The following is a 72,089-nucleotide window of genomic DNA, read 5'->3' as shown; positions in this document are numbered from 1 at the left end:
TCCCTTTCAAATTAAAATAAATAAATGCTTTTTGTAGACACAGCTACCTATAAATTAAACAGATATGCAAATTTGTCAAGGCATTCAAGCATAAAATATAGGTCATGACAACCTAAATGTTCAAGAGTGGCTCAGAATCTTTTTTTACAGTTCAGTAACTATACTGGTAAAATATTCCTTAGTTCACTATCATAATGGTCGATAATATGAACCCAAAAGTGACTTAATGTGTAATTGGTGACCTTTATTCACTTAGATATAGGAAGATGTTGTGTGAGTGCCAATGAGAAAACTCTCCATCCAAATAACAATTCATAAAAGTAAACCATTATAGGTAAATGTATGGCCTTTAACACAAAGCCTTGGCTCACACCGAACAACAAGCTATAAAGGGCCCCAAAATTACTTGTGTAAAACCATTCAAACTGGAAAACCAACGGTCTAGTCTATATAAATAAAGGGCTGCGCTTTAGCGCATGATACGCCCGTTGTTTGAAAGACGACGGGCGTATAAAAATGGCAAAAAAAGACTACAATGACAATGAGGAGCAGCAAGAAGATAACAGGGAAAGTGAAGATGGTGAAAGTGACTCTACTGAAAGTTATGATCTAAATGAGGAAGTAGGTGATGAAAGTAAGGATTTCATTGAAGACGGGCGTATAAAAATGGCAAAAAAGACTACAATGACAATGAGGAGCAGCAAGAAGATAACAGGGAAAGTGAAGATGGTGAAAGTGATTCTACTGAAAGTTATGATTTAAATGAGGAAGTTGGTGATGAAAGTAAGGATTTCATTGATGATGAAGATAAAGATTTCATTGATGATGAGGAGGCCTCTTCTGAGAATGAAAATGAGGATTTTTCTGATGATGAGGACAGTGATTACAATGAAGAAGACACTGATGATTAAACCTAGTTCAGCTTTTCAATATTTAGCATAAAAACAAATATCATTAACATTGGCATATAACAGAAGTCTTCAATGCAATATAAGGAAAGTGATATACATGTATGAGTATGGGTTTTAGTAATTCTGTAATGGCTGATTTCCAAATTTTATAGTAGTTTGAAAGAAGGTAATTTTCTTGGGGTATATTGCTCATAGTTAGATTCTGTTGAACACAGTAAGGAATCCATACTAAATTATACAAAGATGTATGCAAAAGTTGTTCAAATGGTGCTTAATATGGTGGATAATGATTATTACCTTTTTATTGTTTAGAATATTCACAAGATGATCATATTGATAAATGTTTAGGAGACTTGATTTCCTTATTTTTTTCATAAAATGACACCCTTTAACATTTAAGGAATATTTAGTCACATGTTAGGATTTTCATGTTGTCACTTGTTCACTTATTATGTGCTATTGTAGACTAGTTATGTTTTATAACATTTTTTATTGCGCTCAACCCTTCCACCGAAACCGAACTCTATAAAAAAGCTGCAATGCTAAGGTATCATTTGTGATTTCAATTGCAACCAATTTTAACAAGAGTAAAACATCCAATATGCAAAAACAGTATTTGATTTTTATCCATAGCTTAGATAGTAAAAATGTTATCATAAAATGATATATGCCTCAGGGAACAGTTAGTATCTCAGGGACTGCTTATGTGCTTTCATCCTTGCAACCATTCAATAATAGTACAAACGTATGACATTCATGGAACCTATTTTTTACAAGAAATTTAATGTTTTAAATTGAACTAAAGATTTTACAAATTTTATGTTTTTATCAGATTTTATTAAGTATTATTTGTTACATCAATAGACATAAACAATTCACCAAAGTTTCATGGACATTGGTGAAAGCCTTTTTGAGTTATTGTCCGAAGTGTTAAAAATCCCCCTTTTTTTATGAATAAAGCCCCATAAATCCAAAACTTAAAATCTGAAATTTATAAAAATTGAAAGGGAGCTTACATCAATAGATATAAACAATTCACTAAAGTTTCATGGACATTGGTGAAAGCCTTTTTGAGTTATTGTCCGAAGTGTTAAAAATCCCCCTTTTTTATGAATAAAGCCCCATTAATCCAAAACTTAAAATCTGAAATTTATAAAAATTGAAAGGGAGCTTACATCAATAGATATAAACAATTCACCAAAGTTTCATGGACATTGGTGAAAGCCTTTTTGAGTTATTGTCCGAAGTGTTGAAAATCCCCCCTTTTTTATGAATAAAGCCCCATAAATCCAAAACTTAAAATCTGAAATTAAAAAAAAACGAAAGGGAGCTTACGTCAATAGATATAAACAATTCACTTAAGTTTCATGGAAATTGGTGAAAGTGTTTTTGAGTTATTGTCTGAAGTGTGGACGACGGACGGACAGACGGACGGACGGACAACGGTATACCATAATACGTCCCGTCTAAAAGACGGGCGTATAAAAATGAGAAATGAGAAACATGTAAAAATTACATAAACAAACGACAACTACTGTACATCAGATTCCTGACTTACATGACTTAGGACAGGTGCAAAGGTTGCACTATGTACACATTTACATAATTGAATGGAAAAACAAGTATATATCAACAACTGTCTTTAAAAGTACAAATAACAATCTATAGTAACCATGGTAACTGAATCAAGTGTCCAAAAAACTAATCCTCCATTGTGAGGTTTTCATTGATACAAATAAATAGACTGGGTGATTACACATAAATTGGAACTTGCAGTCAGACATCAGATATATATAACTGTATGCATATTTTCCCTAAAATTGCAATAATTAATCAGCATTTTCATGCTTTTTGCCACAATCTCATTTATAAATGCATGCAATAAATACATATCCTCATATTATGGGTTTTTGTGCTATTCAGAACACATTGCAACAACACAATTTCCCTTGAAAAAGCATGCATATCACAAATTCAATTGATGTAGGAAAACATATTTTCTGACCATAATGTACAACAATGTTACTGCTGCTGTTCATCTTAACACTTGCAAGAGGTTATCGATAAGGGACTTTTTCAAGGGGCTAACTTGAAAGCTATCATGAAGCATACCACAAAGAAAATCTATATTGTAGCTCTTCTTTTAAAACTTAATAACAAGAGTGTTTTATTAATTTACTTGGAGCATGCTTGGAGATTGCTTTAATATGTTTGAAGAATAAACAGATAACTTTTAAGTTTCAGATCAGAAACAATTGTTAAGGACTTTTTACATGAGACTCTTACATAGTGAAATCAATCGTGTGCTCTTTTGGGTTAGCTATAGGCTGGGACAAGAAAATATCTGTTTCTTTTTTTGACATAAGAATTTTACTAAAGCTATGTTGTGAGAAAAAAAAACATTTACCCTGTGTAATTGATAATTTATTACAATGTTTGAAGTAAAGTTTCAAAAGACTTGTAGAAATGTTAAAAATTCCCTGAGATGTAGTGTAGTTCCAAATTATTCACCAATTTTCTCTTAAATCAACAAATCTTTTATTTACAATTGACTAATTTCAGTGTATACTTTAACTTTTTTTACCAGAATGAATATAACAAATTTTTACATCATTTACAATTGGTCTTTGACAGACGAGATAAAAAAAAAATCTTGGGAAAGTCTGAGAATTTCAAAAAATAGCCTACAAACAGCTATAATGCATATAAAGCCGTCTAATAGTTGAAGATATACCTCCAAAGTATAAAAAAACTTGAATTTTGTAAGTGATGCATTTGTACATGTAGTAGCACATTAGTAGAACTTTTACATCTAGGAAACATCACATAGATATACAACAATATAATTTAAATTGACATAAATGAAAATGCACACTTGGAAAATGCCGAAAATAAAGTTTGCCATTTTTGATAAAATCAGAGATAGGTTGATTAGACTCTATATATATTATGTGAACTGAAACTTAAAATTGAAATATTTGTTGGTATCAGTAACTTTATTCAATATAGTGCCATCAGTAATCTAAATGCACTATTTTTTTCTATTTCTCTTTTTCTGTATCTATTCATCTCTCTGAGGAACATCTTTAATCATATTTTGTTCTGTATAACAGACTCGTAAGACGGTGGTGCATCAGAAATCATTGGATCATGTGGGTAATGTAGAGATTCTAAAGGTGGTGCTGTAAAAAGAATATGTAAACATTAAAGAAAATTTTATGAGTTAATATGTCTTTTCAACTTAATTTTATATAAAAGAGGAGAGGTGGCTTTGCTCATTGTTGAAGGCCATGCAGTGACCTATAGTTGTTAATTTCTGTATTGTTTTGGTCTCTTGTGGAGAGTTGTCTCAATGGCAATCATACCACATCTTTCTTTTTTATATTATATGTGGTATGACTGCCAGCAAAAAAACTATTCACCAAAGATATAAGCCAGTATAGGCAACCATATAGCCTAATAGAGTTTTATTTTGATGTTGCTTTGTGAATACACCACTGTTAGTGCCATCAAGCATGTTTAACCCTGTCATATTCTGTATTTTCCGGTTCCAAGTCAGCAGCCAGTTATTAAGTGGTTGCTGTTTATTGCAGTATATCATATTGCTTTTCATTTATTGTTTTGTACGTAAATAAGACCATAAGCTTTCTCATATGAATTGTTTTACATTTGTATTTTCGTGACTATTTGCAGTGTATAGGGTTGTCTTCATTAATTTACATTTTAAAGAGATAAATAAACTCACCTGTTGGCTGTGTCAGTGGAATATTAGTTACATTATCATACGATGGCGGCCCTTGTGCATATGTATGAGGATAAGGATCTGGTGCACTTGGTTGAATATGAGATTGCTGCAAAGGTGCAGATGCAGCTTGTCGCCGTGGAGATCGTCTATTCTGAGGCTGTCGTATCACAGTGCCACTGCTAGATCTCTTCCGACAGCAACAACAATAACATACAATAATTACAATAACTGTTCCACTGATAACTAGTGTTAACATTAGTACCATATTTAAAGACATATCTAAACGATCATCTCCATCTTCCCATGTATTTGGAGTTATCACAGTTGTGGCTGAAATTACAGAAAGTGTCATTGTATTTTTCTACCATGTTTACCTTTTACACATTGTTACTTGGATGGAGATCTATCTTATTGAAACTCATATATACTACACTCTCTCATTTCTATTAAATATATATTTTTCAACATTTTTCTAAATAAGTTAAAAAATCTCAATATACAACATGTACAACAGTACAATGTATACATGGTATACATATATGCTTACATCCACCTCAATTGTACTCTGGCCGAAAGTGTCTCAATATCAATGAATATGCTCAAGAGTCATTATACAAATCATACCACACCTCATTTTGAATATGTTTTTCAAAATAAAATTCAGAATGGAAATGGGGAATGTGCCAAAGAGACAACAACCCGACCATAGAAAAAAACAACAGCAGAAGGTCACCAACAGATCTTCAATGTAGCGAGAAATACACAAGAAACTAAAATTAAAATAATACAAGACTAACAAAGGCCAGAGGCTCCTGACTTGGGACAGGCGCAAAAATGTGGCGGGGTTAAACATGTTTGTGAGATCTCAACCCTCCCCCTATACCTCTAGCCAATGTAGAAAAGTAAACGCATAACAATACGCACAATCATTAAAATTCAGTATTTTACCCATTTAAGGGGGCTTGCTGGTATAAATCAAATTTTATTTTTGAATATAGGATTTCGCTTTATCTTTTTATAAAAGAACTTTATCATATATTTAATAGAAAAATGAAATAAAATCAAAGAGCTGATAGTTCTGTCAGAGGTGGAAGAAGGTGAATAAAAGGTAATTTGAATTATCATAAAAGCAGAACCACTAACCCAGGCTGCTTAGTTCCATTTAATGTTTTTGAGATATGGAGGGACATATGAACCCCCCTCCCCTCTTTTTTTTCTTCAAAAAAACTAAATATCACTAAAATAAAATTTTGAATCAAAACCAAAAAGTATACAGACCTTTACATTAATATAACAAAGAAGTGTGTAAAGTTTTAAGCAATAATCATAAATTGTTTTTGAGATGCGGCGCGACATGTAAAATAACCCTCCCAATTTTTTTACAGAATACTAAATAAGTGAAAAATAAAATTTTGAATCATCACCAAAAAGCATACAGATGTTTCGATTTAGACTTATAATATAACAAAGAAGTGTGTAAAGTTTGAAGAAGAAGAAGAAGAAGAAGAAGAAGAAGAAGAAGAAGAAGAAGAAGAAGAAGAAGAAGAAGAAGAAGAAGAAGAAGAAGCATTAAATAGATCAAAGCATGTCTGTGTAGAATCTCTAATCTAAAATCGTAATTGTTATAATTTTATTTCTTTAAATAATCAAATCTAAATTTATGAAAATAATCATGATTGCTAAAATGGTATTGCATAAAGTTTACGTTTTCGGAAGACTATTTATGTTTAGGTCATGGTTCTAAGTGCTTCTTCACATATTTGTAAACAAACCAATATTGTCGCCACATGTGATTACCTTTGCACATGTGAAACAAATATTTCTGACAAAAGTCAGATTTCTCTTGTCAAAAGGCATTTATATTTATGTTGCAATAAATTATTCAGAATGAGGTACATTCAGTTTAGATTATATTTCCTATGAGCATTTAGAGTTAAATTAAAATTCTACCAACAGCAACGTACTGCTCTTGTCAACTGAGTCTTGAATAATTTTATAAATAGATTCAAACCATTTGAAGTAGAAGGGCATCTAATTCACATGACAAAGGAAAACAATGAACAAAGACATCAATTTAATAAGAAATAGATCCTTTTTATTTATTAAAAACAAAATCTTCTTGTCTGCAAATTCGTAACTTCAAGGGCGAACATGTAAACAGGGCGAGTTGTCCCGATACCAAATTCACGCATGCATACTTCAAATATCTACAGTAAAAACATCCGGTTACAAGTAAACAAATAATGTTCATGTAGATGAGATGAAATCTAATAATTTACATAAATAAAAGGGTACAAATTAAATGATTCAGATGCTTAATCATGTGTAAAAATCGGTGTCAGGAATCAGAAGTTGTTATGAAATTTGTAATACACAGAGACGAATGCGGCATACGGAGAATTCAATGATTTTAAAGTCGGCACCATTGGCCTTCAGAAGACTTGAAGTCTTCTTCCACCAAAAATGGGGTCAGCGTTCATTTAAGGTGGTACCTAACACCTGAACTAAAATCAATTTGGCTCGTTTAATTTTCTTAAAATTTTGACAAAGTATTTTCTTTGACCCTTAAACAAAAATATAAAAATTTCAAAATTTTTGAACCAACCGTTTTGTCAGAAAAATTACACTGGTTATACAATGTATAGCAATTTGACAAACACTAAATTTGATCATTGGGAAGCTTAATATTCCCTTCACAACACAATGTAATTAAAACGTTTAGTTGATTTTACAGAGTTATCTCCCTGTAGTGTTAGGTACCACCTTAAACTCACAATCTGCCTCCGAAAAAAGCATATATTTTTGTTAATGTCCTTTTTTCTGTTGAACTAACAGGAGAAATAGAGGTAATATCGAAATAAAAAAATAACCTAATTACAGAAATCGCTTAAATTTTACAATATTTAGCAAATGTTTAGTTTATGTACAGCTTATTTGAAAACAATAATAAAAAATATAGGTCACCGATCTGTTAAAAATGTTATTTCAATTTTAATGCCAAAAAAGGGCATTTTTGCACCAAAGGGAGATAATTTGGAGATTTTTCAATAAACATTTTAAAAGTCATTTTTTGGGTTGAATTTTGTACCATATCATAAAAGGATAACTAACATGACTAATAGAGTAATAAATGAAATTTGTGATGAAAAAACAAATGTTTAATTTTTTGCTGAAATTAGTGTACCCGCTAGCCTCCTTGAGCATTTAAGAATACAGAGAGAGGTCTGAAAATTTGACACTTTGAACTGTGATTGACATTAAAACTTCTAACAGATCATCATGCACTAAGTAGGCTGCTTTCAAGTGATTCAAGGTCACTACTATTAGTTTATCCTGCCTTTTTTCCACCTCAAAACTCCTGTACTGCCTTTTTACCAAATTTCATCTTAGCCTCCCCATAAAAATCAAATGGTAGCTCCCTAATGTCTTCTTTACAAATGTTTTTGAACTCAGGTACATTGTTGTCTAAATGGCAATCATACACTGTAGTTTACATCTCTTTATTTTTACATAGATAATTATAACAGACTATTTATACTTACTTCTTGGTATAGGTCCATAAGTGACTTTCAAATGAACCCTGCTTAAGAAAGATTTTCTGTAAGTTTTGAAGACTATAAATATTCCATTTCCAACACCTGACACACATATGGGTGTTTTTGTAGTTGCTTGACTATCACAAGTTAAGTGCTAAGATAGAAAATAAATATTATTCTAAACTGCAACTTCAAATCATAAAAGGTGTGCATTGGTGTTTCTTCGTTTAGGTATTAATTAACTTTTTAGCCCATCGGTCTCTATCCTTTATATATTTTGCCTAATTTTCTCTATTATCTATATTTTAGCACCCTATTATTCTCTATTCTCTTCTTTTTTTATTCATTATTCTGTAAATCCCCAACCAGACCCTTATATAAGAAAAAGGTATATGAAAAGTATGTGATGATGATATAACTATTTAAAACTGTGTGTTTTAATAAATACATGTACATGTAGTTTAAATGCCCTTTTTTTTAATTATTGTTATCTTTAAAGAAAAAAGGGGCCAATGGTCAATGTAAGAAAAATCTAGAGAGAATCATTTCCAGTTGCATTTTCAATTGATTATATCTCAAAACCAGGACACAGACTTATCTTTTTTCCTGCTTTTAAAGTTCTATTGCATTTATACTATCAATTAATAATAGTCTTTTAAAAAGTTTGTTATTTTGAAACAAAGGAGCAAACATCCTTAGATCTCTTTAGTTACACAGAAATACTACTCACCACTGTAGCAGTTTTTCCGTAAGTAACTAATCCTTCATATATCTTCAATTCCATGGGACACGTAGTCTCGTCAATATTGACATGATCGACAGTCACACAGTATTGACTATTTCCATAGTAGCTTGGTATTGTTATGTCAAAATTACATTTATCGAGAATTTCGTATGCACTAAATATGTATGTTTGTCTTTTCTCAACAAAGTTCCTTGATTTGCAATCCTCATCTTTTCCTGTCAATTTAAAAAGAGAAATCTGAATATGGTTAGTTTCAGTATTTGGTTAATCATTTATATCAGTAACTAGAAGTACTGTAGATTCATTATTTATTGTTGGATACCAATTTTAATTTAATTTAAACATATTTATTTATACATTGTTATAGTGGATTGGGAAACAAGTTTTGCAACTTATATTAATCCCTTTCCACTTTGTGGATGCGAGTGCTGCCTTGTAGCAGCATTAGCCTACTCTTTTTCGAAATCTACAAGGGTGTCTTTAACGTGCAAGAGATATATGGCTCTCTATTAACACGGGTCAGCCATTTATCGTCCCCTTCCGACTGACTATCATCGTTTCCTCAAGACCATACTCGCAGATGGTGTCAAGGGAGAGCCAAAAATTGAGTTCCTGAAATTTTCATCCCAAACGATAATTGAACCAGGAACCTTTGTGTTAGTAGTCCGATGCACTAACCACTACACCACGGATACCAATTTTTCGTGGATTTCATAAGTACAGATGAATCACCAAATAAAACGTTGAACACATAACAAATTTTCTATATGCTTGTATGTAGACTACTGCAAAACCAGGAAATTAAATTTCCACGAACATGCAAGTTTTCAGTAGTTGTCATTTGTTGATGTGGTTCATAAGTGTTTCTTGTTTCTTGTTTTTTATATAGATAACAGGGCCATAACTACCAATGAGGCAGGGGAGGCAGCCTCCCCTGAATTTTCTACACCAAATTTTTTTTGAAGTAATAAAATAAAATATTGACAATATGTACACGAAGAACTTGAATTTATATTATAAACAACACAAGTTTACAGTTTTAACAGTGTTATTATGATACGTGATATGTCTGTCATTTTTCGGATTTTGGATCGAAAGTGAACTGTTTCAGTATTTATTTAATTAATTTTTTTCGTGTGGCCATCTGTCTGTTATTCAGTACTGTATTGAGGGGGTCAGTATTCGTAAGAGAACACATATAAAACTTTGCTTTCGATAATTTTGAATAAACCCTCTTACTGCGGGAAGGACATATGTGTCCTCCCCTGGCTTACTGCGGGAAGGACATATATGTCCAAAGGTTGCGTAAAAAAAATATTATTTTTTTCCCTTTCGTAATATTTCTGAAAAAAACACCTTTCCTTCAATTATTGAATACATTTTATATATTTTATTCATCATGTGGTTATTATTTTTGTTGTTGTTTTCTTTTTACCTATCTTTTTCATAAAACGTCATCATTACGTCATATATTATTTGACGTCATTCGACGTCATAATGGATTTGACGGCATGATAGCGCTATCAAATTTTAGAATGAATCATTTTTATACTTTTATTGATAAGACAAAAAAAAAGAATCTTAGTATGAAACAGTAGGGAAAAAACCAAACATCAACCCTTGAAATGATCATTAAGCAATATAAACAAAACTATTTGCTAATTGGTTTTAGTTCTTGTACCCAACAATAAATAAATATTTCAAACAAATGTCCTTAACTCTTTTAGATTTGGAGGGACACATATTATTCTCAGTCTTGAACTTGATGCTTGCCTCGGTTTTCTTACTTCTTTAAAAAACAAATTAATTAAACAACGAAAAAGTCTACGTTGGTATTTCAAATTGTAAAATTGGCATACAATAGCATTTTGCATTGTAATGTTTTTTATGCATTATTAGCTATTATAAACTTTAGTTTATGTGCAAAAATGGATAGATACTACAAAGTTATTGAAAACCCGTTAGGAGCAGGAATCAGCCAAATAATGAGAAAAGCTTTTAGCGTAAAGTCAGCAAGAGGGTTAAAAGAAATAAAAAGAAGGCCCCGACATGAAAAAATGTAAAACTTACATGAAAACTTTAAACGGCATAATTTATAACAATTCAGTTTATGAAAAACATATGTGACAGACATGATCCAACGACAACTACTGAATTACAGACTCATGACTTGGGACGTTAACAAAAGAGTGTGCTATTTTTATTTTTCCGGTATTTTTTTGTTTTACGAGTGTTGTTACCTTTTGAAATATTTGCTGCTGAAAACTTATAAATGTCTAACTTAATCTATTTTGTGTTATAGTTTTTTGTATCCTGCCTTTCAATCTTTCAGAACAAGTGTTCTTATTATATATATAATTTTATAACGCGTGGATTGTGATGAGTCGAAGTTATACCACATTGGAACTGTATTTATACAAATAGAAGATCAGATTTTCACATTTTTTAACGGCAAATTTTGAAATTCCTTAACAAATATTCAATGAAGTAACACCTTACGATGTTTAAATTTGAGACCAGTAAACATTTTTAAAATCCATATCTATCTGATACTGAATACGGTGCTTTAAACAAAAATCTATGTTTTCCTTGCTATACTTCACGTGCTATATAAGGTGGGGGGGGGGGGGGGGGGGGGGAGGGATGTAATAAAATCTCTTTTCTAAATATGTGTAAATATTAGATTGAAGTACGCATGTAAATTCGGAAGGGCCCTCTAATTATTTATTCTATGAATATAAATAAATGATTTTGATGTTTACAAATAGTATAAATATACCATTGAAAAAAGTAATCAATGAAACTTAGCAGTTATTAACGAAAATAATAGGACCGAACCTAAAAATTAAGAGACAGAAAAAACAAACATGTAAATATATAGCTAATAGCGTACACTATCCACGTATTCCAACACCTGAATGAAAATACAGGTATGCAAAGATATTACAGTTAAGAAGAGATTTTATGGTGGTAATTAGTAAACATGCAGGTAAAAATATGTGTTTGATTTGGATTTGTCATTCGTCAAGCATCAATGTGATATGATAATGAATATGACAAATGAAATATGATATGAATGATATAAGAAGAACTGGTATGAGTGCCAATGAGACAACTCTCAATGCGAGACCCAATTTATAAAAGTAAACCATGATAGGCCAAAGTACATGCTTCAACATGGAGCATTGTCAAGCTATAAAGGGTCCCAAACAATTCCAGTGTAAAAAAAAAAACCGGAAAAACCAACAGTCTAATCTTTATAAAAACAGAGAAACGAGAAACACTTATGAACCACACCAACAAACGACATGCAACTACTGAACTGTTCAACATCAGTATAACATAGAAAAGAATAACAGTACTCAGTGACAGTAGTAAACACAAGAAATAGTTCAAGTGATGACACTAGCGTCGGTGCAACCATCATCTACACAAAAAAGGGCCGGGAACAAGACGATTACAGTGTATATCGCTGATGGAGGATATTTACGGAGACAGATACATTTTACAGTATACATAGCAAAACATTTCACAGCATTGACATATTTTTGGCATCTTTAAACATTTCTATTAAAAAAAAGGATATAAAGTGTGCATGTGTAAACATCTTCAATCTTAAATGCGTCTTTCTTCAGAAGTTAAGGCTGAAAGTTAACTGCGTCATAGTTAAGCTAATATAATGGATTTGTTTTTAGGTGTGGCGATATTTATGTTGGGGCACATACATCCTTTATAATACTATATCAACTTGAGCATACGTAAACCTAATAATACAGCACTATTTAACTTTGATTGTTTTGTATAACTTTCTAATCGTTTGACTTTAAAAAGCTTACATATGCTTTGTTATACCAAAATATAAGAGCTTACTTCTTACGAATCAAAAATAAGTGCACAATCACTTGCTATTGAAACGGGGTGAAACAGTTCATATAAAGCACTATAGCAACTGAAAGTTTCCGTAAACTTTGCGGAGATAACGCAGAATATTGTGCGCATTTCCTTTTATAATGTCCCAATATAAAAACCTTCGGGAGAATTTATGTTTAAGTTTTCAAAAATTGGTTAAAGTTAATTTTATCAAATCAGTATCATATTTAATTAATCAAAATAAAATGGCTTATTCCAACCAAATTTGTAAATATACGAGACAAGCATTTGAATATAAAAAAAGGAGATGTCAGATGTGGTATGATTGGCAATAAGACAACTATCCACCGAAGTTCAAATGAAGTGGATGTAAGTACATTGTAATTACAGGCAACCGTACGGTCATTAACAATGATAAAACCACAATTTAAAGTTCAAAATAATGCTTAGTGTTAGTTAGTCTACCATAAATAATGGAAGAACTATACAAAAAATAGACTTGTAGTTATAAATACAGCATATAATAGATTTTCTCTGATTTTGCATTATGTTTTATTTACATTATTTGTCATGTTGTATATATATGTCATGTTTGTTGAAGTACACTTGGAATACACAATGCCATCTTTTTTATACGTACGTTATCCAATGAAATATTTGATTTGATCTATGATGACCAACCGAAAATAAGCAAATCTGACTTGAAATTTTGTAATGTATAGTGCTATTTTGCAAAAACTGAACGTCTTGTTCAAAACACTGCAAAGTGCTTGACTAATTGAATAGCGCGAAACTTCCTTCGGACGTGACGTGATCATCATTATAACGTTACGTCATGTCATATAAATAACGTTATTTTTGAAAAAAAATAAACATCTATACTTTATATTTGGTAATTCTTCAATTATTTGAGTTAACATGCTGTTATACAAGACTAAATAACAATTTACTGTTTTTGGTATTTTTTACTGAAATTGACCCGTTTCTGGACAATGTTTTGAAATTTAGCTACGCACTAAGAGGGTTAACTATTCACATTTATTTGGGGGCTAAATTAAGCAGAGGAAGTTCCTTTTGTATTGTGAATCTTTTAAGATATCGAAAATTCGTTACCGGCTGAATGAGCTGTTGGATCATTTTTTTAAGTCTCTAGATCGTACGAGAAAGTTATGGTCAATGCCTTAGTAGGCCCAAGACCACAATTAATGATCCCACTTTTTGTTGTCCACGAATATAGTTCCCTTTAATTATAGTGTATTTTTTCTTTATCTTTTTTCTTTCCCTTCCTCATTCATTTCTTAGTTTTTCTGGAGTGGAAATGAAAGAAGAGAGCTGAAATAAACTTTTGGATGTTTTATTTTAACTGATTTTGATATGGAATGAGTGATTAGGCCAGGTGCAACCAGATGCTCCGCAGGGCGTAGCTTTATACGACCGCAGAGGTTGAACCCTGAACGGTTAGGGCAAGTATGGACACAACATTCAAGCTGGATTCAGCTCTAAATTTGGATTGTGATTAAATAGTTGACACAGCATAGGTTTCTGACACAGAATAAATGTGTTCTAATGAACTTAAAATTTTTGTTTCTCTTAGAGCAATTCACTATGCTGTTGAATATTAATCCTCTCAAAAAAATGTTTGAAGAAATTTTCTTTTTTATTTATGAAATTTCAAATGAAAAAAATTGAACCCAATTTTTTTAATCACATCCCCCTTTCCCTTATTCCAAAACTAATCTCAATTAAAATTTCTAATGGAGTTTGCAACAATAACTACTCATTTAAATACATCATAAAATATTAAGATGTAAAAAACTGCTTGTTATCACTGAATGGTAAAGATTATTTTAATTTATCAGTTGGTAGTAAAAAGTGAATATACATTGTATATTGTATATAACAAAGATTTAAGTTGATTCTGGACAAAGAAAGATAACTCCAATTAAAACAAAATCTTGCTATTGCACAATATTTTGCAATTAGATATTTCTTGCTTACTATTCTGGACAAAGAAAGATAACTCTAATTAAAAAAATTTGATATTTCACAATATTGTGCAATTAGATATTTCTTGCCATTGCGCAATACTGTGCAATTGAAAAGACTTGCTATTGCACAATACTTAATATAATAATTTTAGATCCTGATTTGGACCAACTTGAAAACTGGGCCCATAATAAAAAATCTAAGTACATTTTTGGATTCAGCATATCAAAGAACTTCAAGATTTCAATTTTTGTTAAAATCAGACTAAGTTTAATTTTGGACCCTTTGGACTTTAGTGTAGACCAATTTGAAAACAGGACCAAAAATGAAGAATCTACATACACAGTTAGATTTGGTATATCAAAGAACCCCATTTATTCAATTTTTGATGAAATCAAACAAAGTTTAATTTTGGACCCCAATTTGGACCAACTTGAAAACTGGGCCAATAATCAAGAATCTAAGTACATTTTTAGATTCAGCATATCAAAGAACCTAACTGATTCATTTTTTGTCAAAATCAAACTAAGTTTAATTTTGGACCCTTTGGACCTTAATGTAGACCAATTTGAAAACGGGACCAAAAGTTAAGAATCTACATACACAGTCATATATATTGACAGTTAGATTCAGCATATCAAAGAACCCCAATTATTCAATTTTGATGAAATCAAACAAAAGTTTAATTTTGGACCCTTTGGGCCCCTTATTATGTTAGGACCAAAACTCCCAAAATCAAACCCAACCTTTCTTTTATGGTCATAAACCTTGTGTTTAAATTTCATAGATTTCTATTTACTTATACTAACGTTATGGTGCGAAAACCAAGAAAAATGCTTATTTGGGTCCCTTTTTGGCCCCTAATTCCTAAACTGTTGGGACCTAAACTCCCAAAATCAATACCAACCTTCCTTTTGTAGTCATTAACATTGTGTTTAAATTTCATTGATTTCTATTTACTTAAACTAATGTTATTGTGCGAAAACCAAGAATAATGCTTATTTGGGCCCTTTTTTGGCCCCTAATTCCTAAACTGTTGAGACCAAAACTCCCAAAATCAATCCCAACCGTTCTTTTGTGGTCATAAACCTTGTGTCAAAATTTCATAGATTTCTATTAACTTAAACTAAAGTTATAGTGCGAAAACCAAGAAAATGCTTATTTGGGCCCTTTTTGGCCCCTAATTCCTAAAATGTTGGGACCAAAACTCCCAAAATCAATACCAACCTTCCTTTTGTGGTCATAAACCTTGTGTTAAAATTTCATAGATTTCCATTCACTTTTACTAAAGTTAGAGTGCGAAAACTAAAAGTATTCGGACGCCGGACGACGACGACGACGACGACGACGACGACGCAGACGCCAACGTGATAGCAATATACGACGAAAATTTTTTCAAAATTTGCGGCCGTATAAAAAGGTGATATTTACAGTTTTCGGAACATCTCTTGACTTGTCCATAGGGGTATGGATGTGTATTGGCTAAATTTGTAAAATACAGCAGAGCAATCTTTCTGAATGTTGGATATATTTTTGAATTAGAACTGTACTTTACACACACAAAAAATTTAACAAAAAGATTAGGTGGATTTTTTTTAATGAAACAAAACGTTATAAAGAACTAATAAAGAATTTAATTGTGGTCTGTGGCCAGTAGGTGAAACACTCCCATTCGTTGTAGCAAGGACTTTCTATACTAGTATAGAAAGTCCCTGGTTGTAGTTATTTACATGTCTGTTCAGCTTTCAACAATATTGAAATTCAAGATCCTCAATAAAAAAAAAATATCTTGCGTTCTATAATCTTGCTTTATATGATTTCTGAACTTACCAGTTATCAGTCAGGGGACTTACTGAAATAAGTGATTTTTAAATCACTTATTTGAGTAGCAAATTCGAGGTTTTGTCACAAATTGGGATTTTGTAGTTTTTTCAAAATTTTAAAAACATAGGTTTAAATAACATCTTTTAATTAGTAAAATTAAAAAATATGAACTTTTTGCTTCTTTTAAGTAGCAAGGTTTATGCCTTTGATGCTATCATTTACCTGAAAATTTTATTTTAGTTCAAAAAATGCTATAATAATAGTTTTACATAATGAACTGATACTTTCTTAAAAGATTTTTCGCAGCAGTGGGAGTATTTTTCCTGTGAAGTTCAAGGTTTCATCTTTCAGATTATGTAATAAGATTCTACTGTTCGCGATAAAAATTTCACTGTTCGGGGGGTGTTAAAATTAGTGGGGGTTATTAAAAGAATGATACTTAAAGAAGTGATTTTTGGGAAGGAAATTGAGGTCTGATACTTAAACAAGTGATTTTTATGTCATTATCCTAGATTCAGTACAAGGTCATCATCTGAAATGACCTGGTCATCCTAGACAACACAGATGTTGGTTCTGATAAGTTTAGAAACATAATTAGTCCCTGGATCATTAGTATTCTATATTTAAAGCTACACTAATATTAAATCACTTCTTCTAGTGATTAATTTGTACTACTTAAATAGGTGATTATTAAAGAAAGACAACTCTAACTTCCAACCTTTATGGAAATAATGTTACTTGAATCAGTGATTTAGAAAATCACTTGTTTAAGTAAGTCCCCTGACTGGTTATATCTTTAAATACATATAATAATAATTGTTTGCATGAAAATTGCTCCAAGGATCCAGCAAAACTGATCTTTCTTAAAGTAAGGAAATCGAAGGAAAACGGGTAATTTTCAGCCATATCATTTGAGAAAAAATCCACGGTTACAATGTATTTAATGTTAACAATTATAGGTCAAAGTACGGCCTTCAAGACAGAGCCTTGGCTCACCCCGAACAGCAATCTCACCTTGTTTTTGCATAAAAGTTGCTTCCAGGTTCAAGCAATACTGATGCTTCTTAAAGTAAGGAAATCAAAGGGAAACAGGTCATTTTTAGCCAATGACTGAGAGAAAAAAATCGGCGGGGGCTATGCCACCCAACCCTCCTATCTTGGGGGCCTCAATCGGCGGCCCCCCAAACCACTGCCTCCCATGAATTCCAATCCTAGTTACGGTCCTGGATAAGACTATTTTATTTGTTTTCCTGTAGAATGGTTTTACATTTTCATTTTTGGGCCCTTTATAGCTTGCTGCTTGGAGGGAGCCAAGGCTCAGTATTGAAGGGTGCACTTATAATGGTTTACTTTTTCAAATTGGGACTTAGATGGAGAGTTGTCTCATTTGCACTCATTCAACCTCTTCCTATAATATAATATCTAATTACATTGTACTTACTGATCAATTTTGAATCTGGAGATATAGCGGACACATAATTAAATATCATTACCAACAGACACAAAATAATATTCATGACCATTTGCTTTCCTTCCTACAAATAATAAATACTTTAAAACATTAAAATCTTTGGTGAAAAATTAACTATATATCATTGTATATTGTGAATTCATTTATTTTTGTTGGTCCCAATTTTTCATCTGAACCAATATAAAATTCATGAAAATTTGTATATCTAAAGACTATTATATATAAATGATGAATCCACTATATATATATATTATAAAATATGTCTCACTACTGCATAACCAGGAATTTTTTCACCTTTTTCATTTCTAATATCCACATACATGTATTTTGACATGTATGTTTGCATTGTTTTAACTGCATGTTTTTATCTGTATTCTATGTGTAAGTGTCATCTGTGTGTATATTCATCATGTTTATGAAGTGTATTTTTCAACTATAAACAGGGTGTATCAAGGATCTCAAATTGAATTCCAAGGCACAGTTCTCAATTAAGATTATTCCCTTGTAAATAAGTATGTACATTCTTTTATTATTATGACTATACAACTTGATCATGACCAATTCTAATGCAACAACGTTTGTAACGTTCATTTTGATTGGATAACGTCACTTTTTTACATGGCATCAATTGTTAGACTTGCATATGACAGATTTTAATTACATGTTTTAAAGTTGTTTTCTGTCGGTTTCATTAGAATGGAGATAACAATATTGTATTTTAATCTCCGACAGCATCAATTGGGGATTTGATGGTCGCAAATACCCGTTTACTGTCTCCGCTACCGCGTCGCCAGTAAACTTAATTTGCGACCATCAAATCCCCAATTGATGCCGTCGGAGCTTAAAATACAATACAGTTATCTCCTAAATGTGAAATATGAATAAAAGGACAACATTGATTTAGGAGATTTACACATTGAATTTAAAGTGCTAGTCATGTTAAACATGTATGTATAACAAAAATTTAGTCAACTATCAATTTGTTGTTGCTTAACAACATTTTTTTTTCTTCAGCAAAAAAACATTTTCTAACATCACTATTTGTTTGTTTTTTTTATTAAATCTGAAGTATTTAGATTTACATTGGAGAAATCTTTTTTTTTTATTGGAGAAGTCTTAGTTAATGATGTGTAACATGTACATGATGTACAAGCATAATAAAATTTCTTGTTAAAGTCAACAGATACCATTCAATTTTTTTCTATTCATAAATAATCCAAAACTATAATAATAACTATAAAAAAGAAAATGTGGTATGATTGCCAATGAGACAACTGTACAAAAGAGACCAACTGATATAGAAGTTAACCATGTTTACTGCCATAGGTTACTGTGCATGCAACAATTTCTGAATTTACACTTTATATGATCTGTACCATTTCTAAGTCCAGATGTGTGTTATTCCTTACAGATCGCAATCTGTTATCATCCTTCTGCACAGTGTTTCATATTTCTTTGTTTAGAAGTTTAAACTACTCATCCTGGGAAAAAAAAACATGTCCTGAAAAATAAAATAATTGTGTCGATTATAAATTGAATAAGTGACATAACCCATGAATGCCATGATACCATAATTAAAAAGTTATGTTGTTGGGTTACTGAATCTCTGATGTTCACAACAACAATTGAATCTCTTTTCATTCATATGCACTACCTATTTTAACAAACCGACTAATTATTGTAAACAATTTGTGTTGTTGGATGACTGTCTCTCTGATGTTTACAATATATCTCTTTTCATTCATATGCACATATCTCTTTTCTAATTCAAATGCACTGTCTATTTTATAATGGATCCATCAGTGGAACATGTAACTAACACTGCAATATACTCTATGGGTATATAAACTCTAAAGACATGAAAGATGCACTCACAGCTGACTGAATATCATGTACATAAATTAGGTCAATAGTTTTCTTGTGTGAATTGTTTTACATTTGTCAATGTTTGTCATTTCAGGGCCTTTTATAGCTAACTATATGCGGTATGGGCTTTGCTCATTGTTGAAGGCTGTACAGTAAGTTAATGTTGTTAATTTCTGTGTCATTTGGTCTCTTGTGGAGAGTTGTCTCATTGGAATCATACCACTTCTTCATTTTTATATGATACAGATTGGAAGTTTGAGACATCATGCATATGATGGATGGCTGCTTAATGTCCAGTGGCAAATTAATACATGTAGATCAATTGCAAAATGAAAATAACAATTAAATTTTCAATATATATTTACATGTATTACCTAAATAATGAACAATAATAATGCTAAAATTAGAGGCTCTAAAGAGCCTGTGTCGCTCACCTTGGTCTTTGTGCATATTAAACAAAGTACACAGATGGATTCATGACAAAATTGTGTTTTGGTTATGTGTTTGAAGTTCTTACTTAACTGAACATTCTTGCTACTGACAATTATCTCTATCTTTAATGAACTTGGCCCATTAGCATGATTAGTAACAGAGGAAAATATTTTGTAAAAATTTACAAAATTTATGAAAATTGCTAAAAATTGACTACATGTATAAAGGGCAATAACTCCTTAAAGACCAAACAGCCTATTGTTTATGCGCATCAGCTAACGCAACTTGGTAGTGACATAAAAGCTCTATGACGTTGTTTCTAGCAATGAAAAAACGTCAAATTATAATGTCCTATTTCGCGTTTTCCACGGATTCCAACATGGTGTATGCTACGTACAAATGTAGGTACGCTACGTCTCCCAGGAAAAGAGGAACTATTATGCGTCGCGCTACTTTAATATCCTGTGGAGATTTAACACAAATGGACACATAAGATACTACACTATATTTAACCTTCGTTCTAATAAAAATAATAAAATATAAATTTTGATCTCAACTTTTTGCATTTGCGCCGTTCTGCATTTCCTTTTTTTTTTATTCTTTCACATGCGTAGATTTTGTCTTATATTTGCGTCGATCTGCATTTCATTTTTTTTCTTCTTCACTTGCGTAGATTTTGTCTTTCGTTTGCGCCGATTGTGTACAGGTAAGGTGAAAGTTTTTTTTTTGCCCGATTTATGGGCATTATGTTTTCTGGTCTGTGCGTCCATTCGTTCGTCCGTCCGTCTGTCCCACTTCAGGTTAAAGTTTTTGGTTACAGTTTTTGGTCAAGGTAGTTTTTGACGAAGTTGAAGTCCTATCAACTTAAAACTTAGTAAACATGTTCCTTATGCAATGATCCTTCTAATTTTAGTGTCAATTTTTCAAAAATTAAAAAAAAAATGAGTATTCACAAGATTAGGCCCATAATCAAATATTCCTAAAATTTTTGACATACTGGCAACATGTGCATGTAACTGATGTCTGGATGATTCTCGTAAAATAATGTCCGATCTTGCAATGAAGTTAAAATTTATTTATACTGCTTATTTGACAAAATCTTATAGTAAAAATAAAATGATAACAAAGGGTCATTTTTGTTTGTCATTTGTTTCATTTCAAATTGTCTTAAGGAGAAATGATAAACATATTGTCTAATCTCACTGAAGCTTACAGCTAATTTTCTAATGTATGTAGATCAGCACCTTGGTTTGCCTGCTTGCTTTGTTTGTATATTTTGTATAATTATATTTTGATAACGTCCAATTCAATTAAATAGCATGTATACAGGTTTACATACCTATATATAAAGATGTCAATCTTAATAACAGAACTTGAGTAAACATTGATTAAGGAAGCCAACCAAAGTTTCACCCTACATGCATTAGGAAATTAGCTGTAAGGCAAAAAGTATTAATAAAACTAATACTCAGCGAATGTGAATGTGAATTAAAATAAAAATTTTCGGTGTTTAAAACTAAATTGTTGTAAGTTTAACTTATGACAAAAACAATTGCTCCAAGAATAATATCTGAAATAAAATCGCTCCCTTTCATTTAGCTACAACTGTGACCGGAAAGATTGAAAACAAGTTTCGATTTTCAATGCCGGCAACAACCTTTTCTTTGTTTTAATTTCCAAAATGAGCAATTTAGATTTATTATATTTTATCCTGTTGGAGAAATCTTACTTTGTAGTTTTCAACGGAAAATTATTTCTAAATTAATTTTTGAATCAAAAACTTTTTGTATTTTATATTTACTGTCTCGTTTATTGAAAACACATGAGGTAGTAATAAAAGGATTGTATTTTAAGATAGATGTATAACGTTTTAGAATCAAAACTTTCATTCATATATTATACCTATAATTTTAATTTCCTAATATCTTAAATATTCTAAAATAATGAATTCACAAACTCGATGCAATAATTTCTAAACGTTCGTCCTAGGTCGGCAAAAATAATGGTATAAAGAACTCCGTCCATGCTTTTGTATGTCCGTCTTTCAATAGTACCGAATGAGTTCGTTACGGCAATCTTCTGAAATTGACGCGAAAAAGAAACAAGTACATCTATTCTGGTATAGTCAAATACTCTGTAAGTTAACCAGTGCCATCTTTCATTTCTTTTTTATTTTCAATCATTTTGCTTATGTGGGACAGAGGACAAAGACAGACTTTCCTAACAAAAGCGGCGTGAAAGATTATTTTAACCCTTTCAGTGCCAGGAAAAAATCCGCAACTTTCCGTTTACTGCCAAGCTTGTTTTTTTCTAAAGTACACAAGAATATTTGCCGTCAGTGACGTTAACAATAACGTCGCGTCATAAGATTTTGAGTAAAAGGGTACGACGTCTTTCACTGATTGATTGGCAATTTTGAGACCTCTTGCTTCTCTATGCGTAGAAATAGTATTTTCTTTTTCGGTAATACTTTTATGAAAAATGACTTTTAAAAATCCCATGGGCAAAAGTAAGTTTAGGGAGACGGATTTATATAAGTTTTTTCACACTTGTTTCCGAATCATTTATTTGAACTTTATGTAACATTGTAATATATATATATATATCATGTATTTTTTCATTAATAAATACTATTTAAACTAAAAGTAAGTATCGTTGTTTTATTTTTAGATGAAAGATGGTTCCATAGTGTCCAAATAAACAGTGGATAGATGTTTCATTGGCAATCATTACACATTTCCTTATTTTTATAATTTATACTGATACAAAATTTAACAACTTTCGGAGAGTTTTTGAAAACGGAAGAATTAAATTTACGCATTTTCTTTATCAAGATACAAGTACTGTGGCTTAAATGATCACAAGTAAAGAAGAAAAATAATTGCAAACACGAAGAGTGATCTTTGCAATTAAAAAATTAACAAATTAATGATTGAAAAGGGATATGCTGTTGAAACTGAAACTAGTCTCCCTTTTTCTCCGCCTTCTTTTTTCTTTTCCAAACAATTTATAAAAACATCGATGAGAAAGGTTCGAAACTATTGAAACATAACTACAAAAAAAAAAAAAACAATTGGAAAAAGTAGAATTTGCCTCTATACACCGTTTTAAAACAAATGACCCCAGCAACAAGCATTGTGTAAATGTATGGGCCCATTTGCAAGTATAGACAATTGAAAATTTTCCACTTGAGTTGATGTGTTTCTTTTGTTGTGGAGTATAATTATTTTCTGCCTGTAATTTTTCTATTTGTCAAATTCTTTCAACTTTGGTACTAATAAAAAAAACATTTTCTGAAAGTACATTATTTACTTTGTATTGAATATATTTTGCTCGTTCGAATAATAAATTGATGTTCAAATTTGAAAGATATCCGAACAAAATGCCCAGTGAATTAGGCTCGGAATCAGACATAGAACCGAAAATTTTTAAGAACCGCCTGCAAACGAAAAGCAACATATTTTATCTAAACGACCGTCAAAAAGAATTTCCAGAGCTCCGGAAGACTTCAACTTAGTAGGTAAAATTCCGATCCCAAGCCCGGACGAAGGCCGAGACAAGGGAAAAAATCATTTACGAAGAATTTGATATATCAAAAATATATAAAAAAAAAACAAATACATTCAAAACATTGGCAATTAGATTAATATTTTTATTTGCGCAAATGGTACCTATATTTGTTCAATGGACTGGCGCAGAAGTTGCATTGGCGCAAATAAGTTCATTTTTGGCGCAAAAAGATATCACCCGATTTAATGTTTGACGTCATGTAAAAATATATCGGTTGACGTCATATTCCTCGTGAATCAAATATGGCCGACTCCAGTGATTCAGAGCAGTTTTCAGACGGGGAGAGTGATGGAGATTTTGAAGTTATAAGCGGTAGCTCAGAATCTGAAGATGAGATGAATGATGTTCCAATGAATGCCAATCCTTGGTTTCGAGTTAGACCTCCTGAGATTGACTATTTACACGACCAAAGATTTGTAGAGAACAGTGGCCCTCAGAATGTCCCTGCTGCCGACGCTAAACCTATTGACTACTTCTTGCTGTTTCTGACACTTGATTTTCTACGACACATTGTCAGAGAGACAAACAGGTAAAATTTACAACTAACTGTTGCGTTATATGTTACATTTCACATATGAAAATAGTCATAAGTTTACTCAGTACGATATATTAATGCACACGTTGCGATTATGAAGACATTTGCCTTTGTTTTTTCTTACCTTTGCCCGGTCGTTTCAACACATAATATAATATAAACTATAGATATAAAATTAGTATATGATTTTGCTGATTCTATACACTAAGCAAAAGGAATAAATTATAAGAACAATGACTGGTCGGCTGGGAGTCAGAATAAAAGGTCAGAGTAAGGTGACATGTCTTCCTGCGCAATGTAAACTTCTGAACTAGTACAAAGCAGAGAATTTTTTTTAACGTTAGTATGAGTATGTTCTCGTTCTACACATTTGTTTGACGCTGGGCGTTAAACAAAAAAGCACTAAAAATTACCTAATGGGCTACGAGCACTCGTGAATTAATAATTTATTAGGTCACGCGTTGAGAATGTTTTAAACATGTTTTAATTCTAAGATTATTTTTACCATTTGTATATTTCATATCAATTATAATACTGTCATTTTTTTTACAGGTATGCACAAGACTTCATCACTAGTCAGCAGAGGATAAGAAGATTTTCGCGTCTCCATTCCTGGTTTAAAGTTGGTGCTGTAACTTTAGATGAGATGAAAGGATTTATATCAGTAATACTTAACATGGGCCTTATACGTAAACATTCCATTACAGAATATTGGAACACCAAATTTCAAAGCCAGGATACTGTTTGGTTTCGTAACATGTTTTCTAGAAATCGATTTCAGAGCATTTTAAAATTTTTTCATATCGTAGATAATACTACAATACCGAATCGGAACGACGATAATTATTCACCCACATCAAAATTTCAGTGCTTCGTTGATCTTTTTAATCGACAGTCGAAACAACATTACATTCCAAAACAGAACCTAAGTATTGACGAAAGCTTAATCGCATCTAAAGGCCGGTCATCAATAATACAATACATTCCTTCAAAAGCGGCGAAATTTGGAGTCAAACTTTGGGTATTAGCCGAGGCCGTCAGTGGCTATATTTGTCAAATCAGTGTTTACAAAGGCAAACAATATGACCCAACACCACAAGGAATGTTACAGGGTGCTTACGTAGTCAACAAACTGTTAGATGCCGCAGGATTGTTTAACAAAGCTTATCATTTATTTACTGACAGTTTTTTCTCCTCAATTAATCTGGCTAAAGAGCTTTTAGCAAAAGGAACATTGTTCACTGGAACATTACGCGCTAATCGGCAAATGCCAAACACAATCAAGAATCCTGTTTTGCAGGAAAAGGAGAGCATTTATATTAGACAAGGAAGAATTCTGTTATGTGCATATAAAGAACGGAATGGTCGAAAACCAGTTAGAATCATATCCTCTTTTTCTAAAGCAGCACAAGAAAATGATAAACCGGCTATGATTTGCTCGTATAATAAATTTATGGGGGGCGTAGATTTGGCTGACATGATGACAGAGAGTTACAATGATGGACGAAAAACGTTAAAGGTTTGGAAAAAGGTTGTTTTTAATCTTATGCACCGTATGGTAATAAATTCATACATTATTTATAAAGAAAACACTTCCGATAATCCGAAATTGTCAAGACTATCCTTCACACAAAGGCTGATAGAGGATCTCGCTAAAGATCACATGGTGCTAAGAAACGAAAACCAAGACGACAATAGACAAAATAAGAACAAACACGGGATCAGAAAGTTGCCCGGTCACAGAGAAAAAGATTGCGATGTATGTTCAGACAGAAATGGTTACGGGGGTCGAAGGAGGAGTAGGACTGTATGTCGAGTTTGCGGAAAAGGTGTTCACCGGGATTGTAAAGACAATCATTTATGTGTTGAATCATGATTAAAGTATATTTTTTGTTTCTAATCAAATGTTTTTATTTTATAACAGGTGTTCAGACAACCCACTACAATTACATGAAATAGTCATTTATAATGCATCGAATCCTCACCCCTCACATAAAGATGTCTCTGTACCAGGAGCATGACAAGCACTTTTGAAATTACCCTATTTGACTTATTTCTTGATGGTATTTGGTTTTTTTTAATTGATTTTAATCGGTCATTCTATTTGAATTGGAATTCGCTCATTGAATGTTTTATGCCTGTTGTAGTGTTTGATTTCGATTCAGCGTACTTCTGAAGAATCATTATTCCATAAAAGGTGCACATGCAGTGCATTAAAATTGGTTTCAGTAATTAAGCTTTTCGACTGCTATCATAATTTAGTGAAACTGTAATATTTCTTTGATATTATTTTTTTTATACAATACAAAAAAGAAAATCAGCAGAAAATCCACACAAATTAAAACAAATTAAAAATTGCATAAAAGTATGGCCAACGCGGCTTAAATGAAAAATTGAAAGCACTTTGCATGCATCTAAGCAACGTGCTGTAGCCCCTCCCACAGTACACAAAAGAAGCGACGTCACTGAAACCTATTGTTCGACGTCAAGGAAAAAACATCGTCCGAAAATCGGCCCGTGGCAGTCAACGTAGTATATACAAATCGGCCTAAAATCGGCCCATGGCACAGAAAACGTTAAACAATTTTCCATTCCGACGGATGGTGTTTCTGAAGGTTAATATTGTGCGGCAACATCGTAAGATCTGATACCGACACATGCATTTAATCTCTTGTATTACCGGATAATAAAGTAGGCGAATATAGTTGTCATTCTTGGAAATTTAAATGTGGGTTTCAAACGTCCAATTTGCGATTTTTTTTTCAAATAGTGCACCAGCAAGGACAGTTTGTACTATGACGTCAGATGCAATGGTCTGAAGAAAGACAACTCTTTTCTTCAAAATGAACGAGAAAAAAACATGAAAATTACTTATAACTTTTTTGAAAGGTCGGTGACATACGCTTTTTATTGCTTTATTTTGAAGAGTACACATGGCACTTTCCTTCTTGAAATTATTATGAAGAAATCACTGGTAGATATTTTTTAATACTGGAAACGTTTTTCATTTTTACGTTTTATTTTTGGCGGGAATGAAATAAATCATATTTTTAAAGATCAAAACAATACGAGTCTAAAACTCTTGAACCTGTATTTGATAGATACAAATCTACTGTTTAACGTGAAACAAGAATTATGCTTGTAGGTTTGATATAAAGTATTTTTTGGAGAGTTAACATAACATGCACATATTATGTTAATATTCGGGAAAACACGAAACTGAGGTTGCTATAGCGACAAAACTAAGTCGGTGACCCCCAATTTTTTTCATCATATTTTGTTCCTAAAATCATGAAATACCTTCACACAAAATTTTAAGGAAAAATCACTGGTAGAAATGAATAGGCTGTTTGGTCTTTAAGTGGTAAACTGACCATTTTGGTCATGTTGACTTATTTGTAAAACTTACTTTGCTGAACATTATTGCTGTTTACAGTTTATCTCTATCTATAATAATATTCAAGATAATAACCAAAAACAGCAAAATTTCCTTAAAATTACCAATTCAGGGGCAGCAACCCAAAAACCAGTTGTCCATTCATCTGAAAATTTTAGAGCAGATAGATCTTGACTTGATAAACAATTTAAACCCATGTCAGATGCTCTAAATGCTTTGGTTTCAGAGTTATAAGCAAAAATCTACATTTTACCCCTATGTTCTATTTTTAGCCATAGCGGCCATCTTGGTTGATTGGCCAGGTCACCCTACACATTTTTTAAACTAGATACCACAATGATGATTGTGGTCAAGTTTGATTTGATTTGGCCCAGTAGTTTCAGAGGAGAAGATTTTTGTAAAAGTTAACGACGACGGGCGACGGATGCCAAGTGAAGAGAAAAGCTCACTTGGCCCTTTGGGCCAGGTGAGCTAAAAATATAGGGCACAAGCTAGAAGAACAACAATTTGGGGAAAATAAGGTACATCGGTTGATTATGAGTTAAATTGGCAAGTTGACAACTTGACATGTATCCAATAGAATCTGAGTCCATTGCTTGTCCAATTAGCACCAAAATCATTTCTGCTCCCATTCTTGTTTGCCCCTTTTCCTGTTTCCACCCTTTTTTAAGGTTTTGCTTTAAATAAGTTTTTGATTATGCTTTTAATACAGTTGTAAAATGTAGTTAGCAAAATGGTTAGTATATATTGCTACAGAATTAAAGTTTTTTTTCTTTAAATGCTTTTAAATAAGGTGACAATTTAAAAAGTTAAACGTAGACAAGTTTTCTTTTGAGATTTATTTTGACAAATTGAAAAATGAATAGGGTCATGATGATCATGTAAAATCTTCATTGTTTCTATTCCTACCAAGCTATTAATCTACATTGTACTTGTATTTTACTTCAATCCAAACACAAAACAAACTAGATTTACGCAATAGCAGAGGATGGCACCGGTACTGGACATTGTCACAGTAGCATCAACCAATTTGAGTGTACCAAAATCAGATGACATATCTATTATACATGCCAGAATCAGCTTGTCTTACCCCCCTTCTCTGCTATTAAATGTGGTAAATAAATAATTTCTTTGATAAATCTGAAGAAATAATCGCGCCATTTTGAAGCAATTGATTAGATATATACCAAAGGCAAGAATGACAGAACTCAAGCTCAGTAAATTATCAGAGTTCAATCAAAACTACAAAAAATATATGTGCAAGAGAAGCCCTATGGCTATGCCGGCTCTGACTATGAAGATACCGACACCGAAAATTATGTACTCTTGATTCAATCATTCGTTTGATTATTTAAAAAAGGGCAGGTAAAACTTGTACTTTATGTTCAATACCAACAACAATGATGTTTAAACTAACTGTCAACTGTAAGAAAAGTAAATGTTGTCCGTTCTTTTTCCATTTTGTTTTGAAATACAAGAAAAACTCTGAAATGTTCCGAAATTTTCGTAATCTTCAAAGTGTTTATGTATTTTTACTATAAAGTGTCGATTCGATTTTTTTAAGACATCTTTTCGAAACACCGCACTATGTATTTTGTGTAATTTTAAGATGTACATGCCAATTAAAATTATATAAGAACAACACAAAAAAAACCACTTAAAAATGAATTTCTGATCCATGATTATCAATGAATAATTACTGAATAATCAGTGGCGGATCCAGGACTTTTCATAAGGGAAAAAAGGGGGACGCTGACTTAAATAGGGGGGTCGCTCCCGTCATTATTCAGTGATCAACCAAATTTTCCACACCAAAAGGGGGGACCAGTCCCCCTAGATCCGCCTTTGAAAATTAATATATAACAAATAATTGAGACTATTTAGCATAGTTTAGTTTCTTCTTAATACATGTAGTTATCCAGTGATATTGTTGTCTTTTTTCAAAACTACCTCTACCGTTTTTTATTGGGAAAAATGCATATTTTTTATTGAAATTGGGAAATATTATTCTAAACACATCTCCGATTTTTGCTGACCTTTGCTGTCTTTTTTGCACTGTTTTTTCATGTATATTTTGGTTGTCAGACATTTTCAACCCGGAAGGTACTTTTCGGAGAGGGGAAAGAAACAGAAGCAATGATGGTACTTTAAAGCATTGAAAACCACATGTGTTACAAACACCATGATGATTCTGATCAGAAAACTGGATCTCAAAAGTGCTTTATAATATCAAAATAATAACATGAATACGATATTTACAAAGATTACTACCAATGCCATCACTGTTTGGGGAAAATGTAGACCTTTTTGGGAGGAATTTTAAGCCATTTTTTTTAGAAATTGGGAATTTTCTCTACGGGAAAAGGCCGAATTTCGGCTGTTATTTGAGGCAAACAATATCACTGTTATCAAAGGTACCACTGAGGATTTAAGACGTGCGTTTCGTCTACATAAGACTCATTAGTGATGCTCAGATCAAAACATCTATAAAGCAAAACAAGTACAAAGTTTAAGCACTGCGCCATGGAATATAACGACTGACTAACTTATTCCGGTTAAGAAATAAAACCCCTTAAATTGACTCCCCAAAAAAAATATCGGCTGCGCAATTACGAGTGACAGGAAATAAAAGATGATGTTTTAGATTTACTACCTCATTGTTTTCGATACAATGTAAAAATAAGTTGTCTTTTAATTTTCAAATTAACACTTTATCAATTACTGTTCTTTTAAGCGTCTCATTGATACCGATCATATCCTTTCGGAATCCAAAGTATAAACAAAAACCACAAAAAATATTATAATGAGATTGAATATTTTCAGATGTATGTTTTATTTTGTAAGTTAATATTATAAGCACAAAAGAAGGGCTTTTATCTGAATACTTATATATCTCCCAAAAAGTGTACTGCCTGTAAAGAAAAAAATCCCACCTGCATCAAACAGCATTGTCAGGGAATTTTCTTTATTGGAAAAATATATTTGATCAGTGTTTTTAGACAATGAAACCCCCCTTTTTTTGATGATCAATAAATTTGAATGTGGATATATAGATAGAACCCACCCTTTAATCTGGGTTGGGAACACCCTTTTAAAAATGGCTGGATCTGCATGCCCCTGTAATTTAATATGAGGCATTACATGCACATTACCTGTTAATGGGGACGAAGTCTGTATGAATTATTTTTTTGTAATTACATATTTGTTAAAAAAAAAAACGAAAATACTGTAACGTTTAGGAAATAACTATTGTATTTTAAGCTCCGACGGCATCAATTGGGGATTTAATGGTCGCAAATTAAGTTTACTGGCGATGCGTTAGTTTCTAATGAAACTGACAGAAAACAACGTTAAAACATGTATTTAAAATCTGTCATATGCCGTCTGTGCTTGCGCGTATATCCCATAGCATCAATTGTCAATTGATGCCATGTAAGAAAGTGACGTTATCCAATCAAAATGAACGTTTTTTTCATATCAAGGAATTATTAAAAAATGAAATTGGTATTCTAATATGACGTGCTTCTTTAGCTTTGTAAACAACACTGTGATAAAATTCTCGATAAAATATACTTAGCGCAGACTCAGAGATATACATAATAATGGCTGTTACAATATACTTCCCGCGTAAATCTACATGTATTGGAACCTATTTGCAGACTCTCTGTCGATTTTATTGTTTTAAAAAGGACAATTAGAAAACGACAAAATATCTTTTTTTCTTATTCGTATGCATAATAAAAAGAAGTAATGCACAAGAGCTGGGAGAAATCAACGAAATAAAAATTAAATAAAATTCTGCGAAAGTCTATTAATCTTTTTGGCGCATTTAAGTCATTTCAAAACATTACATCATACAAATGAAACCGCTAAAGTTGAAAGTTTTCTGTTGCGTAAACCATCGGAATTCGTATGATATTGTATTACAACTGATTTTTGAGGTAGGTTTTGTTTTATTTTCTATTCTATTGCATTATTCACATATTTACTCGTTACAGCAAGGCAACATGGCGGCTCCTTAGTTACAAAATGTCAACTTTGGATTTAACGGAAGCTTACGAGAAAAACATGTAAATCAAAAATGGCAAATGTTGGGTTTGAGAATTTAAAGAATTCAAAAGTTTTTTTTCTAGCAGTTATTCACGAACTAACCTACGCAGGCTACATATTTATAAAGATATTTGAGCTTTATTTAGCAGAGAGTAAAAAAGAACAGCCACACACACAGCACACCCACCCTTGCTTCAGTTTTTTAATGACCGTATTTGTCCTATTAGAATCGAAATAATTCATGGAAGCCATATATTGTTGGAAATTTACACATGGCCTGGGCCATGATATTCGTTAATTTTATCCCTCGCTAACGCTCAGGATAAAATTCGAATATCACGGCCCAGGCCATGTGTAAATTTCCAACAATATATGGCTTCCATGAATTATTTCTTAATTGCGTTCCTTCCTATTTTATACTAGACTGATACAATGTATATAAATATATATTTTACTCAAACATGTCAAAGTTTCATACAAACGAGACCGAAAAAAGGAAGTACATTGTAGATTTCTGCGCAGATACGGGAATTCAATACATGACATCAAAAAAATTGAAAGATTTTGAGTTCATTGGTCATGTTAGTACAATAAAAATTTTGTGAAAATTTTGCTGATTTTTTTTTTTTTTTTTTTAATTTTATTGATTTTTCTACTGTTAATGGGGACTTTATCCCCATATTAATTGAACACTTCTGGTACGGTTAGTAACTAATTTTGAAAGCAGAGATGTAGAGTTTTCTCCCTTAGTCATCTATTTTTTTTTTTCATTTATAACAGACATACATCATATCATGTACAAAATGATGTATGTAGTTCCTGAAATTGGTATGTGTTAACAATTGCTCCAAGCCATTAATTTCCTACTGAAATAACTTAGACGATTCCATCATGTCCATAAGACTGTACTTTGCCCAGACACATCTTGGAAATTTTACTTGTATTTGTAAAAAAATCTGCTGAATTGAACATCATTTTATATATTCTCAGGTTTTTATTTATGCCTATAAAGGTAGATCTTTTTCAGAACATCTATTTTGGTCATCTTTCAAAAATACTTTTTTTTTTTTTTTATCTTAAAACATCATGAACATGAACATTAAACCAAGTATCTATCATTCAATGTACAACAAAACATCTAAAACTTGAAATTCAAATAGTAAACTATTGAATAATTAAAGATGTACTTAAATAATTTTAGGTTAATTTAGGTCTTTTCATGTAAGACTTCAATAGCTCATCATGCTCATAAAAGGTCATGTACCAAATTCCCCCAATGTGTACCAAAATTTTAGCTGATTCTAGATTTCTCTATTTGATTTGAAATCCAAATAATACCAGTGCAAAAATAAGGTAAAACTTATGCCTTGTTCACACGTTCATTTAATTTGAATTGAATGCTAATCGAATTCGCAAATCGCGTTCACACATTCTTCTTTTTTTAAGCCAAGATTTTGGGGATCAGGACCCCTCCCACCCCCTCCCCCATGATCAAATTAATTCGAATTGGCTAAATCTCAGTGGCCAAATCTCAGTGGCCATGGTGGCGGATCCAGCCATTTTAAAAAGGGTGGGTTTCCAACTATATGCTCCCATTCAAATGCATTGGTCGTCCAAAAAAAAGGGGGGTTCCAACCCCCGGAACCCCCCCCCCCCCTGGATCTGCCACTGAATCTCATTATCCAATTCCCTTTCGAAATGCATTTTTGTTAATACGAATTAAAAGTTAACGTTGTTCAGACAGTAAAGCGAATTTGATGCACATTGTAATTCGAATCAGAATTTGTGTTTGGACGTGAAACGTTTCAAATGCAAATTAAACTATTTTGAATTAGTTAATGAAAATCTCATTAATTTACATGGTTGATTAAAAAAATATATTGATTGAATTGAAAAATTAGCTATCAACATGATCAAGGTTATCTATTAACATGATTAAGTTCAACAAAGTTACTGCCCAAAGTTTTCAAGAATTCTAAAGTGCCCACTAAAAATAAGAATATTTATGGTAACAAAACTGTAACCACAGATTAAGAAAAAAAGATAATACAACTCATGAAATTATCTGTACATGCTGTAATAACACATGTATGATATTTTACTCGAATAACTTATTTAAATTACACCATTGTACACCTTTACCATTCAAAGGAGAATACTAACAGCTCCTGACTTGTGACAGACACATAAAGAATGGACTAATAGAACCTCAATTTTCCATTAGGTTATCAGTCAATGTTTAAAATCATTAATGACATGTCAACTGCAAATGTTTTTTTATTTGATAGGAGTTATTGTGTTGACATATTGAGAACAGATGTGGATATGTGATTCAGAAGCAATGACAGAATATTTCGGAACAATTTTCACTTTCCTGTCCTTTCTTGCTCTGACAGCATGTAGGGTACCAGGTAAGGTTCATCTATCTACAAGTCATTGCTAGTAACTGAAATGCATGGTACCTAGGTAAAGTTTAGCTACTACACTTACTTTTAGGGCACCAGGTAAAGTTAAGGCATTTCATTCAAGAAAAGTACAAAATGATATCAAAGAATAAAATGAACTATAAATCTCCTGTGTTATATTTGTATATTAAAGGTAATATTGGGAAAATATGAAGGTCACCAAAGTTATATTACAAAACAGAGGTGAAATATTTTAAAAGGATATTCAAGCTCATATTAAGTGGAAAGCGACCAAAAGACAAACTACTGTACACAATACACATAAAAGACCAACTACTGTACACAATACACATAAAAGACCAACTACTGTACACAATACACATAAAAGACCAACTACTGTACACAATACACATAAAAGACAAACTACTGTACACAATACAAATAAAAGACAAACTACTGTACACAATACACATAAAAGACCAACTACTGTACACAATACACATAAAAGACAAACTACTGTACACAATACACATAAAAGACAAACTACTGTACACAATACACATAAAAGAAAACTAAAGACTGAACAACATGCATCCAACCAATACACATGATACATGTAGCTTGAGTGATTTCATGTACTGTTGAAGGTGAGCAGATTCTGCTCAACATGGGCATGATTTGGCACCTTTCATGAATTTGTCATCTTTCTGTGAACAAAACACATGATCAATTATATATAATACATATATTACATATATATTCTAACATTGATACGAGTGGATTATCGGCAAGGACTTTAAAATTGATAATTTAACTATCTTGATTGGATAAATCTGATAATCCACGAGTAATTATGTAAGAATCTGTTTCTCTATAAATGATTAAAAAATAAATTTTCTTTTTTTGTTAAACGAAAATCCCCTTCAAGTGCCTTTCACATTCAACGAAGTTGTCAATTTCATTCACACCTGTTAGCATATTTTGATAAATCCAGTTAGCTAAAAAGGTTGATTAAATTTTTTTATACAATGGGTTCATAAAGGGATAAATTTCCATAGAATTAGAGAAATGTACTTATAGCTAAAAAAATGTATGGCATACATGGCATAAGAATTGTTATAAGTGATAAATAATTAAACCACTGGTATTTTAATATTTAAGAAATATAGATACAAAATACAATGAATTATTTTAGTTACAATAATTATATACAATACATATTTATCAAATATATATCGACATTATAGACATGATAAATATCTTGTTTCAAAAAATTGAATTTTTCATTGTAGTTGTGACACTGAGGACAAAAGAAAATTGTACAACCTACATTCTAGTACATAACGTCCTACAGATTGAATGGTTTGCCGACATGTTATTAAACTGTACTGTAGAAGTGGATACCATTAAAACATTATCTGCATATGAATATTTGTGTATACAGCCTAAAACTTTGTACTTTCCTAAATGTATTGCTAAAGTTACAGTTTATGAGAAGTTCACCTCAAATCCACTAGTCATGGTAAGTAAAATGTCAAAATCACTGTTAGGGGGAGGGTTGACACTTTTTTTGCTATAAGTAATTCTGCATCTTGTGAATATTCTTCTAACATGGCTAAATTAATAGGTATCAATACATTCAAAATGGGGTTCTTGTTTGAATTGAATTGATTGATATTTTGTTGTGTTGGTATTTTAATAAACTTATACATCTATTTCATTTGGTTTATGGTGGATATTGTCTCATAGGCAATCAAACCTGATCCATTTGTTTTGATATTAACATTAGATTTATTTAATGTGTGTTTTTAGAACATTGGTAGTTAGGAATCTTGTGGTTATTTTGACAAGATAAAAGTCCCTGAACATCAGGAATTTTGTAATAATATATTTGGATAATTCAATTTCAATACACATTCATTTGTTGTATAAATTACTGATTCACTCGCATGAAAAAAGAAAAGGAACCCGCAAATCTACAATGAAAAAGCATTGACAGACAAATTATATGGTACACATGTATATGTAAAAATGGTTTACATATTACTGGATCAAAATTTTATGACAGCATTATTCACATGTCATTAGACAGTCAGATGTTAGAAAATTATTCAGACAAGCAACTGTACATGCATGTTTTTAATCCAATCTAAACAAATCATAAAAAAAGTATGATGTATCTACTTTTTTTCTCGACAGACACGTAATTGTGTGAACAATCTGGATCCTACAATTTGTACCCGAGGACACAACCCATTCCTTATCAAGTTTGAGGCTCAGCAGAAATCTGGTGCCCACGTTGTGTTCAGAATAGAAGGCAAAAATGGACAGTATAGTACAGGTAATGTTTTGTTGTTTGTAAATAAATTTTGAAGGTCTTTTTGTGCCATAACTTTTTCCTTGACTTTATTTACATTTATCTGTTTTGAAATTTGCAATATAAATTACAAAAGTAGTTAGATACAAATGAGAAATAAACATGATAAATGGAAAAGAAAAGGGAGGGACCACTAAATAGGTGATTCATCATGTGATTTCACTTTGATCAAACATTTGCCTGGGTAAATGTCAATGTATGTACATATTTTATAGGCATACTCCGAAAACACAATTTTTTTCAATTCCTCAAAATTGTTACCCATGAAAATTATTAAATCGACAGTTTTTTTTATTATGCCATTTGCTTATTTGTCCAATTATCACCAAACACAACAGCTTTAAACTGTTTTCTATAATTATGTAGTTGCACAGATCGTTTTGTTTAAATCTGTTTCACATTAAGGCTCCAAAACTGAAATGTATTTTGATGAAACTGACATTCAAATATGTTAGTTATACTGATTTCGATAGTTACCTCCCTTTATACAGAGCTGCTCCAATAAATAATAAGCCAATTAAACTAGACCCAGATTAGAGGGAGTGTGGGGTCCAAATAAGCATTTTTCTAGTTTCCAGACAGTAACTTGTGTGTAAGTGTATGGATCTTTCTGAAATTGTGCCACAAGGTTCCATACCAAAAGGGAAGGTTGGGATTAATTTTGGGGGTTATGGCCCTAAATGTTTAGGAACTAGAGGCCAAAAACAATACTTTTCTAATACTTTGTATAAATTGCTTATTTCTTGACTAATTTCAATAGGGTTTTATTCTTAAATTCTTGAGGTTCTTTAATATGCTGAATCTAACTGTGTATTAAGTTTTTGGATTTTGGGCCCCGTATTTAAATTGGTCCACATTGAGGTCCAAAGGGTTCAAAATTAAACTTTGTTTGATTTCATTAAAAATTGAATTATTGGGGTTCTTTGATATGCCAAATCTAACCGTGGATATAGATTCTTAATTTTTGGTCCCGTTTTTAAATTGGTCTACAGTTAGGTCCAAAGGGTCCAAAATTAAACTGAGTTTGATTTTAACAAAAATTTGTATTATGGGCCCAGTTTTCAAGTTGGTCCAAATCGGGGTCCAAAATTAAACTTTTTTTTTGTTTGATTTCAACAAAAATTGAATATATGTGGTTTTTTGATACGCTGCATCTAACAGTGTATTAAGTTTTTGGATTTTGGGCCCCATTTTTTAATTGGTCCACACTGAGGTCCAAAAGGTCCAAAATTTAACTTTATTTGATTTCATAAAAAATTGAATTATTGGGGTTCTTTGATATGCCGAATCTAACAGTGTGTTTTGATTCTTAATTTTTGGTTCCGTTTTCAAATTGGTCTACATTTAGGTCCAAAGGGTCCAAAATTAAACTAAGTTTGATTTTAATAAAAATTGAATTCTTAGGGTTCTTTGATATGCTGAATCTAAACATGGATTTAGATTTTTGATTATGGGCCCAGTTTTCAAGTTGGTTCAAATCGGGGTCCAAAATAAAACTTTGATTTCAACAAAAATTGAATACATGGGGTTCTTTTTATGCTGAATCTAACCGTGTACTAAGTTTTTGGATTTTTGGCCCTGTTTTTTAATTGGATCACACTGAGGTCCAAAGGGTCTAAAATTAAACTTTGTTTGATTTCATTAAAAAGTTGAATTATTGAGGTTCTTTGATATGCCAAATCTAACCAGGTATTTAGATTCTTAATTTTTGGTCCTGTTTTCAAATTGGTCTACATTAAGGTCCAAAGGGTCCAAAATTTTTAACAAATTGAATTCTTGGGGTTCATTAGTATGCTGAATTTATAGATGTATTTAGATTTTTGATTATGGGCCCAGTTTTCAAGTTGGTCCAAATCGGGGTCCAAAATTAAACTTTGTTTGTTTTCAATAAAAATTGAATATATTGGGTTCTTTGATATGCTGAATCTAACCATGTATTTAGATTTTTGATTTTTGGGCCCTGTTATCAAATTGGTCCACATTGAGGTCCAAAGGGTCCAAAATTAAACTTTGTTTGATTTCATCAAAAATTGAATTCTTGGGGTTCTTTGATATGCTGAAAGGTTACCATGTATTTAGATTTTGGATATTGGGCTATATAGGTAAATGTCCAATTTAAAATTTTGGACGAAATTCTTTCTGTATCAGAAACCTATGCTGTGTCAAATATTCAATCACAATCCAAATTCATAGCTGTATCAAGCTTGAATGTTGTATTCATACTTGCCCCAACTGATCAGATAAAAAAGCAAAAAAATAAGTCTACTGTCAAAAAGATTAATCAGTCCTGCTTTTACAGGTTTGATTGAGATGTTAAATTCCCCCATTTTGCAAAGCCTAATTAATGTTTGTAATTGTCATTGTTTATTTATTGTTGGTTTATCTGTTCTTTGTATCAATAACTCCTAAACCACTAAAATCGTGAATTTGTTTTGTAAAATGCTTTAGCTCATTATGGTGTAAACAGTGTAATTTGCATTTCCTATATTAGAGTGGATTCAGAATACATTCTGGGTAGTTAATAATGATACATGGAAATATGAGATCCAAGAAGTGTGTGTATGAGATGCCATTAGTCTTTATCAGAGTTTGTAGGCTAGCTTTCAATTTTTGAAATCATTTTTCAGAGGATGATGACGATGATGATGATCACAGTGCTGATGCCTTAGTGACACAAATTGTCTTAGCTGTTGGTTCCATAACTACATTCTTAGCCATTGTCATTTGTATATTTGTCTCCTGTCGACATTCCAGATACCGTAATTGTGATTCCTCATCCGAGAGATCATCTCCCAGAACTGTACAAACAGAGATGGCAGAAGGGGAGGTAACTCGTCCAGGTTCCTTGCCAGAACTTGACAGTTTGATTGGAAGTACAAATAAACAAACAGGTAATGGAAAAATATTGAAAGTTTAAGAATTTTCAAAAGATTCTCATAATACATAATAGGAATTATCTTGAATATCTGACTACACAATAGACCACACAAACACTTAGGACTATCCTCAGAATATCACCAAAATATTCCTCATTTGGGTCATAGGCAATCTTCACTGTTCTCATTCATTGAAGTTGGCTTTATTATCGATCCATTTTAATATAATACATATTTATCATTTCCACTGAAGCCACCAGGCCATTATGAACCAAACTTAAAAGGTAAGGTACAAAATATTTTCATTTAACGGGAAATAGAAAATTAGTCGCTAAGCACTTATTCCAATGCTAGCAGTAAATTTACTAGCCAAATTTGGTTGCAGATTAGGCTGCGAGGAATGTACACAGCCATGTCGGTCGTAAGGAAAAAATGGGAATGCTAATTTTGATGCCTTGTTTAAAAATTAAAGTGTGCCACTCACTCGGCATGTTATAAACTCTATTCTAATATGACGTGCTTCTTTCGCTTTGTAAACAACACCGTGATAAAATTCTCCATATATCTATACTTAGCGCAGACTCAGAGATATACATAATATTGGCTGTTACAATATACTTCCCATGTAAATCCACATGTATTGGAACCTATTTGTAAACCATTTGCCGATTTTTTTTTTTTTAAATTGCAGTTAAAAAAGACAAAATAACTTATTCTAATTCGGATGCATAATAAAAAGAAGTAATGCACAAGAGCTCGGAGAAATCAACAAAATAAAAATAAAATAAAATTCTGCGAAAGTCTTTTAATGTTTTTGACGCATTTAAGTCATTTCAAAACATGACGTCATACAAATGAAAACGCTACAGTTGAACGTTTTCTGAAAAGTGAACCATCGAAATTCGTATAATATTGTATTAAAATTGATTTGTAAGGTAGGTTTTGTTTTATTTTCTATTCTATTGCATTTTTCCCATATTTACTGATTTCAGCAAGTCAACATGGCGGCTCCTTAGTTACAAAATGTCAACTTTGGATTTGACGGTAGCTTATGAGAAAAACATGTAAATTAAAAATGGCAAATGTTGAGTGTGTGAATTTAAAGAATTAAACAGATTTTTTTTTCTAGCGGTTATTCACTAAACAATCCATGCAAGCTACAGATTTTATGAATATTTGAGCTTTATCGAACCGGGAGTAAAAAAAGAACAGCCACACACACAGCATACCTACCATCGCTTCAGTTTTTTAATGACCGTATTTGTCCTATTAGAATCGAAATAATTCATGGAAGCCATAGATTGTTGAAAATTTACACATGGCCCAGGCCATGTGTAAATTTCCAACAATCTATGGCTTCCATGAATCCAGGCCATGTGTAAATTTCCAACAATCTATGGCTTCCATGAATTATTTCTTAAACAACAAACCTATAGAGGATATGATATTTGAAGAACATTTTTTTGTCCCCAGTTGCAATCCAAATTTCCCCAATATTTATTGAAGAAGGTCTCTTTCACAGGACATATCTTTTGTATTAGGAACATGTCCTGAACATGCATGCATTTTTGCCACCCCACTTGCAACACCCATACCATATAGTAAACATTAAATGACCCCAGCAGGACAATATGCGAAGCAATTCATATCAGAAAACAGCCTGATTGTTTTCAATTGTTTATTGAAAAACATTGAGTATAGTTTTGACTATAAATTAATGAAAAAATGTTGACTTTTTTAGATTCATTAATGAGCCAACCCGGTCAGAGAGACACACCTCCACCATCCTACTGGGATGTTTTGGTAGATGATGCTGTTGTAAAGTGATAATTCAATTAATCCTTTTTGTATGATAAAGTGATGATTTGTATGTGAGAATCTGTTTTTGTATGAAGTAACTTGTGTAACAACAATGAACAAGAGAATTGACAACAAATATATGTGCTGAACACTGGTTTACATCATATCATGTTTTTTTTTGTGCAGGGTTGTAGTTATTTTTCATTAAATCTTTCAATCAGGATATAGTGATGATTAAACAATTCAAATTTCCTCCGGAATCATATAACAATAGGATGCATGGATATGAAAAGTATTTGGTTATAATGCCAGATCTTAAAAAAACTTATTAATAAACCACAATGTATGTCATACTTTGTAAAACAAAGTTAAAATCATATCTACACTTCTCTACTGTTGAAGTCCATTCATATATTGCCTTCTAAATGTTTTGTCAATTTAATTTATATTCTAGAGTTATCCAAGTCTGTATAATTATTCTTCTAGTTTATCTCATATTGTTTACACATGATATTTTTGTTGTTGTACTTGGATTTTTCAAAACATAGTTATGGCCAAGGTACAATAAGATACCTTGTTAGGATATCACTTAGATAGGTGAATCATGTTTGATAACATTTATATCTAGACCTGTTCTACTAGTCAAATAAAATTCCATGTAATGAAACGTTGTATCAAACATATCATTTTGAAATGTAAAATTATTACTTGTGGTAAGTTGCAATTTTGTATATATCTACTCAGTGGTTCTGTTTACGAATGTTGTTTGTTGTTTTGATAATATGCTTGTGTAATTTACAATTTTGTGCTTTAAGATTTTTTTTAATAATAGATGATTTAATTTACATGGGAGCAAGTATGCACGGTCAAAAACACAAATCAAGCCAACATATAAGTAACAACTGACCGCACATGATGTAATTTCAATGAAGACAGAAGTGATATTTGCTGAAGTCGATAATACTTTTTTATACGACCGCAAATTTTGAAAAAATTTTCGTCGTATATTGCTATCACGTTGGCGTCGGCGTCGTCGTCGTCGTCGTCGTCGTCGTCGTCGTCGTCTGGCGTCCGAATACTTTTAGTTTTCGCACTCTAACTTTAGTAAAAGTGAATGGAAATCTATGAAATTTAAACACAAGGTTTATGACCACAAAAGGAAGGTTGGTATTGATTTTGGGAGTTTTGGTCCCAACATTTTAGGAATTAGGGGCCAAAAAGGGCCCAAATAAGCATTTTCTTGGTTTTCGCACTATAACTTTAGTTTAAGTTAATAGAAATCTATGAAATTTTGACACAAGGTTTATGACCACAAAAGAACGGTTGGGATTGATTTTGGGAGTTTTGGTCTCAACAGTTTAGGAATTAGGGGCCAAAAAAGGGCCCAAATAAGCATTATTCTTGGTTTTCGCACAATAACATTAGTTTAAGTAAATAGAAATCAATGAAATTTAAACACAATGTTAATGACTACAAAAGGAAGGTTGGTATTGATTTTGGGAGTTTAGGTCCCAACAGTTTAGGAATTAGGGGCCAAAAAGGGACCCAAATAAGCATTTTTCTTGGTTTTCGCACCATAACGTTAGTATAAGTAAATAGAAATCTATGAAATTTAAACACAAGGTTTATGACCATAAAAGAAAGGTTGGGTTTGATTTCGGGAGTTTTGGTCCCAACATAATAAGGGGCCCAAAGGGTCCAAAATTAAACTTTTGTTTGATTTCATCAAAATTGAATAATTGGGGTTCTTTGATATGCTGAATCTAACTGTCATGACTGTGTATGTAGATTCTTAACTTTTGGTCCCGTTTTCAAATTGGTCTACATTAAGGTCCAAAGGGTCCAAAATTAAACTTAGTTTGATTTTGACAAAAAATGAATCAGTTAGGTTCTTTGATATGCTGAATCTAAAAATGTACTTAGATTCTTGATTATTGGCCCAGTTTTCAAGTTGGTCCAAATCGGGGTCCAAAATTAAACTTTGTTTGATTTCATCAAAAATTGAATAAATGGGGTTCTTTGATATACCAAATCTAACTGTGTATGTAGATTCTTCATTTTTGATCCTGTTTTCAAATTGGTCTACACTAAAGTCCAAAGGGTCCAAAATTAAACTTAGTCTGATTTTAACAAAAATTGAAATCTTGAAGTTCTTTGATATGCTGAATTCAAAAATGTACTTAGATTTTTTATTATGGGCCCAGTTTTCAAGTTGGTCCAAATCAGGATCTAAAATTATTATATTAAGTATTGTGCAATAGCAAGTCTTTTCAATTGCACAGTATTGCGCAATGGCAAGAAATATCTAATTGCACAATATTGTGAAATATCAAAAAAAAAATTAATTAGAGTTATCTTTCTTTGTCCAGAATAGTAAGCAAGAAATATCTAATTGCAAAATATTGTGCAATAGCAAGATTTTTTTTTAATTGGAGTTATCTTTCTTTGTCCAGAATCAACTTAAATCTTTGTTATATACAATATACAATGTATATTCACTTTTTACTACCAACTGATAAATTAAAATAATCTTTACCATTCAGTGATAACAAGCAGTTTTTTTACATCTTAATATTTTATGATGTATTTAAATGAGTAGTTATTGTTGCAAACTCCATTAGAAATTTTAATTGAGATTAGTTTTGGAATAAGGGAAAGGGGGATGTGATTAAAAAAATTGGGTTCAATTTTTCTCATTTGAAATTTCATAAATAAAAAAGAAAATTTCTTCAAACATTTTTTTTAGAGGATTAATATTCAACAGCATAGTGAATTGCTCTAAGAGAAACAAAAATTTTAAGTTCATTAGAACACATTCATTCTGTGTCAGAAACCTATGCTGTGTCAACTATTTAATCACAATCCAAATTTAGAGCTGAATCCAGCTTGAATGTTGTGTCCATACTTGCCCTAACCGTTCAGGGTTCAACCTCTGCGGTCGTATAAAGCTACGCCCTGCGGAGCATCTGGTTTCCATTACTATATTGATAGTGCAGTGTTATTATATAAAATTTCAAAATCTACTATTCAAAGAACATTTTGCAACACATCAATTTAGATTAATGAGAGACAATATTTGAGGACTTGAATTTTGTTTTTAAAAAGTGTTCAAAATGATCAAAAATGAAAAGCATCCCTGTTTTAATGATATAGAATAGGTTAAAGAGGAAAATTGTAAAAACAAAATATATACCATCAGATCAACCACTTGATCAATTTTGTGCATCGTATGCAATTTTGATGAGACCATGTTCAAAAAGTTTTATAAATAGTGGCATTTAATTCTGACCATCACCTTCAAGTTTGCGAGCAGTGTAGCTCTCTTTTAATAGTATAACTATAGTGCAGATTTACATAGTAACTGAAAGAAGTGAAATCAGTGATAGTTGATTAAATAAGATACAATTATAGTGATTAGTTTGTTGAATTGTCATTCACAGCACAATAACTGTTAGGGGACTATTAAGGATATTTGAACTAAAATGTCTCTCTGATATAACTCCTAAGCTCTTTTATGTTTATAGTGATTTATAACCTTGCCTGCTTGGTTATAACTATACTTTCATAATAGCATCAAGGACTTAAATACTCAGTTCATTTGAATTAAATTATTACCTATTTTGAATGTGTCTTGATAATTGATCATGAGAGCTTGAGCTTTTCAAGCCAAAAACTCTATTTATAAATATTTTCCTTGTGCAATTTCTGTTTCTTTAATATGCAACATCAAATTGTGTTTTTACTTTAAGTGTTTTGTTGTTTAATTGATCTCATTAGTTGTAAGAAAGTTCCAATTTAGTCATAATTTACACAAGTGTTCATTGTTATTTATGTTTATTTATATATCATGTATATATTACAATTTTGTCCTTATTTACATGTGTTTTTTTATTTATTTTCATTTTATAATTTAAGACTTATTTTTTATCAAATTACTTTGAGTATTTTGATATTGATTAATATATTAAAAATACTTAAAAGAAATTAATGTTGTTTCATTTATCTCATTACTTAAAGTTGCCTCACACTTATGCCACCTTAATAGTGTGTGAAACTGTTTAAGAAAAAGGCTTGATTTAATATCCTAGCTATATAAAATCATCTGTGATGAATATGATTTGCAAAGCTTATCCAGTAGCTATGCTTATTATGTGATGTCAGTTAATATTGGAATGAGTACTTATGTAATACCAACGATATAAAGTATAATTTCAAAGTATAACTAACTATATTTATATTCCAGATGCCCATTTCTGGATAAACTTTTTTAAAGCTATAAAAGCTAAGGTTTTAAACCGCCTTGATTGTTTTATGGAAGCGTGTCTGCTTCGAAAACTTGAAGTAATGGATTAAATTCCTGACAAAATTAGACTTTAAATGACTTCAAAATTGGTATTTACTTATGTACAGTGGTGTATGGAATGATTGTAAGGGGTAAGGTTCAGTCTAGTAGGTTACATCTGTCCTTAACCTCATTTTCATTGTTCATTGGTCAATTTTAGGTTATGTGTTTTGGTCTATTTTCAACTAATTTTGGTGTTTTAGTGATTGTAAGGTCTGAATGTTTATTCAACAGAATGTATCTGTTCAAACAGCGCTATACTACTGTTGCCTTTATTGGCCTACTTGTAATGAATACAAAACAAAAACTAAAAGGATATCATGTTTATGCGATATTTGTAGGTAAACCTTTATCGTTAAGACTTTCAACATAAAAATCAATAGTTGGTTTTCAGTGTGTGAACTTTTGTTTGCTCTTGCGGTCAAGTTAGGTAATTTATATTACATGTCTCAAAGGTAGCATTGGGAAACTACTATAACAGACTCAAAAGGTAACATTGCCAAAATTAGATTTTATATCCAAAAGGTAACAAATATGAGAATATATGAAGGTCACCAAATTTTTATTACAAACGAGATCCAAAAGAAACCAAAAGTGTATTCAAGCTCACAGGTCGTAAACAAACTAACAATGTCATGGCAAAAAAAGGAAAAACAACCAAAAGAAAAAATACAATATGTACTGTAAACAAAACATGACAGAGAAAACTAAAAACAGATCAGCACGATCCCCACATAAAACCAGGGTTGATGTCAGTTGCTCTGTAAGGGTCAACATACCCTTCTCCACATGGCACCTGTCACTTACTTGAATTCTGGTCTTTCAGATCTAATAACAGATGATCAATTATAGTACAGATTTCCTATACCTAAACAAAAAATTGCAATACATGACAATTGTTATTTAATCACTGGTAATTTATTGAAGAAATATACAAAATATATAAGTTGTTTTAGTTACAATAAAAATTAACAATACATATTTTAAGACATTTTATTACACACAATTGGATGAAAGTAAATTTGTTAACTGTGAATTTTAGTTATATCAGTTTTGTTACTTTCTGACCATTTACCAATGTCCACATATTGTCTTCAATGAGAGATATTACGTCTATACAATACATAAGGTCTTTGCATCGGAACTAAACACATTTATTCTAAAAACAGTTGTTGGCATGACACGGGTTATATTCTTCTCATATATGTTATGATGGTATGATACTAAACCCCTAACGGGAAGGATTGTGCCTGATGTTCATATGATGAAATCATAATCTTTCAGTCAGTTTAATTGAAGTCTGGAGCTGGCATGTCAGTTAACTGCTAGTAGTCTGTTGTTATTTATGTATTATTGTCATTTTGTTTATTTTCTTTGGTTACATCTTCTGACATCAGACTCGGACTTCTCTTGAACTGAATTTTAATGTGCGTATTGTTATGCGTTTACTTTTCTACATTGGTTAGAGGTATAGGGGGAGGGTTGAGATCTCACAAACATGTTTAACCCCGCCGCATTTTTGCGCCTGTCCCAAGTCAGGAGCCTCTGGCCTTTGTTAGTCTTGTATTATTTTAATTTTAGTTTCTTGTGTACAATTTGGAAATTAGTATGGCGTTCATTATCACTGGACTAGTATATATTTGTTAAGGGGCCAGCTGAAGGACGCCTCCGGGTGCGGGAATTTCTCGCTACATTAAAGACCTGTTGGTGACCCTCTGCTGTTGATTTTTATTTGGTCGGGTTGTTGTCTCTTTGACACATTCCCCATTTCCATTCTCAATTTTATTGAATGTATTTAAGAATTTAATGCTTCTTTTTGTTACTTCATTGGGGTGTGAAAGCGTTGATCGAAGTACATTTTTATACAACCGCAAAAATTGAAATTTTTTTGATCGTATATTGGTATCACGTTGGCGTCGTCGTCGTCCGAAGACATTTGGTTTTCGCACTATAACTTTAGTATAAGTAAACAGCTATAGAAATCTATGAAATTTTAACACAAGGTTTATGACCACAAAAGGAAGGTTGGGATTGATTTCGGGAGTTTTGGTCCCAACAGTTTATGAATTAGGGGCCAAGAAGGGCCCAAATAAGCATTTTCTTGGTTTTCGCACTATAACTTTAGTTTAAGTATATAGAAACCTATGAAATTTTGACACAAGATTAATGACCACAAAAGGAAGGTTGAGATTGATTTTAGGAGTTTTGGTTCCAACAGTTTAGGAATTAGGGGCAAAAATAAGCATTATTCTTGGTTTTCGCACAATAACTTTAGCATAAGTAAATAGAAATCAATGAAATTTAAACACAAGGTTTATGACCATAAAAGGAAGGTTGGGATTGATTTTGGGAGTTTAGGAATAAGGGACCCAAAGGGTCCAAAATTTAACTTTGTTTGATTTCATCAAAACTTGAATAATTGGGGTTGTTTGATATGCTGAATCTAAAAATGTACTTAGATTTTTGATTATTAGCCCAGTTTTCAAGTTGGTCCAAATCGGGGTCCAAAATTAAACTTTGTTCGATTTCATCAAAAATTGAATAATTAGGGTTCTTTGATATGCCAAATCTAACTGTGTATGTAGATTCTTAATTTTTGGTCCCGTTTTCAAATTGGTCTACATTAAAGCCCAAAGGGTCCAAAATTAAACTAAGTTTGATTTTAACAAAAATTGAGTTCTTGGGCTTCTTTGATATGCTGAATCTTAACATGTACTTAGATTGCACAATATTGCGCAACAGCAAGAAATTTTCAATTGGAGTTATCTTTCTTTGTCCAGAATAGTAGTTGAATCAACTTAAATCATTGTTTTATACAATATACAATGTATATTTGTTACAGTGAATTTGTATAATCAGGGATTATGTAGAATCCCTCATTTTTCAGGGAATATGTAGAATCACTAAAATCATTAGTAATTATATATAATCCCTGAAAATGACCAGTGATTTTACATAATCACTGAACATTTTAATAATTATTCTACAAATTCCCTAATATAATTTCAGGGATTATGAATAATTTAGGGATCCTTTGTTAGATAAAAAAAAATATGAAAATATATTAACAAATTCTCATTTTTTACTTTTATATTCCTTGCCAGATGAAATAAATTTGCTTTTAAACACAGAGGATGGTTTTAAAGATATAACCAGCACAGGGTTTCGAGATAAAGTTTAAGTCTTCAAAATTGACAATATCAAGATTCCCTTTATAGGTGTCAGACCACCAATTAAAAATCCCTATCTGTTCAACCAAATTTTGCAATTTTCACAGCTTTCTAAATATTTTACCTTAAGTTTAACTTCAAGGAAACCAGGTATATCCTGAATTGTACATGTGTCACCTTTCTACATGTTAATTTTCAACCAGTGTTTAAAGTCTTGTAACAAATTTCCGATCTTGAAAAGACAGGTACTACCAAAATAAATCCCGGTTTTCTGGAAATCTTAAATTAGTGTACTATGTAGCGCATTAATCCTGAATTTTTAATGCAAACTCATAGACAAGTGAATTTTGGCTCAAAATGGTCTAAATATATTTCCCTTTCACCAAAAGTTTCATTTCTGCAAATTTGTGGGTTAGTTTAGGTAAACAATGACATCAAAAGCACTATTTTGTGTCAGAGTAGGACTACTTTTACATACGTTCTAAATTGGAGGGAGTAATTGGTGCTCAGAATTCTTTGCTTTGCTTTATTCTTAATCCTTAGTCAATTTGAAGTCAGAAACATCCTATCTGAGCATAATGTGACTTATATTACAAATTTCACAGCTATATTTAAACTGACTGTAATGTATGACTTTGATAGAAAATACTTGAAAATTTCATTTTGGACTACAGGACTATACGTTCTAAATTGGAGGGAGTAATTGGTGGTCTGACACCTTATAGCGATAACTTTACCTTTTTTTTTTTTTTTTTTGTTGTTGTTGTTTTTTTTTATTAAAAGCAAGCTTCAAATGGATATCCAATGATCCATGTTCTATTCTTAAATCCACAGAGCATGTTATATGTGGTACATGTAAAACAAATGGTGACGAAGATTATGGAACATGTTTTTTTCGTTTTTGTTCAAATAGAGACATGTTTCTGGTTCAAATGAACAAGAAATCCAAACAGAGAAATCTTACACATCCAAATGTATAAAAAAGCTAAGGATTGACAATTAGAACAAAGTTTTAAGAGCATTTGGTGTTATATTCTTATAGCAAAAAAGGAAAGGGAATAAAAAAAAACACAATGGTAATTGTTTAACAAAAGTCTGAAAAAGGGTATTGCCTGGTAAAAGAAAACATATCTTGATCGAATCAGTTCGAGGTTGCTAATATCTCTTTTTTACAGATGTTTTTGCTGAACACTTTATTCTCAGGAGAGTCATAAAATCTGATTTGATATGTGAAGGAAAATGTTTTCTAAAATTTGGATATTGTCAATGTGGTTAAAACAGATGGAAAGCATATTATTTTAATATATTGTGTTTAACATTTTGATAAAGAACAAATTATCATTTTGATATTTTGTTCTTAGCATTCTACAATTTATGTATATATAGTGTATTGCTGTTTCAATATGATTTCATAGCATAAATAATTTGAATTTTATTCATTTTCTTTATAAATAAAACTATTTCTTCATTTCAGTTATTATGTATAATCTCTGTCGTTATTTCTAGTGATTATACATAATCCCTGAAAATGTTAGGGATTATATATAATCCCTAAACTGGCCAGTGATTCTACATAATCCCTGAAAATTTCAGGGATTCTACATAATCACTGATAATACAAATTCACTGTAACATATTCACTTTTACTACCAACTGATAAATTAAAACAATCGTTACGGAAACGCACGTCTGGCGTATATTTTAAATTTAGTCCTGGTATCTATGATGAGTTTATTTACCATTCAGTGATACCAAACACTTTTTTTTACATTTTAATATTTTATGATGTAATTAAATGAGTAGTTATTGTTGCAAACTCCATTAGAAATTTGAATTGAGATCAGTTTTGGAATAAGGGAAAGGAGGATGTGAAAAAAAATTGGGAGGGCGGGGGGGGGGGGGGGGGGGGTTCAATTTTTCTCATTTCAGATTTCATAAATAAAAAGAAAATTTCTTCAAACATTTTTTTGAGAGGATTAATATTCAACAGCATAGTGAATTGCTCAAAGGCAAAAACAAAATTTAAGTTCATTAGACCACATTCATTCTTGGTCAGAAACATATGCTGTGTCAACTATTTAATCACAATCCAAATTTAGAGCTGAATCCAGCTTGAATGTTGTGTCCATACTTGCCCCCACCGTTATTGGTTCAGCCTCTGCGGTCGTATAAAGCTGCGCCCTGCGGAGCATCTGGCTCATAAAGCGCCGAAGCGCTTCATTCTAAAAATGTGCACACGGTCAACGCTTTTACAACCCTATGAAGTTACAAAAAGAAGCAGTCAATACTTATAATTACATTTTTTAGCTAGAGTAATGAAAAAACTATTTTTATAAAGTTATTAATTAATTTACCAGTGCGCTCCTGTCATCATGAAAGATAAGTTTTATTGTGTAATGAAGTTGTTTAAAGAATAACGCGAGATGTGCAGTTAGCAAATCAGAATAACGTATTATAATGAAACATACATATAATGTAATTATTTACATTAAATATTCACTAACTGGCCTTTATACATATGTGTATTTAGTAATGCATGTAATGTAAACTCATATTTACCAATAAGTATTTTTTTCATTGTGTTTTATAAAATGATGCCTAAATATGATGTTGTGAATTAAAACACAGCATCTCTTCATTTCATGTAATATTCATTTAATTTAAAAAATCTTTTCTTTTATTTAAAGCAAGAAATTTCAGTCCTTTTTCTTTTAATTTGTTTGTTTTTTTAGTACATCATTCATATAGTGCATGTTTATATTAGCGTAACAGTTTTTGTGTCAATTGGTCAAAGGTTAAGGTCACTAAAAAAAGAAATCAGTTTGGAAAAATGGTTTCTGGATGGTAACTTTAGTATTTGAAATATTATTTCAATATGTGTGCAAGTCGTGGTTCATTTAATATTTATTAGCAGTGCAAGCTTGTACTTGTTTGCCTCTCCGAGTAAGGCACGAGTGTAAACTTTGTAGAATTCATGGAAGAATTGTTACATTGACATATCAAAGTAAATTATTATCTAAGTAACAGTTGTGATTTACTAGATTTGAATGTCTTAAAAAAACAAAGTGGAGGGTATTCAAAGGATTGTAAATATTATTAAATGTTATGCTCTTTTCGGTACGCTTGTATTGTTGGTTGCTGTCTAATTTTTAGTATTTTTTTCACAGCTTATTCATTTATCCTCATATGTTAAATTAGAAAATATATTTGAATGAACATGAATATTCATGAATTCCTTAATTTACATTTAAATACTAAGTAAAAAGTACAAAATTCAGGGATTGAAAATAATTCTTGAAGATTTGAAATTATTCAATGCGGATTTAAAAGACATAAAACTTTATGCATTATTGCATCATAACTAACAAAATTTCACTCCACCCGTAACTGCAAATTAATTTTCTTCAATGTTAATTTCCCGTCTTCTTTTCTTCTTTATTTAACATGTCACTTGATCTCCATCTCAATACAGGCTGATTGATAAACTCGATTACTTCCTCATTTCTCCTTTCTTTCATTCATTTTCATAGCTGTCAGTAAATATTTTTAAGTTCCCTATATACAGATAATATATTAGTACTAATTAAGTGAGAAAGTAAAATATTGATTGATGACTTTTAAAATTCATACTTAATTAAAAAGATATCTTCATTTCATGCAGTTTGGCATCTGTTCTTTGTTTATTCCCAGAATAGCATCCCACCCATAACTGTCCCTTGGTGTCAATATCCATTGTCGTAGGATATATAATCCCCAGATTCTTCATACCTTTACATGCGAGTACATCTCCCACTTCGGACAAGACGTATAAGGAATGGTTGTTAACATCAGTCACTATAACATGACCTATTGATGTTGTAACTATATCTAAAGGATTAAATGGTTTATTCCCTGGATTGACTTGAGACTGTCCCTGATAGATCCATTTAGTCTGTCCTACCTTGTCCAAAATAACCACCCTCCCTTCATCATAAGCTGTACTATCTATAACCACTATGTCATTTTTAACATTAGATGTAATTCTAGCAGGGGTAGTGAATAGTCTCTGTTTATGTTTATCATACTCATATGATTGTTTTTGTTTTCCATCTATCCCAAAGATTATAACTTGCCTACAGCTCTTGTTTGTTAGGGTGTAAGTAGCACCCCTCTCCATGACACCCAGTATGATCTCTTTATGATAATTGACATGTATACCAAGGGGATACAATGGTGATACATTCAGGAACGGTTTGAATTCCCCTGTCTTTGTTCTTAACAAACTGACATCAGGACTGCTATGCAAAGACAGAAGAATATCATTATTGTCTGTTTGTGACATGTCGTTAACTTTAATTGAAATATCTTTAACAATTTTGATTGTATCATCAATGTCTATTTTATGCAGAGTAGATTTAATAAAATCAGAAATCCAAGCTGTCTTGCCATCCTGTATTACAACTTTATTCACCGTGTTCAAATCTGTAGTATATATGTTGCATACGTCTAAGTTTACGTGTGACAATCCCGTTGGTAGCTTAGTTTTTTTAAGTGATCCAAATAAGTTTGAAATGTTCTTCAAATTGTAATAAGCAGGAATCAAATCTTTTGTGTCCTCAGGAAAGGCATTAAAAGGCGCGTTCGGAATGTCTTTTTTACTGAACTCTTGATAAGCACTGAACACCTGAGCTGCTTGATTTGATTCTAATACTTCTTGTATATTGCTTTGATTTTTAAGCAAAGTTTCCTTCACTTCTTCTATTTGCTTCACTTTGTCTGTGATAGATTTTTCTATTTTTTCACTTTCACTTCCCGTTTGTTGTCTCAGTGATTCAGCATATTGTCTGACTTCATCTATAATCAACTTTTCTTGTTGATCAATTTTCTGAACAGATTCTGTGTGAAAATGTTCATATTTGGTTTTAAAATCCTGAACTTTACTGCTTTCAATTTTACAAAGTGTGAAATTGTGATTTTAGTTTTTAAGTTCACTCTTTTTTTCACTGCAGACTTTATCGATTGAGTCTAAGTCATGTTTTCTGTGGGAATCAGATATGCATTCTGGACATACAAGTACGTCACATGTTCTGCAAAACATGCAATTCAACTTCCTCTTGTGAATCTGACAGGGAATATTGTCAGTAATAATAGTTTGTTCAAGCTCAGTTTTCGCCTCTGCACTTTTGACATCAACAATGTCATGTGTGAGAACTTTTAAATGAATTTTCTTACATTTGTCGCACATTAGTGTATTGCATTGTACACATTTCCATTGAATGTTAGTGTCAGTTTCACACAGCTCACATGGTTTGGGTATTTGTGCTCGTCTTATAGATTGGGAAAATGCCATCTTGATTTTAAATGCACCTAGAAAAAACATAAAGATATTTTATTTTGAAGTGAAACTGTGAAAATGGTTTATCCATTACTTTTGATTTTTTATAGAATGCAGACAAATACAGTCAATTCCTTGTCATTTGTATTTTTGAATATCAAAGGTTTCAGGGGAAAATCATTTGAGATTCTTTGAGAGGGGGTAGAATTATTTAAAAAAAAAACATCGGCCTAGTATAAACTGAAAAGTAATTATTTTGTCAAGACAGAATAAAGGATTGTTATAAAATGCAGGACAGTTAAGGATACAAATTGTGTACAAAAGTGAAAATAAATTTCCTCGCGTCATAGGCATAGAAAATAAAGCTTATGTAGCAACAGATGTGAAAAAGAATTTTTTGGAAAAAATATTCCCCGTCCCCTAACCCACAGCATATCAAACAATCATAACTATAAGAAGATGTGGTATGATTGTCAATGAGACAACTCTCCATTCAAGTATCATTTTGTAAAAGAAAAATCATTATAGGTCAAAGTACCGTCACCAACACCTAACAAAGCGCATTGAAAAATAACTAGTGTGAAACAATTCATACGGTTTAAGCAACGGTCTAATCTATATAAAAACGAGAACCGAAAAACACCTATAAACCAACAAACGACAACTACTGAACACCGGGTTCGCAATATCTCCATATTATTCAGAGATAGATTATTTCAAATCGGTTATTAAAACCATGTATCAGCGCTCATTATATAGGTATGATCCTCTTAATGGATTTTATAAACAGGAAACTGAAATATCTCTTTCAGAACAATATCCTGCCAAATAAATCAATTCATCTGAAATGGAGAAAAACTTTCAGAATTCTCACCTATCATTTTATTGACGAAAAGGAAATTGAAAAGACACGTCTTAACATTGTTATTTACAGGATTGAAACAGATACTTTCTATTCAATTATTTGTTATAGACATATCATATTCTCTTGACCTTTCTAGACTGTCCAATTATTTGACAATTTTATGAAGTTTTAGGATTTTGACTTTTTCTTTGAGCATTGTAACAATATTCTTTTTGAGAACCATTAACACGTGGTAAGATTGTTTGCAATCATGGCTATGGGTTGTTGACCATTTTATTCCGACATTTTGATTTGACAATTTTCTTGGGATTTATGGGATTATGAGTAATTTTAAGACTTATTTTGAGTATTTTCACAATTACGCTTGTGTATACCTCATACCATTTGACTGATATATCTCATACTATATAATGTTATATGCAAACTTTTACAGTTTACCATATTGTTTATTGATTTTCATCTAAATATTCTGATATGAGTTATGAAACTTTCACTATTGTTTGGGGCTGGCAGTTTTAAGAATTATATATTCTGACCCCAGTAAAATATGAAATAAATAATCTAGCTTTACCACATTTCAAAATAGATTTTACTGATTCGAAGTAATCAAAACATTCTAAATATTGTTCAAACATTTTTGGCCACTTTACTTGTAAAATTTACAAGGTATAGGGAGTGTTGATGCCTTCAAACATATTAAACACAGCCACATTGTTTTTGGTTCTAGACCACAATCAATGACCAAGCTTTTAGTTGTCTATGATTATAGTTCCCTTTAAGTAAAGTATTTTTTTTATTTATATTTTTCTTTCCCTTATCATTCATTTCTTAGTTTTGTTTTCTGAGGTGAAAAGGAAAGACCAGAGGTGGAATTAATTTTTGGATGTTGTATTTTAAATGGTTTTGATATGAAAAGAGTGATTATATCAAGCGTAAAAATGTAATATATACAGTTGACTTGACATCTCTTGACTTGTCCAGAGGGGTACGGATGATACTGACTAAATGCGTAATATGCTATATTTCAATCATTCTGAAAGTTAATTGGACATATGTTTGAACTTGCACTAGGCCAATACACACACAAAATATTTGACAAAAAGACAAGGTGAATTTTGGAAATAAACAAAAGGTATAAGAACTAATAGAGGAATTTAATTGTGGTCTGTGGCCTAATAGTGCCTTTCCAAAGTCAGGAACTGTAGTTCTGTAGTTCTTGTCGGGTCATATCTGTCATTTTTGTTTTTTGTAAATTGTTTTGTTACAAACTATGCCGTTATTTTTTCTCATTGAATGTTTTATGTTAGTCAATATATTGTATTGTTTTTTCCATTGTTGATGATTATACGGTTGCCAATAATGAATGATATCTACTGTATTGAACGTTTGTTCATAGTTGTCTCATTGGCAATCATACCTAGTCCTTTTATTATGTTAAATGTATTAAATAGTTACATATAATCCAGAAAAAGCACGTTAGAGGACTATAGAAGCCTAAAATGTTTAGCTGACTATTTTATTTTTATTTGTTGAAGTATTGTCAGTGTAGGATTCAAAGGGTCTTACACACTTCCCTTTTTGACAAAAGAAAAATATAATGTAATATAATTGTCAACAGCTTAATTTGTATCGCTATAACTACACATATTTTCCAATTTAGAAAAATAATAAACCTCCTTTTCTAGGACACTGGATGTGCCCATGATTGTTTTGCTATTATATTTTCAAATAACAGTAAAATCGAAATTCTACACTTCATTTTAACAACTTATTAGTTTGATATTTTATATATTTCCAGACAAAAAGGGAACACGTTAAATTACCTAATGGGATGATTATGAGGGGGTAGCAGTTTTTGTGTCACTTTTTTTCACAAACAGAAAATGGATTCTCTGTACCCTTTCAGTTGAAAATACATATTCTGACGTTATAAAATTTGCCTCCCCCTGAATTACATGGAAATTCCTTAGCACTATAGGTGATACATGTATTCCCTATTCCTTGTTGCTATGTGACCTTGTTCCCTTTTCAGCAAATTGTCGGCTGTGTGTTCAAATACGAACTTTATATTACTATTTTGTAAATCCGTATTCTTGCACTATCAAATGAAAAAAAAGTTTTATCGCTCCATACCTTTTTTTGACAAAAAACCTCTTCAGCTCATCGTAAATAACGTTTCGACATTTCTCCCATGACACCCTATCAATCAGGAATTTAAAAAAAAACTGGTTTAAACTTAATACAGGTTAAAAAAATATAATATGTAAAACACACGTCATACCTATGAATACACATATACCTGTAGTTTGGGTATCTATTTACAATAATTGTACCACAGTAGAGATATTTAAATATTGATTATCAGTTTTAAAATAGCACGAATCAGATGTTGTTTTTGTTAAACAAACATGACGCATATTTCTCTATCAATTTAAAAACTGTTAAAAGGTATTAAAAGTGCTAGAATTGAAATTTCTCCTTAAAACCCATAGGAAATACTCTACAAGAAAGACTTACATGTCAATGCACTGTTACATTATGTCTCCATATTTACACTAAAAACCTGTATTACTCAATTGTGTTAAAAAGCTAATAAAATTAATTTACCATATCAAGGTGTACTGTACATGTAATTACTATGCTTCTTTATACCTTCTTAGTACCGGTACACATTTTTGTTCAAATATATATTACATCATTGTTATATATGAACCATTAAATGAATAAAATTCACACAGCTGTATGTTTATTTTTCAATTCTTATTCTTCATTTTTCCTTAAATGTTTAGCTTATAGAAAGTAAACCATGCAATGTATATACCAGGGGCTCAGCATCAACATTTTTAAATTATTACGATCTTGGTAGAATTACAAGTCCAAATAAATTTGTAAACAAACACAAAAAGAAAACACATAACAGTGCCATAAAAAGAATTTGACAGAACAAATAGTTGTTACAAATATATACATGTAACAATGGTAACATTGCTTAATTCAAATGTCATTATAGCATTATTCACATGTCATTATGAATCAATTCAAACAAACTACTGTATGTTTTCAATCCAATCGAAACACACATATTTTATTTGTGGCGTATTTCTGTCATGTAATGTTGTCATTTTAGCAGTATATTCAACATTGCCATAAAACGCGAGATTTGGTTAGCCACATAACGGTTACCATGTCCTGTACCATGTCAGGAATATGGCAGTTGTAATCTAATAGTTCGTTTCTATGCATGTTGCATTGTCGTTTTGTTGCATTTAGTGTTTCTGTTGCTTTTTTGTTTTCCTCTTATAGTTTGTTTCCCTCGTTTTAAGTTTGTAACCCGGATTTGTTTTCTCTCAATCAATTAATGACTTTTGAACAGCGTTATACTACTGTCTTTATTAATCTTTTATTTTAACAGACACGTAATTGTGAGATTAATATGGACTTTATATTTTGTACCCCATGATAAAACCCATTTCTGATCAAGTTTGAAGCTCATTAGAAATCTAGCTTGTTGCTTGTTTCCTTGCACACAGTCATTTCTCTATTCTCATATAAACACTTGCGAAATCTCATTGGCACATGTCATGATTTTGATACATACTCTTCGCGATTATCATACGTACACTTTACAATTCATGTAAATATACACACTACCGAATCTCATATGTACACTTCCTGAATCTCATACGTAAATATCGTCATCAACAACACAGAAACTATTCTAGAGAAGTTTGTATATGAGAATCGAGAATTGTGCATATTAGTATTGAGAAGCATGCACATGAGAATCCAGAAGTGCACATATGAGAATCCCGAAGTGTCCGTATGGATATCATGAAGAGGTTATACAAATTGTAGGCTCAGTTTTTTCATTTTTTTTCAATTATATTTTTTGAAGGATGATAATAATGACGATGAGCATAGTGCTGATGCCTTAGTGACACAAATTGTCTTAGCTGTAGGTTCCATAACTACATTCCTAGCCATTGTCATCTGTATATTTGTCTGTTGTCGACATTCCAGATCCTTAATTGTGATTCGGCATCTGACAGATCATCTCCAAAAACTGTACAATCAGAGATGGCAGAAGGAGAGTTAACTCGTATAGATTAACTCGTATAGATTATCTGCCGTAACTTGACAGTTTGGCTGGAGAAACTATTTAATTTCAAAAGATTCTCATGATAAATAAAATAAATCATCTTAAATATTTAACTGCACATCAGACAAAACCACCACGTAAGACTATCCTCCAAATATCATCAAAATATAACTCACCTAGGCCAAAGGCAGTTGCAGTCCTAATTACACCTTATATAAGAAAGCAAGATTTTGATTGGTTGATAGCCAGTGTATTTTTCGCATATTCTAATATGTTTTCCTCATTTCAAACGAATTTGCCTGTTTTTCACCACTGCCGGTGAATTTGCCTCAAATACCATGGTATTTGCCATTTTGGATATTCCTTTTTTACCCTCGCGAGCAGCTTCCCGCCAAAAGATTTCGGATATGACGTTACATAATGAAAGCGAGCTAACGCGTATTAGAACATGTATGATTCCCGCGGTTCTATAATAATATCCACTTATACCCTAAATTATGCATAAACATGTTTATGAATTGCAGCTTGATAGTATTTATCTGCACATGTGCAGAGAGTTTCAACCCAAATCTATTCGGTGTAATTAAACAGATATATCATGTTATGGAGGGGTATTTGCGAAAAATACCAGTCTTGGGACAGAATTTCCCTCGCCTGGCGGCTCGGGAAATTTCACAGTCCCTTGACTGGTATTTTTCGCAAATACCCCTCCATAACATGATATATCTGTTCAGAATTTCCCCAACCGTCATCAAGGATGGCCTCTTTTACAGGATCATCCATTGTATTTATTGTTGGTTTGTTCTCGTCCTGAACATGCAAGTAATTTTTGCCACCCCATTGACAAAACCCATATCATATATTAAGCGTTTAAAGACCCCAGTATGACAATATGTGAAACAATTTATACCAGAAAATCAACAGCCTGATTTTTTAATTGTTTCTTAAAAAAACAAAACAAATGACTTTTTTAGATTCATTAATGAGACAACCAGATCAGAGAGACACACCCAACATCCTATTGTGTTGTATTGGTAGATGATGCTGTGATAATTCAATTAGTCCTTTTTGTGTGATAAAGTGATGATTTATATGTGAGAATCTATTTGTGTATGAACTACCTTGTGTAACAAGAGAAATGACAACAAGAATATGTGCTGAATACTGGTTTACACCATGTCATTTATTTTGTGAAAGGGTTCAGTCATTTTGCATTAAATCTTACAATCAGGTCAGTGCTGATTAAATAGTTCAAATGTCCTCCAAATCAATTACGATAGTATATCAAAAATATTTGGTTATGTTGCAAGATCGTAAAAAGCATTTTTATATTTATGCACTTCATCATACTTTATATAAATGATGACCTCTCACCTTAAAGTTTGTAAACGGTGTAGCTGTCTAATGTTTCACAGCTGAACTTTTAAGTACTGATTTAACATGTATCTTAAAGAGAAAAAAGCAGTTATGGTTGATTATGTAAGATAAAATCGTGTTGGTATATGAATTATCAATCACAGCATAGTAGCTGTTAGGGAACTATCAAGTATATTGGAACAGTAAAAGACTCTCAGATATTACTCCTTATATCATTAATATTAGTGAATAACGAATAATATCATGGTATGACTGTTTGACCTTTTTATGGTAGCATTACAGATTGAAATACTCTATTAAAATACTCGATCAGTTTATTTGAAGTTACCATGAATGAAAATTGAACTTGTCTGTGATAATTGCGAACTTAAGGTTTTGAAATCCATAAACTGTATTTATAAAAAATTTCGAAGTTACATTTCTGTATCTCTAATGTGCAATATCAAGTATTGTTCTATAAGCTTGATTTCTTTGTTCAATTGATCTCATTAGTTTGTCAGAAAGTTTCATTTTAGTCATAATTTACAAGTGTGTTCAATGCTATTGATGTTTATTTAAACTGTAATTTTGTTGTTGTATTTACAAGTGTTTTTATTTCTTTTTTTTTTTTAATTTAAGACTTAAATTTTACCAACTTACTTTGAGTATACGAATATTAATTGATACATAAATAAACATAGACTTTAATGTTGTACTATTTATCTCTGTACATACACTCCCTCTTACTTAGGTCACATTAGAAGTGTGTGGATTGTTTTAGCAAAAGGGTTGGTTTAATACCCTTGTTAATTAATCATCTGTTTTGAATATGATGTGTGAAGCTTATGCGGAAGCTATGCATATTATTTAATATCAGTTCATATGCAAATTCATATGGCAGTTGCCACTGATATCAGAATAAACAGTTAACCATCCATCCAACGGTCCACTCAACTATCAATCCATGTACCGTACGAAGGCGTCTCAGCAAAAATATTAAAAAAGCCTTTTATGACAACATGATTATTTGGACTAGTAATCAGATATATAAACAAAGAGGTAGAGCCAGTTTGCCGGGAATTTATTTCATTCGATAAGATAGGTAAATCATGTTTTAAATAGCCCGATAGATGCTAATTATAGTACATGAAAATACGTCACATCATCTATTTTCAATTTTTCATACCTTGAACAGGTATTCCTACAAAAACAAGGCCAAGACTATTGATTTTTTAATATTGATTTTATTTTATTATTAACATGAGTCCTTTATGCAAGGTGCCATACCACGTAACTTGTCAAGGAGCCAAATAATATTGAACAAATTCAAAATCAATTCTCATTCTGAATATATGTATATCTGTATTTGTCCTGGTCTTTTAAGTTTTTTTTTATCGTCTATAAGATAAGATAAGATAATACATGTATATATTTTAACCGGAGATCATCCTACATCAGTTGGTCATAGATCACCCTGTGTTACTAACACATGTTATATTGCCTTTTCTGTCATTTTAACAAATCGGCCCTTCGTTGTGATACAGATGCAACAGCTTCTTGGTGTTTTACCTACAATTACGATTTGTAGTGTAATTGATTTGTTCTGTTGTGTTGTTTTATTTGCTGATTACTTAGGTACCGGTGTAGGGACGGTGGTAAAACATTCAGTACTAGTATCTATACAGTTTGTGAATTGGCGACAAAATTGTTGTTGACTGCATTTGTTACATATAATACCATGTTGAAAAAAGGTTTCGAAAAATTGTTTGTGTTGTTTTAAAACTTGTATACAATGGCCTTATTTTGAGTTATGTGTATATTCCACCCGCAACATTACATGTAGGCTTCATAGCTATAAAATTAATTATCGTGTTATTCGCTATGTACAGGCACCTACATCAGTTTGACGGCAGCTGTTCCTTGAATATATGTAATAAAATGTAAACACATGAATAGAAAGTAAGTCAAGAGTATGGACAGTCATAGGAATGCACACAATAAGCGATACATAATTTTTTTCTTTGATACATGTAAAATGATATACTAGTAAACTATATAGTAACAAAGAACCAGAATGACTCTATGAATTAAGCAAACATCCGAAAAAATATGATAGAAACATTAAAATATAATATAACAACACAAAAAATGCAAATATTCTGAGCGTGATTTGAATCCTTTCTTCAAAACCATCAATTATTAGTAATTCTGTGCTCTACTGATGGAGCTACGGCGATGCTTATACATATATCTCTTATTAAGAAGCTATATCGGTACAATTAATCGATGTTACAATTTTTTCTTTAAAAGGTTGTTTTTTATGTAATAAGAACACACTAGACCAATTTCATTTTGAGGGAAAAAGTAGTATGAATAACAACAGTCCTAAAAAGCATAACTTATTTTGGTTTGAAATGTCCTTCTGGCAGGATTCCCTGTTTTTCCCACCTAAAAACACCCGAAAATCCGCATATTGGACTTTCATCCTTTTTTAGGGTTAAATTAACTATTGATCAGACATATCATAATATATGTAAATCGAGATATTGATCAAAAAGCATTTTTTTTTGTGTTTTTATAGTAAATTTTATTCTGTCGGCACTTTTTGAAATTGGCCCTTCTGTGAAAAAAATCCCCGGCAAATTGGCCCTACCTCAAATTTGCGTGAATTCGTATGCTTCTTGCACACAATAAAGACAGAAAATAGAACGATAATGTTTTAGATTCAATTATAAAGTCGTTTTACTTTTGACCTCATTAAAATGTAAAACGAGTAGTCATTTTTTTTTAAATGTATAAAATTTTCATTTGTTATTCGTTCTGATTATTATCAGCATCTTACATCTAAAGGCGCTTGAGGAACGGACCACTCATTCTATTATATCTCTTTGTGTGTGTGTGTGTGTGTGTGTGTGTGTGTGTGTGTGTTTTATGTTGTTGCTAATATTCCTTAACATTGTTTTCCCTTATCCAGAAATAAAATAATTTACATTAAGAAAAACATTTATCTATTTGAGAAAAGTGGTTATTCATTTTTACCACAGAAAAGTATTAAAAGTAGGTAAGGGCATACGATACAGTTTTGATCCCGTATTTACAAGTTGATGAAAATTGCATATAGGCTATTTTTTTCCTGATTAAATCAAATATGTAATAAAAAGTATACCTTCATGTGCTACTTTTTGAGTGAAATGAGGTCGAAATTTTGAATATTTGCTCAAAATTCGGATTCGTGGCCGTATTTTCCCTTTCGAAAGAAAGATATAACTTTTTTGTTTTAAAAGATAAACACAAATAGTTTTTTGTTAAATTATTTGTAATTTCTGTATTTAATAAGTATCCTAAAAATTAATGCATTTTTTATTCAGAAATGACTCATATTTATCAAATGGTGATGAATTGAGAAAAAAAAAAAGTATTTTTCTGCTGTCTATTTATTAAAATTTAAAAAATTGCACTATTTACAGTTTTATAAAATTTGATCCACATAATCTCCCTGCAAAATGAAACAAAATGTCGTTTTAAAAAATAGGGGTCCATGCACTCGTTTTCAAATGAAATCAGTTTGAATGATAAAAATCAGTCGAAAAATGCATTTTTTCCGATAAGTCGCAGTTTGACGTCGCGAAAATTACATATAAGCATAAGTTGAATTCATTTTAGCATAAGCTAAAATAATTTGGGCATAAGCTAAAATCATTTTTGCATAAGCTAAATTCATTTTAGCTTAATATGACCCGACAATTGTACGTTCAAAGTTCACATTTAGGATTTTGTATATTTCTTTAATCTATGCTTTTTATTATTATTCCGAGTCCTTATTGCGTTTTAATAATTTATTGTATTTTACGCTATTCAAAAGTTACTTGTATTTTACACTTAACTATAATCCTTTCATTTAGATTAATTATCAAAGATTTATATCCGTCTTTAAGATAAAAGGTTTTGTAATAAAGAATATAGATAATTTGACACTAAGTGATAAATGCCGAAAGCCATTCTTGACAAACTTATACGAAGCATGTTTTTAATCCGTAATCCCCGCTTTCGGTAAAACGCGAATTGATATTATTTAATAAAAAGATATTTGATTGGTTCATTTTCCGTATGTCAATCAGTCTTTTGAATTGTATTTTATATTTGTTTTATGTTGTTATTCAGTCATGTTTTTAAGATTTGAAATATATGGATGTGAAATAAATATGTAAACTTTCCGGTGAATTGGACTTTATATCAACTACCGCTAGTTTCCCCCAGAAACTAATTAATATGACAGAGGTGACCAACAACCTGGTCATACGTGGTGGATTAATACCCGTGATCTCAGAAGTGTACATCAAACGCCAAGCGAGTGACAAAATGTAATTTTAATATTACCAATATTTCGTAATAGAGATTTCCAATAAAATGACTTTACTCGACATAACCGACCTAATTCAACGTATTTCGTCCTACTGCATTGAAGCATGACGGAGTGGAGCATACACTGCATGCATGTTTAGCTCTTTGAACACGCATTGTTTGCTGGAATATACCGTCAGTAAAAATCAACCCCAACTAATTTTTTTACTCTTTAAATATTTTGTCACTAAACTTTGAATGATTTTATTGACACAAATAATATAATGGAACAAGTAAATTAGCAACTTGTAATCAAACACACCTATCATTTCTTGTCATTTCACTTGACCCATATTTTAGTTCTTCTCAAATTATGAATTTTAAAAACTACCAAGACGAAAGTTAGCATGCAAATATTAAAATAACGAATTCCGAAGCGAGAAGGTTGCCTTTTTATTGTTTTAAAAAGATTTAACGTTTAAAGTAGATTCCAACACACCCGAATGTAAAAGGTGTACTCGACTTTTAAAACAAAATAATATTTTTCTATAATTTAATTGAAGATAATTTGATGTGGGCAGAAATTCATATTTTTCAAAAGTACTTTTTCGTCTTTACCTATACCAAATTATGAGGCGAGGTTTTTGTTTAAGTATACCTAAACTTGCATCCGAGGATACAGGGGTAGAGGGCGTACACCCCCTTTTCGATCGCTAAATAAGTTTTAAAATCCATATCATTTTTAGCGTATAATTGTCCAAATTGTTTTTTGCATCACTCCGCTCGTCAATATAAATTCAATTATAGAAAACTACACCCTCTTTCAAATATCTTGGATCCGGTCATGATCACAAATTGTATTGCACGAAAAAAAAAACCTTAAATGATTGTCGTTTGACTTTGATAAATACTTTTTAAAAACAACAATGTCTGAACATTAGGCATCTCGCATGTGATTTAAAAGTTTAAGACTACATACTGAATTGGATTTTTTCCCGTGATTCAGTAGCTCACTGAACACAGACATGTGATACTGACGTGTAATCTAATGGACACATGGGCACTACATAAAATCTGTTAAACAGTTATGACCACTAATGGTCCTACAGATACTCTGTACTTTTGACATGACAAAAGGTCTCGCTTTTCTAGACTGTCTATGAATGTTTTATTCTAATTTGTGATGTACAAAAAAACAAGGTGTAGTATGATCGCCAATGAGACAACTCTTCACAAGAGACCAAATGACACAGAAATTTAAACAACTATAGTCCAACGAAGGGCTTTCAACAATGAAAAAAGTCCACACAGCATAGTCAGCTATAAGAGGCCACATAATGACAAATGTAAAACAACTAAAACTAACAGCCAAATTAATGTTAAAAAAAATCAACGAAAACACAACAACAAACGACTAGCACTGAATTAAAGGTTCCTGACTTGGGACAGTCACATCCGTACTAGGACAATGGTGTAACAGTACGACATAGTTGATCAATATTATAAACGGGATAATTATTCTTTATTTATTAGTTGTAGTTGTTTTTAAAATAGTGTTCAGCAGCTGTGGATACTATCATTTCGGTACATGGAGCTTATTTGGAAATACTAGAAATGGCTAGCTGTTTTTATGCTTCGTTTCAGTCTCACGAGTCAATCCCTTTCTATCTGTTTTAATTGTGACATGATCATTTGATAAACGATCTCCATTGGCTTTAACTTGGATATTTATAAAAACTATGTATCATAGAGATGCATGCGTAAAATAAGTTCTCGACATAATCTGGCTAAAATATCAGATACGAATTAAGCCTCACGTTATACTTACGACGAAGAAGCCTACAGCTATATATAATACATGTACTTACGACGAAGATTAAGCCTCAAGCTATAGTACTTATGATGATGATGATACTGATGTATGTCTTATATCCAGCGACAAATATTACATATTGAGGATGATGAAAATTAATTATAATGATAAATACATATACCTTTTGAAACATGCCAGACAATTAAGAGTCGCATTTTCATATGCTAGGTAACAAGAGAGCGTAACCACTATAAAGACACACTAGTCTTTATACGAGTAAACCAATACCTGCTCTTGCTCGTGAATGAATCATGCTTGGTGGAGAAGCCGAAAAATAGTCTTAAAGTCATTCGATCAGGGGGTCCAACAAAATAATTGAATTTGTATTCGAGGCTAGCCTGCTACCAGTCAATCCCATATATACAAGTATATAATTATGAATATAAAATGGTTTTTTTTTTTCAGTCGTGTAACACCTTCACTGGTGATCCTCTCATTGGATCTGTCGCATAGTTGTCACTTTTATATATATATATATATATATATACCTCCAAAGCGGGACAAAAATTGAAACTTAAAATTTTCGCTAACTCAATCAATATATGCGATAGCTTTAAAATCTACTTCTAATCGGATGAATACGAGTAAAAAGAAAATTCCCGTAAAGACTGAAGTGACAATATAGTTGTCTCAAAAATGTAACAACTATGTAAATGGACATTCTCATCCACTTTTAATCAGAAATACTTGGCCTGGGTACAGGATATTTTTAGCAAATTACTATGTACTATGATAAGTTTATAGTTTACTATCTACAGTGGTCAATGCAGATTATTAGTCATCACTTGCTAATCAAGTACAACTTCCAAATTACAATCTATATAACGAATTGGTGTACACATTTATTTACACACATTAGTATCAACTACAATTTTCTTTTTTTATTGTTCGTTGACTTTCATTTGAAAGAAAAGTATATGTCAACTATTAAAATTAAAAGAAGTACATGACCTGTATTAATGGTTTTTTTTAAATATTCACTTCCCGTTGACGTACGTTTTCCCTGTTGATTCCTTTTTAGAAGATTGTAAATTGAGGAGATTATATATAGATAAGTGCAGAAGAAGAGAACGTTTAAAATGATACTTAATAAAGTATGATGCAAGACACGTTCTGATTAACATTTTGAGTTCATTTTTTTTCTGAAATTACGACAAAATCTATATAAATTAATGCCCACGGAAATTAAATATTATAAAACATTAAACATGTTAAAAAATCGAAAAGAAGAATCTATCTGATAACGACAAACAAAATCAATACACATATCAAATATTAAAGGTTCATTAAATTTTGCAAAGATAAGTATATCTGAAAATCAAAGTCGTTGTCAAAACCATGAAAGACAACTCAAATGAATCGTATGATAGGTAAAGATACGTATATATACGTGGTCTTATGACAGTGAAGTTTAGGCGGGAATCTCAATAATCACGTGATATATAAAAATCATGATTTCTTTCGTTTTTCATCATCTTAGAAATATTTGATATTGATAAAATTTATTATGAATGGATTTCATAGTTTAGGAATGCTTAGTTAAAACTTGAGTAACGCATTTAACAAAATTAATTGGTAAAGCAATAACCGGTCCCGTTACGTGCGTACGTCGAGTTAGGTACGTATGTCATTTTATTGGAAATCTCTAATAAGTGCTATTGACAAAATTTTTGCGAGGAAATGAAACGACGAAAGAAGAGAAAAATGTGTTTTCCGTTTCCATTGGACATATTCCTATCACAACTATGATGAACTTTTAAGATAAATATAGATCTGTACAACTGATTTCAAAATGGATCCTACTAAATTATTAGCTAAATTCAAAGGTGACTTTACCGAAAACCCAAGTCGTTGGTGGAAATTATTTGAGAGCTTCGTTTCGTTATATTACGATGAATCTAAATTTTGTAATGCATTTCCACTATTTCTAGAAGAAAACGCACAAATATGGTTTAATGGATTACCGGAAGATTTAACAAACACTCGTGAAAATTTAAAATGCGAATTTCTGAAGAAATATCAAATTTCATACGGACAGAACTTTCAAAAACTTTCGGACTTTATAGATTTAAAACAAAAAGAGACAGAATCTGTTGCAGAATTTATTAACCGAGTTAACGCTTTGTCTGAAGACCAAGATGTGGGACAACAATTCAAATTGACGAAACTGCAGTATAGATGTAAACCAGAACTTGTTACACTTATGTGTCTAGGTAAATGGCCGGAAACAGTCGAAGAGGCAGAAGTGCGCTTGCGGTCAGTAGAAGCAAACTCTAACTATTTAGAAAAATGTGAGAAGAAGGAAACCGAAGACAAAATTATGTCAGAACTGAAACCTGAAATAGATATGATGTTTCAACAAATTAGTGCCGTTCACAGCAATACAATAAAACAACTTACAACCAGCCCTACAATGGTGGAGCCACTTCTTTATCCGGATGCTGATCGCAAGGCCCAAGTTGAACAACGTACAAGAACGCCAAGACGACAACGTAGACGTAACCCATGCCACAGATGCGGTAAGTGTGACCATATACCATCTCAATGTCGCTTTATTAGAATAAAATGTAATAAATGCAAATCCATAGGCCACAAAGCAAAAATGTGTAGATCAAAACAAAAACATTTTTCGGCGCAACCAACAAAATTTATTTCGGCAACAGGTTTTAATAACACAAAAACATCAAATTTAATTAAAATTCGGGTTGCAAATCATTTTGTTTTGGCTATGGTTGATTCTGGAGCTACTATTAGCGCTATTTCGGCAGATTTTTATTATGCAAATTTGCATAAGAAGGTTACACTTAAAAAGGCATCTCTTCTTGCAACAGGAGCAAGTGGAGCATCTTTAAGAGGAATAGGAACAATTGATGTCCCTATAGAAATAGGTCGTCTAACCATGCAACAAACCTTTCATATTTTTGAAAATTTCGCACATTCAATTATTCTTGGTTTAGATTTCTTAGATCAACAAAAAGCTAGGCTTAATTTTGATGATAAAACCCTTGTTCTGCAGTCTGGTATTACTGAAGTCCCCCTTACTAATGGTGATAATAATGACAATAGCATATGCTTTATTTCTTTAGTTAACGATGAAGTAATTCCCAGTAGGTCAGAAGTCATTATCCCCGTTCAAACTGTTGACAAAAGTATAAAATCTAAATTAGGTGTTATTGAACCGAACCCAGCCTTGGTTGGTAAACAGAATCTTGTAGGTGCCACATGTCTAGTACAAATAAGAAACAATAAAACATTTTTACAAGTTCTTAATCCTACAAATTGCAAAGTACGGTTATCAAAACACACAAATATAGGCAAGTTCAGTGAAATTATAGAGAACTCGATTTCAAGTGAAATCACTGATGACACACTAGAAATAAATTCAATAGATAAGGGTACACAAAATAAATATAATGAAGCAAAGTACATCGAAATAGCTAAAAGTTTAAATTTCAATTTTTCTGACTCTGATTTAACAACAGAACAAAAACAAAAACTAATGGTGATGTTAGGTACAAATAGGGACGTTTTTGCTATGAATTTATCCGAACTTGGTTGTACAGATCTCCATCCCCATCGTATTGAAAAAGGCGACGCACAACCTGTAAGACAAAGGTTTTACAGGCAATCACCAGCCGTTAAAGGAGAAGCCAGCAAACATGTAGAAGAGATGTTAAAATACGATATCTTAGAACCGTCACAAAGTGAATGGGCCAGTCCCATTTGTTTAGTCCAAAAGAAGAGTCCAAAGTCAGCATCTTCAACACCCAACACGCCCCAGTATAGATTTTGCGTTGATTTTCGTCTCCTGAATACTTTGACGACTAAAAAAGTGCACCCGATCGTTCAAATGGACGATATTGTTGATATGTTAGGCGAGGCGAAGGCGAAATTCTATAGTACCGTCGATATGTTCAATGGATTCCATCAAATAAAGTTAGATCCAGAGACTAAACATAAAACCGCATTCACATGTCACGAAGGAGTATTCGAATTCAACCGACTACCATTCGGCCTTTCTAACAGTCCTCACACTTTTCAGCTTGTAATGTCCGAAGCCCTCCGCGGAATTAACTGGAAAAAATGCACTAGTCTACATGGATGATGTACTCGTTTTTTCAAGAACATTTGAAGATCATCTGCAACACCTTACGATTCTATTTCAAAAGCTACGGGAGACCAATCTAAAACTTAAACCTACAAAATGTACTTTCGCTGCAAAAGAAGTAAAGTTTTTAGGCCACGTTTTATCAAAAGATGGGATTGCTGTTGATACAACCAAGACAGATGCAGTAAAAACATTTCCTGTTCCCCAAAATACAACAGATGTCAGAGCATTTTTAGGACTTGCAAATTACTACAGGAAGTTTGTTAAAGGTTTTTCTGAAATTGCTAACCCGTTACACAGACAGCTTGTGAAAGGAGCTAAATTTATTTGGGACAAGAGCTGCCAACAGTCATTCGAAGAGATAAAGAAACTTTTAATCTCATCTCCAATACTCGCGTTTCCAGACTTTTCAAAAGATTTTATACTCTACACAGACGCTTCACAAATCGCTCTTGGTTACATTCTTGGACAAAAAGATCATAAAGGCAGAGAACAAGTCATTGCTTATGGTGGACGATCATTACGAGGAGCTGAAAAGAACTATTGTATCGGGGATCTTGAATATTTAGCGTTGGTTGAAGGAGTTAAACAATATCATGTTTATTTGGCTAGCCGAAAATTCAGAATATATACAGATCATGAAACACTTATACACATCCAGAAGCTCACGAAGGAGAAAATCACAGGCCGACTTGCAAGATGGGCTATGTTTCTACAGAGCTATGATTATGAAATAATCTACGAAAAGGGAACGGCTAATGGTAACGCTGATGCATTAAGTAGAAGACCATATGATATCGGAATAGCTACTATTACAACAACTACAGCCGAATCCTCAACACAGACAGAAGCCTCGTTCATCGAGTTAGACCCATATGCGTCCATTTGCGAAATAACCAAAAGAAAAAGTAGTAAATGATCAACGGACAGATGAAAATTTCAAAGATGTCATTAAATATATATTGGATAAAGAACTACCTGACAAGACCAGACAAGCTAGAAAAACGGTTATTGAATCACAAGATTATATTATAGACGAGGATGTATTATTTCATTTATACTACCCGAAAGGAAAAGGTCACAGAGCGGATAGGATAGCAAAACGATTGGCAGTACCATTAACCCTAAGAGACGATATCCTAAAGTCATACCATGACAGCTTACTCGGTGGACACAATGGCATTGAACGTACTTACCATAAAATTCGATATAAATACTATTGGCC

At 31.8% G+C, this 72,089-nt stretch overlaps 4 protein-coding genes across 4 annotated transcripts; 2 read left to right on the top strand and 2 right to left on the bottom strand.

Moving 5' to 3' along the window:
* Positions 1-3,513: 3,513 nt before the first annotated feature.
* On the bottom strand, positions 3,514-10,013 carry LOC139526878 (uncharacterized). Its single transcript, XM_071322050.1, has 5 exons — positions 9,998-10,013; positions 8,923-9,152; positions 8,199-8,346; positions 4,657-4,986; positions 3,514-4,093 (listed from the first exon to the last, which is right to left on the bottom strand). Exons 1-5 carry the CDS (start codon positions 10,011-10,013, stop codon positions 4,002-4,004), a joined length of 816 nt encoding a protein of 271 aa, XP_071178151.1. The 3' UTR covers positions 3,514-4,001.
* Positions 10,014-24,127: 14,114 nt separating this feature from the next.
* LOC139486775 (piggyBac transposable element-derived protein 4-like) lies at positions 24,128-26,426 on the top strand. The gene is made up of 2 exons (XM_071271737.1): positions 24,128-24,485; positions 25,044-26,426. The coding sequence occupies exons 1-2, from the start codon at positions 24,199-24,201 to the stop codon at positions 26,365-26,367; spliced, it is 1,611 nt and encodes a 536-aa protein (XP_071127838.1). The 5' UTR covers positions 24,128-24,198; the 3' UTR covers positions 26,368-26,426.
* Positions 26,427-30,627: 4,201 nt separating this feature from the next.
* Positions 30,628-41,651, top strand: LOC139486770 (uncharacterized). Its single transcript, XM_071271724.1, has 6 exons — positions 30,628-30,727; positions 34,227-34,349; positions 35,636-35,865; positions 36,543-36,684; positions 39,348-39,611; positions 41,338-41,651. The coding sequence occupies exons 2-6, from the start codon at positions 34,256-34,258 to the stop codon at positions 41,421-41,423; spliced, it is 816 nt and encodes a 271-aa protein (XP_071127825.1). The 5' UTR covers positions 30,628-30,727; positions 34,227-34,255; the 3' UTR covers positions 41,424-41,651.
* A 10,891-nt stretch (positions 41,652-52,542) lies between these two features.
* Positions 52,543-53,229, bottom strand: LOC139526768 (protein wech-like). Its single transcript, XM_071321960.1, has one exon. It carries the CDS (start codon positions 53,227-53,229, stop codon positions 52,543-52,545), a length of 687 nt encoding a protein of 228 aa, XP_071178061.1.
* Between the last annotated feature and the right edge of the window lie 18,860 nt (positions 53,230-72,089).

The sequence above is a fragment of the Mytilus edulis genome, chromosome 1, assembly GCF_963676685.1.
Source record: "Mytilus edulis chromosome 1, xbMytEdul2.2, whole genome shotgun sequence".
In the NCBI taxonomy this organism is placed as follows: Eukaryota; Metazoa; Mollusca; class Bivalvia; order Mytilida; family Mytilidae; genus Mytilus; species Mytilus edulis.
This window is presented reverse-complemented; position numbering and strand designations above follow the sequence as displayed.

Coding starts and splice junctions, on each gene's coding strand:
- LOC139526878 (XM_071322050.1), bottom strand. Junction 8,347..8,922: donor ACGGAAAAACTGCTACAGTG/GTGAGTAGTATT, acceptor TTTCTATCTTAG/CACTTAACTTGTGATAGTCA. Junction 4,987..8,198: donor TTATGGACCTATACCAAGAA/GTAAGTATAAAT, acceptor CTGTAATTTCAG/CCACAACTGTGATAACTCCA.
- LOC139486775 (XM_071271737.1), top strand. CDS start 24,199: ATGGCCGACTCCAGTGATTCAGAGCAGTTTTCAGACGGGGAGAGTGAT. Junction 24,486..25,043: donor ATTGTCAGAGAGACAAACAG/GTAAAATTTACA, acceptor TTTTTTTTACAG/GTATGCACAAGACTTCATCA.
- LOC139486770 (XM_071271724.1), top strand. CDS start 34,256: ATGTGGATATGTGATTCAGAAGCAATGACAGAATATTTCGGAACAATT. Junction 34,350..35,635: donor GACAGCATGTAGGGTACCAG/GTAAGGTTCATC, acceptor TTTTCATTGTAG/TTGTGACACTGAGGACAAAA. Junction 39,612..41,337: donor AAGTACAAATAAACAAACAG/GTAATGGAAAAA, acceptor TGACTTTTTTAG/ATTCATTAATGAGCCAACCC.
- LOC139526768 (XM_071321960.1), bottom strand. CDS start 53,229: ATGTCACAAACAGACAATAATGATATTCTTCTGTCTTTGCATAGCAGT.